The 72,089-nt window shown below is 35.0% G+C and overlaps 7 protein-coding genes and 2 pseudogenes across 7 annotated transcripts; 6 read left to right on the top strand and 3 right to left on the bottom strand.

Annotated features, from left to right (window-relative positions):
* The first annotated feature begins 1,749 nt into the window (after positions 1 to 1,749).
* On the top strand, positions 1,750 to 2,673 carry LOC113424064 (olfactory receptor 14C36-like). The gene has a single exon (XM_087945975.1). It carries the CDS (start codon positions 1,750 to 1,752, stop codon positions 2,671 to 2,673), a length of 924 nt encoding a protein of 307 aa, XP_087802101.1.
* Positions 2,674 to 11,577: 8,904 nt separating this feature from the next.
* On the top strand, positions 11,578 to 12,510 carry LOC113424063 (olfactory receptor 14A16-like). The gene has a single exon (XM_026685665.1). It carries the CDS (start codon positions 11,578 to 11,580, stop codon positions 12,508 to 12,510), a length of 933 nt encoding a protein of 310 aa, XP_026541450.1.
* Positions 12,511 to 16,797: 4,287 nt separating this feature from the next.
* LOC113424062 (olfactory receptor 14A16-like) lies at positions 16,798 to 17,451 on the top strand. Its single transcript, XM_026685664.1, has one exon. The coding sequence runs from the start codon at positions 16,798 to 16,800 to the stop codon at positions 17,449 to 17,451; it is 654 nt and encodes a 217-aa protein (XP_026541449.1).
* A 4,772-nt stretch (positions 17,452 to 22,223) lies between these two features.
* LOC113424073 (olfactory receptor 14C36-like) lies at positions 22,224 to 23,111 on the top strand (annotated as a pseudogene).
* Positions 23,112 to 29,152: 6,041 nt separating this feature from the next.
* Positions 29,153 to 30,097, top strand: LOC113424061 (olfactory receptor 14L1-like). Its single transcript, XM_026685663.2, has one exon. It carries the CDS (start codon positions 29,174 to 29,176, stop codon positions 30,095 to 30,097), a length of 924 nt encoding a protein of 307 aa, XP_026541448.1. The 5' UTR covers positions 29,153 to 29,173.
* A 5,246-nt stretch (positions 30,098 to 35,343) lies between these two features.
* Positions 35,344 to 36,288, top strand: LOC113424060 (olfactory receptor 14I1-like). Its single transcript, XM_026685662.2, has one exon. The coding sequence runs from the start codon at positions 35,344 to 35,346 to the stop codon at positions 36,286 to 36,288; it is 945 nt and encodes a 314-aa protein (XP_026541447.2).
* A 17,527-nt stretch (positions 36,289 to 53,815) lies between these two features.
* Positions 53,816 to 54,737, bottom strand: LOC113424059 (olfactory receptor 14A16-like; annotated as a pseudogene).
* Positions 54,738 to 62,366: 7,629 nt separating this feature from the next.
* Positions 62,367 to 63,311, bottom strand: LOC113424058 (olfactory receptor 14A16-like). The gene has a single exon (XM_026685661.2). The coding sequence runs from the start codon at positions 63,300 to 63,302 to the stop codon at positions 62,367 to 62,369; it is 936 nt and encodes a 311-aa protein (XP_026541446.1). The 5' UTR covers positions 63,303 to 63,311.
* Positions 63,312 to 68,554: 5,243 nt separating this feature from the next.
* Positions 68,555 to 69,481, bottom strand: LOC113424057 (olfactory receptor 14C36-like). The gene has a single exon (XM_026685659.1). It carries the CDS (start codon positions 69,479 to 69,481, stop codon positions 68,555 to 68,557), a length of 927 nt encoding a protein of 308 aa, XP_026541444.1.
* Between the last annotated feature and the right edge of the window lie 2,608 nt (positions 69,482 to 72,089).

Genomic DNA, 72,089 nt, shown 5'->3' with positions numbered 1-72,089 from the left:
ATCTAAGTGTTAGTGCTTTTGCTTAAAAAGTGATGAAATCAGATTTAGTGTTCCTGGCTTTTTCTTGACTGTGCCTGAAAATTAGCCCTTTTCACTCCCCACTCCCACTCTCCTCTATTATAATAATAAAGACACCTGGGTGTCTCTTACCTTTTAAAAAGTTTTGTTGCCTTTGTTTTGTTTTTTAAATCCACCCCAGGAGGTTGAGCAGGAGGTTGAGTATTATGAGTTGAGACTGTATTTTTTTTAAAATCCTTGGGGAAATGGCAAGAAAGAATAAATAAAATCTCATGGAAATATAGCACAACAAAATTTTTTACTGGTGGCTTTGGAAAGAGAACACGAAAAAGAATAAAGAAATATTCATGAACAAACATGGATAGAGATGGTGAGACATTAACTTCTATTTATTTTGAAGTATATGTTATTTCTCGCTTTTTTCCTTTACATATGCATGAGTTTTCCCTTTTCTTTGCAATTAAAATTCAAACAAAATACAGATTACCATTTAAGTTTTAGCTGTTTATGGAGAAACCAGGAACTTTTATTTAAGGGGAGAAATAGAAATAAACAGACTAGCACTTAAAACAACCTAAATTAATCAAATAGAACAAATAATAGTTTTTGACACTGTTTCCCCTTTACTTCCTGCTTTGGATATTGTACAGACATACTTCAATTTTTCAGGTTAGTGGTTGAGATTTAGCTGACTAAGAAGAATTACCATGATCTCATGTAATTTAATTTCAATTAATTTCATTTAATCTAATATGTTTTCTTTTTCACTTTGTGTCAATGTTTAAATATATTCTTTGAAAACATTTTCATTCACTTTATAAACAATTTTTAATTCAAATTATGTTGTCAAATAGAATTGGGGGTTCTCGTTAGAAGCTATTTTCACAATCATCATTTTGTATAGAACTAGGTAAAGATGAGAAGATCATTCAAAGGTTTAAAAAATATAACCATGCCATAATTTAAACCTTGCAGTTCATATAAGGTCATTTATACATGAAAAAGAAAATTTAAAATTTAAAATTATGCTTAAAAGGTAACAAAAACTTTCTTTTTGTTCACAGGTACCAAAATAAATAAATATGGCTAATCTCAACCTAACACAAATAAGATGTTTCTATAAGAATTAAAGAAAGGAGTTTACTCAAGATGGTAATTTTGAATAAGGATAAATTTACAACAATTCTAGAGCTACTCCTGTGAAATCTCAAAAACCTGTACTATCTAAAATTGTGTGTTATAGTACATTAAATTCAGTTCATCAAGTAATGGTAATGCATTGTGCCTGTCTTATCTCTGCCAGTTAAAGTTGAATAAACTTAGAAAAAGAGAAAGAGCAAACTCAGTTCTGTCACATTAACATGTTTGAATATATTCAGTTCCTGTTTCCAACAGTTTTTTATCTGACTTGATAAAAGTAACCTTCTTGCTTTTAGCTCCTATTTCTGATGAAGTTAGGCTAAACAACCTAATAAATTTAAATATTTCTAACCCAAGATTATAAAGCCATAAGATTTGACAGTAGTAAAATATCTTTAAAAGTAATCATCTTGAATTTTAAGAAAACACAATTTCATTATACCAAGGAATGTCCTAACAATTTTTAGAGCCAGTTTTTAATATGATTATCACTAAAAGCTGAACCATCCTTCTGTAACTCATTCAGAACTGTACTGAAAGGAAATATTTTAGCAATTCTTTTTCCTTTTTTTTAGGATATATTGTTTAAGAATGGATAATGATACTTCAGAGTTTCTTCTTTGGGAATTCTCAAAGATTTGGGAGCTACAGATTATGCATGTGGCTTTGCTACTGGTACTCTATTTAATGACAGTAACATGGAATCTTCTCATCATCTCAGCTGTTGTTTGTGATCACCATCTTCACATCCCCATGTACTTCTTTTTGACGAATTTAGCCATGCAAGACATTGGTTCAGTTTCAGCCATTATCCCCAAAACACTTTTTAATTTTCTTACAAATAGAAGAACTATTTCTTACTCAGGGTGTGTTGCCCAAGTCATGTTTTTATTGTTTTTCCTGAGCTGTGATATTTCTCTGCTTACTGTCATGGCCTATGATCGATATGTTGCCATTTGTAACCCTTTACATTATGAAATGATAATGAACAGGAAGGCTTGTACCAACATGATTGCTGGTGTATGGACTGCCAGCCTTCTCAATGCTTCATTACACACTACTGTCACTTTTATGATTCCCCTCTGCTCTAATAATGTAAACCAGTTCTTCTGTGAAATCCCATATTTACTTATGATTGCCTGTTCTAATTTATATGTATCTGAAATTGGATTTCAAATTTTCAGTGCTATATTAGCAACTGGTTGCTTTGCCTTTGTCATTATGACTTATGTATATGTCTTCTCTGCTGTTCTGAGAATTCCCTCTGTTCAAGGAAGGAAAAAGGCCTTCTCTACTTGCTTGCCACATATGTTTGTTTTCTTCATATTTTTGTTTACTTGTTGCCTTGCTTATTTGAAACCTATAGCTGATAGTGAATCACATCCAAACTTTATAATAACATTATTGTATTCCATTATTCCATCTATGTTGAATCCATTTATTTACAGCATGAGAAACGAAGACATCAAAGTTGCTATTTCAAGACTTTTTGGTCAGAAGTTAGTATTTTTTTAAGGTGAATGAGCTGTGTATCTTCTTATTTTCAAATAAGGGAAAGTACAAGAGCTATTTTCCCAACAATTTCCCACTTTCCAATACATTGAGTACACTGAGTTAGCTCTGACCTTTGATGGCTATAGGGGCATACTGTCTAATTTTCTTGGCAACATTTTATGAAATAGCTGAAAGAAATTTGCTGAAAGGATATCCAACTAGGTGAGGATGGACCCACACTCTTTTTATTCCTGCCTTTGATTTAACCATTAGACAATAATGGTTGTCTATGCCATAATACATAGATTAAGGCTTGTTTCTTTTGCCTGATGCCAAAGTTCAGAGATAAGTATCACAATAGAGGTTTAGTGAAAGACAGGTAACAGATATAAAATTAGAATTAACTAGTATCAAATATTGAATGAAATGGAACTTTGCATATTTCTGATATAGATACAGTACAGAAAATCTGTAAATAATGTATTTATTAGGAGAAAGCATTGAATAAATGTATTTGGAAGTAAATGATCTGTTTGTTTTAGGGAAAATTATTGTAAATTGTATTTAAAAGGTCCATATGCATAATATTTAAAATGTATATGAAGACACACGTGAGTTGCTTACCATCCTTCTTTACTGAGGTTTTCATTTTTTGTACTTAAAATGTTTATTCATTTATATGCTTCTTTAGTCATCAAAGTAATTTTATACAGCTTACGTAGTAAGAACTATCTATCTATAACATAAAGAAATATGAATCAAGATATGTTCCACTTTTTGAAGTTTCAAATAAACCTAAATAATCCACTCTATGCAAAAACTTCATCTTCTATTAAAAGTCTCTGATTTTAAAAAAGTGGAAAACAAAAATGAATTGAATGGGATCTAAGTAGTTTACTTTTCTACAGTATTTATTGGCACATTTCTTATTTCTTCAAGAAAATATGGTTAAGGTAAATATGGAGGTTTGAACCGGTTCCAATTTATTAAAAGGAATAACAAATTAAACCAATCCAACTGTTCATCATCAGATTTTTAAATCATATTTGATTACTGGGCATCAATTTAATATTCTGAGTAAATTTAGTATAGACTCTGTAATGAGAATTTGGAAACAGCTTACAATCAAAATTTCGAATATTAGTATTTGCAGTAATGGAAGAATGGCACTTTAATTTATAGAAACAACAACTACGATTAAGATGAAAATAAAGAGACTATGCAAATATTTGTATTAACTAACTGGAGAAGTTTAATATGTCATTTAACTGAAGTTGTGAGGTGTGCACTGATACGGCAATGGTTAAACTGCAGTATTGCAGGCAAACTCTGCCCACAGCTGGGAATTTGATCCTGATGGGCCTCCAGGTTGACTCAGCCTTTCATTATTCTAAATTAGGTAAAATAATCACCCAGATTGTTAGGGCAAAATGCAAATAATGTTCACATTATAAATCATCCAAAGAAGGCTGCAAAGCACTATGGGGTGACATATAAATCTAAATGATATTGCTTTGTGAATGTAGTGTCAGGCCATTTTTCCTTACAATTGTAATACATGCATATTACTTCATTTTCCCAAATAATATTAGCACTTTACATTTTCAAGTAAACATGATCTCAGGACTGATTCAAACATTGCAAACTTTCCCATTTTTTAAAAAAAATAAAGAAATAGTATCTAACAAGTTCATTATCCTTTTCTTCCAAACTTCATTGTGGCAATATTCACATGAGTAAACCCATGAACATAAATAATAAAGATGCAAAAAAATCCCTCCAGGAATCAATTTGTCAAACTGATGTAACTTACTTAAATGTATCACATACTCATTTAATGATATATCAAATAACACCAGAACAACTAGCCACAAGGACCGTTTTTTCCCCAAATGCCATCACTCTGCTAAACACTGTCCAACTATTTACAAAGTAGTTGGAATAAGATAAACTTGGTGGGATGAAACCCATGACTGGAACATACTGGTAGAAGGATATAAACTATTCATAAAAAACAGATCTCATAAAAGAGGAGGTGGAGTTGCACTGTATGTAAAGCACTGTATATGCACTATATTGCTACAAAAATGCATGAAACCAAAGATGAAAACCTCCTAGAATGCATATGGGTCAATATAAAAGAAAAAAAGAATAACATGGCCATAGGTGTATATTATAGGCCACCCAATCAAGCAGAAAAAATAGATGTCCTTTTGCCAGCCAACTAACAAACATATGCAGAAAACACACAACAATGGTAATGGGAGACTTCAATTATCCTGATATCAATTGGAATACTAATTCTGCACCAAGTGAGAAATCAAATAAGTTCCTAACCAACGTAGTTGACAACTTTGTTGTCCAAAAGGTAGAAGGTGAAACTAGAGGGACAGCCATACTGGATTTGATTCTTACAAACAGAGGGAGTTGAAACTGCAGGAACCTTGGGTGAGAGTGACCATGTCATACTAGAATTCAACATAACACAAACACAAGCAACAGAACATAATGACACCAGAGTCTTGGATTTTAAAAGAGCTGATTTCAATAAACTCAGATAGAACTTGAGAAAGATTCCATGGATGAAAATCCTAAAGGGGAAAACAACTCAAGAATCTTGGGAAACTCTAAAAAGTATGATCATAGAAGCCCAGACCAGCACAATACCACTGAGAAAGAAAAACAAGAAATCCAAGAAGAAACCAGCATGGCTGCACAAAGATCTCTCTGGCAAATTGAAAGAAAAAAAGGACAAGTACAAAAAATGGAAAGAAGGACATACAACTAAGGAAGAATATCAGCAGATAGCCAGAATCTACAAAGATGAAGTCAGGATAGCAAAGGCTCAGAACGAACAAAGACTTGCAACAAAAGTAAAAGATAATAAAAAAAAGTTTCTTCCAACATATAAATAACAAGAAAAAAAACAAGGAAACAATTGGTCCACTAAAGAGAGAAGATGGCAAGGAAGTAAAAAGCAACAGAGAGAAAGCAGAACTGCTTAACTCATTTTTTGCATCCGTCTTCACCGAAAAAGAAACTTTAGCTCAACCCACCAAAAACATAACTGTAAAACCAGTTATGTATAGACCAGAAATAAAAGATAAAATAAGCAAAAAATAGTAAGAGAACACCTGTCTGATCTTGATGAAAACAAATCACGAGGGCCTGATGGATTACATCCCAGAGTTTTAAAGGAGCTGGCAGAGGTCATCTCAGAACCACTGCACCATATCTTTCAAAAATCCTGGAGCACCGGACAACTACCAGAGGACTGGAAAAGAGCTGGTGTGGTTCCCGTCTTCAAAAAGGGGGGGGGAATAAACAGACCCAGGAAACTACAGACCAATCAGCCTAACATCAATACCCGGGAAGATACTGGAAAAGATAATTAAATACAGATCTGCCAACTTCTATAAACAAGTAAAGTAATAACTAGCAGTCAGCACGGGTTTGTTAAGAACAGATCATGCCAAACTAATCTTATTTCATTCTTCAACATAATGACTAAATTAGTAGACCAGCAAAATACCGTGGACATAATATATTTAGATTTCAGCAAGGTATTTGACAAAGTAGACCACAACCTACTTCTTAGTAAGCTAGAAAAAAGTGGAATAGATAGCATCACCACTAGATGGACTCGCAACTGGCTAGCAAACCGTACTCAGTGAGTAGTCCTTAATGGGTCTAAGTCTACATGGAGGGAAGCAAGCAGAGGGGTGCCACAAGGTTCCGTCTTAGGCCCAGTACTCTTCAATATCTTCATCAATGACTTAGATGAGGGAATAGAAGGGGAACTTACCAAATTTGCAGATGATACTAAGCTGGCAGGAATAGCTAACACCCAAGAAGATAGGCTCAAGATCCAGATGGATCTTGACAGACTAGAACACTGGGCCATATCTAACAAAATGAAATTCAATGTAGAGAAAAGTAAAGTCCTACACTTAGGCAAGAAAAACACATATAGACTGGGTGAAACCAGGCTCAATAGCAGTAACTGTGAGAGGGATCTTGGAGTCTTAGTGGACAATTAGCTAAATATGAGCCAGCAGTGTGCAGCAGCAGCCAAAAAAGCTAATGCAATCCTAAATTGTATTAACAGAGGGATACATCAAGATCAAGGGAAGTACTAACACCACTCTATAAAGGCTTAGTAAGACCACACCTAGTGTACTGCATCCAGTTTTGTTCACCACATTATAAAAAAGATGTTGAGACTCTAGAAAAAGTACAGAGAAGAGCAACCAGGATGATTAGGGGACTGGAGGCTAAAATATACAACAAATGGTTGCAGGAACTGAGCTTGGCGAGTCTAGTAAAAAGAAAGACCAGGGGAGAATAATGGATGGAAACTGAACAAGGAGAGATTTAATCTGGAAATAAGGAGAAACTTTCTGACAGTGAGAACTATCAACCAATGAAACAGCTTGCCCTCAGAAGTTGTAGAAGCGCCATCACTTGAGACTTTCAAGAAGAGATTGGACTGCCATTTGTCAGAAATGGTGTAGAGCAGTATATTTTATTTTATTACTCCTTATTTTCTTTCCTTCCTTACTTCCTCCCTCCCTCCTCTCCTTCCTTCCCTCCTCCTCTTCCTTCCTTCTTTCCTTCTTTCCTTCCTCCCTCTCTCCTTCCTTCCTTTCTTCCTCTCCTTCCTTCCTTCCGTCCTTTCCTTCCTTCCTTCCCTCCCTCCTCCTCCTCCTCTTCCTCCTCTTCCTTCCTTCCTTCCTTCCTTCCTTCCTTCCTTCCTTCCTTCCTTCCTTCCTTCCTTCCTTCCTTCCTTCCTTCCTTCCTTCCTCCCCTCCCTCCCTCCTGGTCAGCATAGACTTTTAAGCAAGAAGGAGATATCTTGAATGGTGCTTTTCCTGGCTTTTATCTGTGAAATAGATCTTGCACTTGTTTTTCTGTGAACACCAGAGGTTGTGAATCCAATGGGTTGGGGTCAGTTGTAGGAGGCTTGGCTGTTGTTGGTGTGTTTGAGATGTGGGTTGTGGAGATAGGTGGCCATAGTTTCCTTTCAAACCTGCAGTAAAACACATTCAGGTCATCTGCTAGTTGTTGATTTCTTTTTTATTTTATTTTTTTGTTCTTTAAAAAACAAAAAAATACAAAAATCTCATCTTCATTAACACTTATTGTGTCATTGTATATACATGTTTCCTGCTAGTTGTTGATTTCTTTCTGCCTGGGAAGGAGGTTTGCTATAGCCGGTGATGTTTTTAAGAGTTTTCCACATGTTTGCTGGTTCATTTGATTCCTTAACTTTTCTGCTCTGCTCTCTCTTAATTCATTTCTGGTCTGATTGTATTGCATTCTGTAACCTTCTCTGCAGGCTTCCTCTTTGGAATGACATAGATGCTTAAATTTAGCTGTGAATCAAGGTTTATTGTTACTATATATTCACAGGTTCCTTGTTGGTACACATAAGAAGAAGCTGACATATGATGTTACAGTGAGTTCATCTGGGTCTGCAGAGGTCTCTTCAAAAATATTCCAATCAATGCAATCAAGGCAAGCCTGAAGCTTCAGCTTTGCCTCATCAGACCAAGTCCTCCCTGATTTAATAGTTGGTTTCATGGTTTTAAGTCTTTGTCTGTAGGCAGGTACAAGGTGAATCATGCAGTGATCAGAGTGTCCCACAGCTGCTCGTGGTAAAGACCTATAAGCATCTTTTACTATTGTGTATCAGTGGTCTAAAGTATTTTTGCCTCTGGTGGGACAATTGACATGTTGGAAATATTTTAGGAGCTCTTTCCTTAAGTTTGCTTGATTGAAATCTCCTAAAATGATGGGAAGGGAATCTGGGTATTTGGCTTCAGCTTCCATAATCTGATCCACTAGAGTTCATAATGCCTTGTTTACACAAGCTTGTGGAGGAACATACACAGCTATTAGGAGAAATGAGGAGAACTCACATGGAGAATTAAATGGCTTGCAGTTAATATGTAAAGACTCTAAGTTTTCATCAAGTAATTTATATATTATAGTTATATCCTGAGACCAGCTTGATATATAAACATAATCCTCCACCCTTCATTTTACCTAATGTCTCTTCAATTCTGTATGATCTAAATATCTGAAAACTTGGGATGTATATGCTGTTGTCATGAATTTCTGCATTAAGCCAGGTTTCAGTAAAACGGAGAACTGTTCAGTTGTAGAAATCATAATAGCATCTATTTAAAAGGAGTATTTCATCCATCTTATTACCAAGTGAGCATAAATTAGTCAGAAAGATTGAAGGGAGAGGGTTAAAATTTAAAATTCCCGCTCTTTTACTTCAACTCCTTTTTCGGCACTGCCACTTTCCTTTGTTGTAATCCATAGCACCAGGGAATTAGTTAGAATCTCCTCTGCATTTGTAAAGACAGGGGGCATGAGCTGTTCCTTAAAGAAACATTGCCCAATTATTAGCAGATGGTCTTGTATCAAATCCGTAATGAATTGCAGAGAATAATAAAGAATAAAGAAACCATTAGAGAGAATTTAACTGAGGCAGCCTTCAGTGGTGCTATCTTGCAAGCTTGAATAGCTAAGTAAGCAAACAAATGGATAATTGAAAAAAATCAATCAAGAATTATTAGTTGAGTACACATGACCAGGTTTAAATTCTCATATTTTGAGCATCTTATGCAAAGTCACAGAGTGCTCAACTAGTATATAAGACTGAGAAAACTGAAAGATTAGGAAGAGATGGATAGACTCAGTTACAGCTGAGATCTGAAGGACCATGTTAAGAACTGACTGATCATCATAGAGAAAATCTACGTGTTTTCTAGAATGAATACAAACTTGGTAACACATAATCAATCAGACTCCAAACTTTATCAAAGTAGATAAAAGTTTATTCTTCTATTGAGTCTATAAGGTAAATTATAAAGCAATATTTTTACATAAGGATGATGAAATGGCAACACAATTTCCTGCCATTTTGCAGCAGGTAGCATAAACATTGCAAACTTTATCTTGTAGAATAAAGGGAAAAATCTGAATATTCACTTACAAACAAAGCATATTTCATTTGAATATGCATGACTCATTTTCTCATTTTCTCACTTCTCCAGAAGATAGCTAGGTACAACTTTTATATAGTAAACCCCTTATCTTCAGAATAATATAGGAAAATTGTTTCAAGAGGACTGAGAAATATTTTTAGAAATCACAGATGAAGCAGTGAATTTATCATCATTATTTCAGACATTATTTTAAAAAGATCCAATTGCACCTCAATTCTAAGGACACCTGTAAAAATATCCTGCACAAATAGCAGCAAAAATTCTCTGATTTGAAGCATTTTAGATTTTCATAACAGGAACATTTACAGTGTTAAATTTAGTGTTCATCTAGTTTGATATAACCTTTCCCAATATTGAGCCTGCAAGTTACCCCCACCCCCACCCCAGTTTAAAACAATGTCAATTGTAGGGAAATAATCTAAGGGGTAAACAAATTCTTTATTCTACAGTGCCTTCTCCCAACGGAGACAGTTTTGTAAAAAAAAAAAAAGTCTCTGGGGAAATGTGCTTGGATAAAATATCAGCAGTGGTTACACAATCTACAGTAAATCTCACTGATTTAAAAAATAGATCAAGATGGCTAAAGATGGTGAGTCATTCACTTATTTGATTTTGAACTTATTCAGCCAAAGCATCTCTTGTCTTTTATTTGTATATTTATTAAATTTATATAGTGCCCATCTTGCCGATAATTGACTTGGTGGCTTCCGATCAATAATACATCAACATGAAATTTTAAAATAATACATAGCAATACCTAAAATTGTTTTTAAATTGTTAAGGATAGGGAAAAAGGAAACTGCACATGGGGAGGAGGTGGGGTTTTATCTTATTCCATTGTCTTGACTGAATGTAATCCACTGAAGTCAATGTCTAAGTATCCATTGAGTTTGGAGTTTTATATTATCTTTGTGAAATCTATGTTCAGTTTACTTCTCTTTATGCCCTCATTTTAATTTTTGACATGTCCTTAGAATCTTTGTAAATGTTCAAGATGAACATTCTTTCAAAAGACATTTTCATTACCTTTCTAAACCAAAGTCACTAATTAGAATGAGTCATTGATTTCTTTAAATGATTAAAAAGCTTCAGCTTATGCAAAACTTACTCTCCCATGCATACTTAATAATTTCAAACTGAAGAAACTTGACTGAATTTGGATACTTCCAAATTTGCCCATCTCAACAAATAAACCAAAATTTTGAACCTTACCCATGAGTACTAAATAAATACCTTAAAATTTAAAATGCATTCTCAAATACCTCCAAGTTCAATAAATATAATAATGCTTAAGACTTTGCTATTGTCTTTAGTCACCATCTTTACATTCCCACATTCTTTTTCATAATGAATTTTGCCAGCTTTCTCAATGCCATGTCACACACTACTGCAACATTCACTCTTCCTTTCTGTTCTGCTTCTGTTTAATCAGTTCTTCAGTGAAATGCTATATTTATAATATGCAAGACTACCTGTTCTGCCTCTTCTAACAAAAAATCTGTAAGAATAAATGTGGATCAAGATAGTGAGCCATTCACTTGTTTATACTTTGAATTATACTTTAATCCTAACCCTTTCTTCTTTTAAATATTCGTAAAACTCATTTTTCCTTTGCAATTAAAATTCAAATGAAATTACAAGGGATTGCAGCCTACAGAGAAAAGATTTTTCAAGTATTTTTCTTTAAGCACAGAGATGAAAATAAACAGACTAGAATGTCATATATCCTAAATCCTCTCTTCTGTTGTATCGGTACTTCTACTGTTGTGCAGAATGTTTTAGTACATTTCGGGGCGGGGGGGGGGATAATGTCATCTTCACTAAATTTTCATTGAAAGTTTATCAAATAGGAAATATTTAAGAATTCCTTTCCTTTTTTTTCCTAGAGTACAACATTTTAACAATGGATAATGACACATCTGAGTTTCTTCTATGGGAATTCTCAAAAAATTGGGAGCTACAGGTTATGCATATATTTTTACTACTGATACTATATTCAGTGACGGTAACAGGGAACCTTTTTATCATCCCTGCTGTTGTTTTTGACAGACACCTTCACACTCCAATGTACTTCTTCCTGATGAATTTAGCCATGCAAGATATTGGTTCAGTTTCAGTCATTGTCCCCAAAGCTGTTTTTAATTTTCTTATGAACACAAGGACTATTTCTTATTTTGGATGTGTTGCTCAAGTCATGTTGCTCTTCTTTTTCCTGAGTTGTGATATTTCTCTCCTTACTGTTATGGCCTATGATCGATATGTTGCCATTTGTAACCCTTTACAATATGAAATGATAATGAACAGAAAGGCTTGCATCAAAATGATTGGCAGCATATGGACAGCCAGCTTTCTCAATGCTTCATTACACACTATTTTTACATTTATGACTCCTTTCTGCTCTAATAATGTAAACCAGTTCTTCTGTGAAGTCCCATATTTACTTAAGATTGCCTGTTCTGGTTTATATGTATCTGAAATTGTAGCTCTAATCTTCAGTGCTACATTAGTATTGTGTTGTCTTATTTTTGTTCTTGTGACATATGTGCATGTCTTCTATGCTGTTCTGAGAATTCCTTCAGTTCAAGGGAGGAAAAAAGCCTTCACTACTTGTGTGCCACACCTTATTGTCTTCTCCATATTTTTCTTTACTGGTTCCCTTGCTTATCTGAAGCCCATATCTGACAGTCCTTCCCACTTTGACTTCATAATTAGTATTATATATTCTATTTTTCCACCCATGATGAATCCATTTATTTACAGCTTGAGAAATAAGGACATCAAAGTTGCTCTTTCAAGACATTTTGGTCAGATATTATTTCATTTTAAAGAAGTGTGAGTTTTGTACTTTTCTATTTCCTGCATAGATGTTAACTTCCATCATTACCTATTTATTAACTCTTAACCTTTGGAAACCTATCCTTAGAAAATATATATTTCATATTAATTTTATTCAGGATATGTGAAATGCTACTCAAATGAAGTATAAAAGTTAGATAGGATCAGTTAGATTTTAAAACAAAAATGTTATCCATATATAAACATGCAATGGCTAGAATCTTAAGCACTTCTACGAGCAGAAATGTGTGGACAAAACTGATACTCTTCATTTTTGTATAATATGGGAATTGCATGCAAGAGCATCAAAAGATATTTTAAACTATTTCATCAATCATGTGCCCCATCAAATCCATGATGAAAAATAGATTTAATAAAAACTATATTACCCAGATAAAATATTATCAAACAAGGGAATAGGAGATAGTTTGATCCCATTAATCAATAGAAAATAAAGTATTTGATTCAATTCACTTTAGGCATGAATTATTATATCTAGCAAATATTGTTTTAATTAAACATCATTTTAAGATATTACCTAACTGGAGAAAAAAACAATTGCAAGAAAACAAACAGGCTCAGAGATCACCATAGTTCAACTCTGAGCTCCAGATAATCTCATCTATTGTATTAGTACCTAAATATGAAGGAAAATACATTTCAAACTAGTCCAGAAACTTTTATACGTTTTTTAAAGAAAGTCATTATTTAATTAATTAAATCATAGGATAATAATTAAAAAAGTAAACAATCATTCTTTTAACATATGAAAAGATTGAAACTTTTTAAAATATCCGTTAATTGTTCTAAAATAGATATAGATCAGGGGTGTCAAACTCAATTTCATTGAGGGCCACATCAGGGTTGTGGTTGACCTTGGGGGGAGGGTGTCAGGATGAGTGTGGCTGGTGTGGGTATGGACAGCTTTCATGTTCTCCTTAGCCAGGTTGCTAATGGTGTGTGCAGGAGGGCAATGTGTGTGGGTCAGAGGAGACCCACTGCCTCTCCTTGCAAGGAGACCCAGCTTTGTAACCAAAACATCCTCAGCAATAGGATGGCAAAAGGCAAGCAGGTCTGCTGGTGGCCAAATGCTAGACAGGATTTCCCTCAGACCCTTACTCTCTCTTACTCTTTTTTTTTAATCTGCAACAGTTTTAGCATTTAGGTGCAGAGGTAAGTTAGCTGCTTTCCTATTAATATATAATCCTTAAAAGGGTTGTCATGCCCCCATCAGAGTCTGAATCTGCAGGGAAAGATGAGCTGGAACAAGAGCCGACAGAGATTGAAAGGGTGGCTTTGTTGGCCTTGGAGGAAACTGGGGAAGGGCAGAGTCAGTCCAAGCAAGGCTTTTAAGGATTAGAAAGGTTTACAGAGAGGGAAGAGCAAGAGAGACACAGCTCAGATGAAGAGCAAGGACCACCTCCTCCTGATCCTAGAGCATGGAGAGAAGAGAGGAGGTGAGAACAATGCAGACTGAGCCACCTGGAGACTGAGATATAAGGAGGTGCCAGTGGGAGAGGCATTTGTCAGGAACAATACCCCTGGAGGGTGATGGAAAAGTGGGAACCACCAGTTGGGTTGAGGAAGCTGCATCTCCCCTCCCTGGGAGACATACTCCCCTCAAAGATGGGCTGTAGCAGTGGTCAAATATGGCTACCCTGAAGACGGAAGGCTAGCCGTGACATAAGATTGTGCAGGAGCAGTGAAGAAGCGGACAGTGTGAAGACCAGGCAAACCAGGTACATTATGGACATAAAGGTACCCCGGAATTAAAATATAAAGGAATTTTTAAGAAAGACTACAAAGCAGCAACCGGGGGGTTGGGGGGATGTGGAAATAAATAAAAGAAGCTTTGAACTTTGAGCGGAGCGAAATTGAAAGAGGAAGAAAATATTTGTTTAAATTGGATGTTCTGGCACTAAAACAGGCATAATTAAATACTGAATTTGAAAGTGTTAAAAAGAAATAATTGGATTCATTGAATTATTGAAACTTAAAAGCCTCAAATAGGGAAAAGAAAGTGGAAAGAAAGGGTGGAACTTGGACATAATCTAGAGTGCCACCTAATGGCAAAGGAAACATTTCAGTGACTCTTTAAAAAATGCTTGGTTCTTTCAAAATTGGAATTTGATACAAAATAAGAGGAACTTTGTTACAATAAAATAGAAACCCTGAAAAGTGAAACACAGAATATTAAGATAAAAGAAAGAAGCGTGTAGAAATTACCTTGGGATTGTTTGGTGATTTTGGCACAAATTCAAATTTATGGATATTGGATTATTTGATGACTTTGGAAAAAACTTGGTTTTGGACAATTGGTTTGGATTTAATTATTAAAGAAGGAATAAAGAAAATCTAAAAGAAGTGTACAAAAATGGCAGAACTTTTCTTGGAAATAAAAATGGAACTAAGAAACATAAAGGAAATGTTACATGAAAGAAATGAATTCTGCTGTATTGCTGTACAACTATAGAAATGGTGATTCTGGAGAACAAAGAACAAGGAGTGCCAGAAGGGGAGGATTAAAGAAGAAGCATTTTAAAGAAAGTATTTACAATAAATAATTTGTGGATCTCGCATTTTTTTTAAATAATTTGTGTTTCTCTATACAGCTGTAAATGTCAAGGTTATAATTACTTCCAGCAAGTAGAAACAAGCAAAATAATAATGACATTTAGCCTTTAGCATAGGAAAGACTGAAACTTTTTTGAAATATCAGTAATTGCTCTAAAATAAAAATCACAATATAAATATAATTTCAGATATAACAGGTTTTATTTATCAATACTAAGGTCTGCATGATGCCATGTTGTCATTTGGGCATGAGAAAAAGAATAAAAGGTTCATTTTCATAGTTTTCCAATAAATTTAATAGTTTCAGACGACTCATCCATTCTATTATATTTTTATCACTAGATGGTGCAATTAATTTCAAAATGTCCAGGAAGCAGGATTTTATTGAATTGTATATTGCTCAAAAGATATGTAACATGAAAAATGAAATATAGGGATACTATTTTTTGTCTTTCATTAACAACTACACCTTTTTCAATTTATAAGCTAAAAACCCATAGAATTGAGGGTATATTGTGTCTTTGGAAATCTTTTTCAAATGGAAAGTTTATGTGGCATCTTAATTTCATCCATTAAAAAATCTTTCACAACAATAACTACATCAGATGCTGTAAAATATCTGTTTCTATAAATTATAATCTGTTGAACCTGTAAACTAAAAGATATGCCTCAGTAACTTTTTCTCTTGGTAACTGAAATATATGTTGCTACTTTTAAAAACCACTCAGAGATTTGAGGTAGTCCAGAATGAAGTGGCAAAGATATTATGAATATTTTATGAGAATGCTCTGGTAGCAGCTTTGGTACATGAACTATAGATATAACAACTAGGATTTGGGTTTGTCCTCTCATTTCTAACAGTATAGTCATGTTTATGATCCCATTTATCAATCACTGTCATCTAAAGAGGCCCAGTAGTCTTCTCTGATCTTGCTATATTGATGAAAGGTGTGGTATATACTATCTATGAGTTACTTTCATTGTCATTCTGATTTTTTTTTTGTTTAGACATCTTTTCTTTTTAATGATTCTGTTATTTTGACTTATTATATTTTTAATCAATGTATAACCCTTTATTTAAACTGAGTGATGGGCTAGAAATCAGTCATTCAATCATTCATTCATTAAATCAATGGGTCCCTATTGGGCAAAATCGTAATATGTCTCAGTGATGAAAATTTAGAAGAGGAATAGCAGTGTTAGTCATTTTTTTAAAAAATGTCATCAGTAGAGAAGATATTTCTAACTGAGCACATAAACTAGTTGAAAAAATATTTTAAAATGTATATGGTTCCTTAAAACCATAGATAGACAGTTTGAAAAAGGCTGAAAAGTATTTTTGGTGATTCATTTTACCACATGGAATTCAGAATAGAAGTACACATTGTCATTAATTAAGGAAAAATCCAATTGGACAATTGCATGAATAGCAACAAAAGTCTTGTATGTGATAAATAAAGGTAATTAAGCTGAAGTGGAATTTCTCACCTCATATAACCAAAATTAATAAGAGTTGATAACATGCCATCCTTATTTTAGAAATAAAACATTTCATAATGAAAAAAGCTTAAATACTAACAAGGTCAAATTTACTGCTCATGTAGTTTTCATTATTGAACCTTCATATTAGAACTTCTCTCCATCTTCACCCCGCCCGACTTTGTTCATTATAGTAACGTCATGTTCATGTTCTTTTTGTTTTTCTTGACCTGTGATGGCATATGATTGGTATATTGCAATTTGTAACTCTTTACAATATGAAATGATAAGGAAAGCCTCCACCAAAATGATTGGTGGCATATGGATTGCCAGCTTTCTCAATGCTTCATTACATACTATTTTTACTTTTATTACCTCTCTTTGTTCTAATATTATTCATCAGTTCTACTGTGAATTCCCTTATTTACTTAAGATTGCCTGTCCAGGTATATATGCATCAGAAATTGGAGCTATAATCTTCAGTACTATGTTAACACTCAGTTGTTTTATTTTTGTCCTTGTAATTTATGTGCATGTCTGCTCAGCTGTTCTGAGAATTCCTTTGGTTCAAGGAAGGAAAAAGGCCTTCTCCATTTGTCTGCCACATCTTATTGTCTTCTCCCTATTTGTGTTTACAGTTTTCTTTGCTTACCTAAGAGACATATCTGACAATTCATCCTACCTTGGCTACATAATTACAATGCTATATTCCATTATTCCACCCATGACTAATCTATTGATTTACAGCATGAGAAACAAGGACATCAAACTTGCTATTTCAAGACTTCTTAGTCAGAGATTATTTTATTTTACAGAAGTAGGAACTGTGTACTTATCTATGTTTGCATTTGATCAGGAAGAGAAAAATATACATGCAATATACAGTTGATAAAACCATCACTCCTATTGCAGGCAAATTACTCTAGCACTCTAGTATTTTTAAAACCAGTCTGCTAACATTTTCTTTGATGTGTCCAACTCATATTGGCAGTCTCCTTCAAGTCAAGTTCAATTCTAAGCAAGTTCATGGAGGCTACTTTAATAATTTTTATTCTCTGAGCACATTTACTTTTATTGGCTCATTATATTGAATTCCAGCATGATATGGTCACTCTCATCCAAAATTCTGGAAACTTCAATTCCCCCTATCACTTCTTCTTTATTTGTAAAAATTAAGTCCAGTATAGCTTTTTCCCTCCTCTATCTTCTGGATCAGGGGTCACCAACCTTTTGGACCTCAGGGACCACCAAACTCATAATTTTAAATCCCGTAGACCAGAGACCTTGGGAAAATCCCCCAAAAAGTTTGCAGGAAAATTCCCCACCCTGTTTTCTTACCAATGAATCATTCTTTATTTGGGATCACAGGATACCATCTCCAGATCCGTTCTCAGAGGGAGAGAGAGAGACTTTTGGCTTCATGCAAGGAAAGCAGCAGAAGCAGCAGAAGTATTTCTCTCTCTCCCCTAAATTCCACCAGAATGGCTCAACCTCTTGGATTAGGATGCCTTGCAGGGTCCCAAAGACTCATTTATGGTGGAGTTTGTGGAAGAGAAAGAAAAACTTTTGGTGCTTTCCTTGCATGCAGCCAAAAGCAGAAGAAGAAAGAAGCAGAAAAAAGCAGCCCGGTGAGGCACACAGGGCAAGTTCCTCCCCTCTGCCCTTTCCCCCCCTCCCCTCACTACCTCGTGTTGTTCACAATGCAAGCGATGCAAGCCTTGTGTTCCCACAGGCTATGTGGGTGGTGCAGCCTTGTGTTCCCACACAGCCTGGATTAATTGCTTTGGGGGGTGCTTTGGGGGTGACATTTCTCTGTGGACCACCAAAATTTTCTCACGGACCCCAGTGGTCCCCGGCCAACTGGTTGGTGACCACTGTTCTGGATGACAAAATTATCAGCTAGGTTTGTTTAATCTCCCTTTTTGCAGTTTGTCTCCCATCAGGATATCAGGATAGTTAGCCCCCCATTACTACTGTGGTATGTTTCTTACATACATCTGTTATTTTTTATAACAAAAAGTTCTGATTCATTGGGTGGCCTGTAGTAAATGTCTATAAATATGTAATTTTTTTTCTTTTATATTGACCCATATGGAGTTTAGGAGGTTTTCATCCTTGGTTTTGTGCATTTCGGTAGAGATGTAGTGATCTTTTATATATGATGCAACTCTACCTTTTCTTTTGTTAAGTCTGTTTCCTTTGAAGTTTCTATCCTTTTATCAGTATATTCCAGACTAGTTTCTATCCTTTTATCAGTATATTCCAGACTAGTTTCATCCCACCAAGTTTCACTAATGGTAACTATATCATATCTGCCTTTATGTACTAGTACTTCAAGTTCACCCATTTTGTTCCCTAGACTTGAGCATTAGTATATAGACATTTGACTCCTTTATGGCTCCTGGGTAAGTTTTTTTTTATCTTCTACTTTGCAACTGGATTTTCCACTCTTCCTATCATTATGTGATTGGTTATGTTGGGGTTTATGTTTGGGATTAAGTCCTAAAAATCCTACAGATTGTCCTAGAGATCTTAAATATTGATCACCTTACCCACTCATTTTTAGTTTAAATCCCTCAGGATAAGTTGAGCCAGTTATATTCAAAAAACATTCTTCCTGTTTTTGTAAAGGGCAGCTAAAAATCCTCATGGAAGTAATGCAGGCCATAGTCTAGGAATCCAAAGTTTTCTTTCTGACATTAACCCTTGAGCCATCTGTTCATTTCTAAAGACCTTTGTTCTCTTATTGGAAGTTGACCTATCATTGGAAGTACAGATGAAAACACCACTTGTACTCCTAACTCTTTAACTTTCTTGCCTAACTCTTTGTATTGTTTTTAGGTTCATTCTTGTGCTGTTCATCCTTATGTGAAGAATGAGAAAGGGGAATAATCCGTAGGCTTGATTATTTTCAGCTACATCTTTGATTTTTGCTCCAGGAAGGCAACATACTTCATTAGATTGAATATCTAATCTGCAGAGTGCTGGTTCTAATACTCTATAATTGAATCTCTTCTCACCAACGCTTTCCCTTTTTCCCCCCTAGGGATGTTTGGGCTACTTTTCTTCCATCACAGGAGCACTTTGTGATGCCTCTTTTATATATAGACTTTGGCGTGATGGGTTAATAGTCATATAATGAAATGTTTGTTAATAAAACTTTATTAAATATGAAGGTTATGAGGAACATTATCATTTTTTCACTCATTTCTAAAATAAACTGGGAGTAAAATATGTGTTTATTTGTATATGTGATTCCCAATATTTTCCATATTCCAAAAGAAGAAATTCAGCCTGCAAAATGATTCATATTTAAGGTTACCTCACAGAGAAAGGAATTCACAACATATATATTTAATATAATGGGCTCATTTATAGAATGTATTCAAAATCCAGGAGCCATCATTCCCGAGGAAATGAAATTTTGGAAAGTTGTGGTGGCTTCTGTGAGTTTGCTGCACAACTTTCTTATATTTTGACATATGAAGGACAAACTGTGCAATATATTTCTTGAAATGTATGTGTGTGTAAGAGAAAGATAGATGTTACATTACCTAAAAGTGTAATCTCTTTTTATTTCTTTTTCACCATCAGTATTCCCATTATGATTGCAATCTCTCCAAAATATGGCTGAGAACAACTGTCACTAGCAAAATGTTGTATATTCAAGATAATACACAGAAAACAGGCTGACAAGCTTTTTTAGGGATCACTTACAATATGTCACAAAAAATCAGAATAATGCTGCATGTCACTATCCTTTCATTATTTAAAGAATTCAAAACATCTAATTTTCTAATCACAATTGTACAATTTGCTGCATGAATTTTTTGAGTATTAAGTGACAGTAATTACTCCAGAAAACCAAAATAAATGATAGAAGGAATTAACAATATATCATCCTTAACTTAAAACTAAAATATTATAAAATTGAGACATAGATTTTTATAAATCTGATAAAATCAGATTAACTGCTCATAACTTTTTAATTATTCAGCCTACACATTAAGCCTTCTCCCTCCCATTATAATAATAAAGACACTTGGGCTATCTCTTTTATTTTATTTTTAAATCCATCCTGCTCCCCATAGGTTATTTATACTATGAACTGAGATTGTCCTTTTTTAAAAAAAAATCCTTGGGGAAATGGCAAGAAAAAAAATTGATAAAATCTCATGAAACTACAGTATAATATAAAATTTTATTAGCTTTAGAAGGAGAACAAGAAAAAAGGAAAGAAATCTGCATGAATAAAAATGAATGAAGTTGGTGAGTCATTTATCTATATTTATTTTGAACTATGCATTATTTGTTCCTTTCTTCATTTAAATATTCATATGTCTTCCCTTTTCTTTGCAATTAAAATTCCAGCAAAATGCAGATTATAGTTGGCTGCCTAAATAATTCTTCAGTAACTTTTATTTAAGGGGTGAAAATAAGCACCAGAACTTAAAACATTCTAAATTAATCAAGCAGAGAAAACAATATTTTTTCCCAGTTCTCCCTTTCATTTCCACCTTCAGTTATTGCACAGACATTCTTCAATTATTCAGATTAATGAGATTTGGCTAACTAAGAAGGATTACCATGGTTTCATGTAATTTAATTTCAATTATTTTCCTGTAATCTATTGAAGTATGGCCTCAGTTTCATTTTATATATAACATTAAAAACTAGCGCTCTGTCAGTTTTTAAAATTGACTCTTTCAAAACATTTTCTTTTACTTGATAAACAAGTGACTATATGGTATTCTTAATTCAAATTATGTTGTCAAATAGAATGAAAATTTTGATTTTAAATCATTTGTTCAATCAGCATATTGTGTAGATCAAGGTGTAAATGAGAAGGTCATTGAAAGAATTAACAAGTGTAATGAATACCATAATTCAAATCCCACCGTTCATTTAGGGCCATTTATGTATATTTAAAAAATAAGTAAATGATGGCTTAAAAATAATGCAACAAAAAAATTCTCTCCATACAGGCTCCAAAATAATAAATATGGTTAATTGCAACCCAAGACAAGTAAGTTATTTCTATTACAATTAAAAGAAGAATTTAGTAGATATTGTAATTTTGTATTTACAAATCTTGAACACAGAATCCCAGAGCTATTCATGTAAAATCTCAAGTCCTTTTCTATCTAATATATATATTATGACAGGTAAAATTTATTTCAACAGATAGTTATAGTGTATAGTACTGCCTGAACTATGCCTGTTCAAGAGGAAGAAACTATTAAAAAAAGAGGGTTAACCTCAATTATTTTCACATTGACATATTTGAATATACTTGCCTTCAATTCTAACTTCCCAGCAGCTTTGATTTGATTTGATTTTTTTGCTTTAGGCTCTCACTTCCAATGAAGTTAGTGTAAGAAAATGGTTTTAATTAAATAAATAATTTCAAATATCTTTAAACCCCACATTATAAAGAAAATCCATAAGAATTGACAGGGGTTAAAAACTTTTAAGAGTAATCCCGAATTTTAAGAAAATACATTTTCATTATACCCAGAATATTTCAATAATTTTTAGAACAAAGTTTTAATATGATCTTCACTAAAATCTGAACCATCCTTCTGCAACTCACTCTGAGCTATACTGAATAGGAAATATTTTAACAATTATTTTTCTTTTCCTGTGGTGTACTGTTTAAGAATGGATAATGATACTTCAGAGTTTCTTCTCTGGGAATTCTCAAAGATTTGGGAGCTACAGATTATGCATGTGGTTTTACTACTGATACTCTATTTAATGGCAGTAACATGGAATCTTCTCATCATCTCAGCTGTTGTTTGTGATCACCATCTTCACATCTCCATGTACTTCTTTTTGACGAATTTAGCCATGCAAGACATTGGTTCAGTTTCAGCCATTATCCCAAAAACTCTTTTTAATTTTCTTACAAGTATAAGAACTATTTCTCACTCTGGGTGTGTTGCCCAAGTCATGTTTTTATGTTTTTCCTGAGCTGTGATATTTTTCTGCTTACTGTCATGGCCTATGATCGATATATTGCCATTTGTGACCCTTTACATTATGAAATGATGATGAACAGGAAGGCTTGTATGAATATGATTGCTGGTGTATGGACTGCCAGCCTTCTGAATGCTTCATTGCAAACTCTTCACTTCTATGACTCCTTTCTGCCCTAATAGTATAAACCAGTTCTTCTGTGAAATCCCATATTTACTTAAGATTGCCTGTTCTGATTTATATGTATTTGAAATAGGAATTCAAATATTTACTGCTATGTTAGCAACTGGTTGTTTTGCCTTTGTCATTGTTACTTATATGCATATCTTCTCAGCTGTTCTGAGAATTCCTTCTGTTCAAGGAAGGAAAAAGGCCTTTTCTACTTGCTTACCACATCTGGTTGTTTTCTTCATATTTTGGTTTACTTCTTGTCTTGCTTACTTCAAACCTACAGCTGACAGTGAATCGCATCCAAACTTCATAATAACAATAATGTATTCCATTATTCCAGCTATGTTGAATCCATTAATCTACAGCATGAGAAACAAAGACATCAAAGTTGCTCTTTAGAGACTTTTTGGTCAGAAATTATTGCTTTTTTAAGGAGAATGAGCTGTGCATCATCTTATTTTCAAATAATGGAAGATTGAAATATAAGTATTTTCCCAACAATTTTCCAGTTTCTAATATATTATATAAAGTTCAAAGTTTTTTTTTTTAATCCAGTTTAATCCAGTTATGAAATTTGATTTATCTCTGTTAAGATTGAGATTGTTATGTTCACTGAGTCACTTCTGACTCTTGGACGATAGATGTTTCTTGCCAACATTTTAAGATGTAACTGAGAAAAAAGTTTGATGCAAGGACACCCAACTGGTGTCACCCAACTGAAGATTGAAATATAAGTATTTTCCCAACAATTTTCCAGTTTCTAATATATTATATAAAGTTCAAATGTTTTTTTTAAATCCAGTTTAATCCAGTTATGAAATTTGATTTATCTCTGTTAAGATTGAGATTGTTATGTTCACTGAGTCACTTCTGACTCTTGGACGATAGATGTTTCTTGCCAACATTTTAAGATGTAACTGAGAAAAAAGTTTGATGCAAGGACACCCAACTGGGTTGGGCTGGACTACTACTCATTTTTTCCGGTCTTTTGACTTAATCACAAGATTAAGTTGTCTTTGTCATAATAGTTAGTTAGACAAAAGTTTGTATCCTTTGCTTGATGCCGAAGTGTCAGAGATAATGATCACAACAGTAATTCTGTGAAAGACAGCTAACATATAAAAAATTAGAATTAAATTGTATGAATATTCAATTGAATGGAATATTACATATTTCTAATAGGAATACAGTACAGAAAATCTATAAACAATGTATTTATTTGAAGAAAGCATTGATTAAATGAAAATAAAAAATTGTAAATTGTGTTCAATAATTTATATGAAAAATGTTTTAAAATTCCTATGAATATTGGTGTGGAATTTCTAATAAATCTTAAATGAAAAACATAATACACATGAGCTGTTCACCATTCCTCTTTATTGAGATTTTCATTTTGTATATTTTAAAATACTTATTCATTTCTTAGCTTCCTCAGTTTCCACAGTAATTCTAGACAGCATACATAGTTGCGTCAAAGCAATCCTTAAAACAAGGTTTGTATAGTATGTCTGTCTATAACAGTTACAAAGAAATATGCTTATGAATAAAGCCTACTTTTTGAAGCATCAAATAAATATGGATAATCCAATCTTTATGCAAAAAAATCATCTATTAAAGTCACTGTTTAAAAAAATGGGGGAGGGAGAAAAATTGGCTTGAACAGGATCTAAGTAGTTTACTTTTCTATAGTATTTATTGACAGATTTCTTACTTCTTCAAGAAAACATGGTTAAAATATTTGTTTACTTTTTGCTTTGCATATCTAAAACCTACAGCTGACAGTGCATCACATCTGGATTTCATAACGTCAATAACATATTCCATTATTCCATCTATGTTATATCCATTAACTTTCAGCATGAGAAATAAAGACATCAAAGTTGCTTTTTCAATATTTTTTTGACAGAAGTTATTTTTTTAAAGAAAATTATTTTCAACTATCAACAAGAAAGTAAGAAAGCTGACATACACAAGTTTGACCCTGTTCCAAGTTTTCAATAGGAATTAAACCAATCCAGAAGCTGATCTTCTGTAATCTTCACAAGTAATGAGAATCTGGAAACAACTTACAACCAAAATTTCAAATATTAATTAGTATTAGCAGTAATGGAATAATGGCGTTTTAATTTATAGAAACAACCAAGTATGATTAAGATAAAGGTAAAGACCCTTATGCAGACCCTTCTATTAACTAACATTCAATTAATATTCAATTAATGTGGTGATATGTGTCCTGGTGGCACAGTAGTTAAACTGCAGTATTGCAGGCAAACTCTGTCCATAGTCTAGAGTTCATTCTTAATGGTACTCCAAGTTGACTCAACCTTCCATCCTTCAAATGTAGGTAAAATGAGGACCCATATTATTGAGGACAATATGCAAATAATATTTACATTGTAAACTACCCAGAGAGTGCTGTAAAGCACTATGGGGTGATATATAAGCCAAAAGCTATTTGTATTACTATGTGAATGTAGTGTCAAGACACCTTTCCCTACAATTGTAATGCATGTATGCTAGTACATCTTCCCAAGTAATATCAGTACTTCACATTTATAAGTAAATATGATCTCAAGATTGATTCAAATATTACAAACTTACAAAATAATCATAAAGAAAAACATAAAATTTGGAGAAATAGTATCTAACAAGTTCATTATCCTTTTTTTCTAAATCTCATTATAGTAATATTCATATGAGATAATACCAAGGATTTGTTTAACATGCTTTTAGTAAAAACATAACAAAAAGATCAGGTTGGTAGATTTCTGGTTGTCATTGCTGCAGTATGGATGTGGGTTAGCGAAGCTCTGTGAATCTACTCACCAGGAGGTCCAACAGGGCCAAAGTCACCTGGATGGTGATCCAAAGGAACCCTTCTGACAGGCAGGAGAGAGGTTGGTCATTACAGCCAAACTGAGGCTGTGACAACCAGTTTGAAAGAAGCAAGAAGAGAATGATTTTACAGCAGTGTGTTTGATCTGGGTGAGAGATTTCTAATTTCTACCTTGGAACTAACTTCTCCAAAAAAACGGATGGAAAGGAGGGACTCTATAGAGTCGGAGGAAGGGAACTTTTTTTCCTGCCTCCAAAAGAATAGTGGTGGGTGAGATTGTGAGCCAATGACAGATCCAAAGCAGTAGAAGAAAAAACATTAATGGGAAGCTAAAATTTAAAGTAAAAGGAAAGACTGGACTGGTTATTCTAGGAATTTAAAACATTTCTTAAGACATTGAGTTATTTTTCCTCTTCTGTTAATTTGAATGAATGAACTTTTGTGGAATAAACTTGGATTTATAAAGTTTGTGGTGAAAGTGGAAGGAAACTGTGAGGGTGATACCTACTGGCTGGAGAAGACATTACACAAGTGAAGAAAAGTTGATAAAAAGATAAGGTTGGTTAAAGAAACTTACTGCATTCTGAATTCCTTCCTTCCTTCTTTTTTTCTATTCACTCTATCATCTTGTTTCTCTTTATTTAAATTTTTTGAAAAAAGAAACAGAGAAACCCCTCCAAGAATTAAATTACCAAGCTGATCACCTAAATATACCACATATTCATTTAAAGGTATAACAAATTACACTTTTCCCATTTTAAAAACTATTATGAAATCTATGTAAAAGTGAAATATATTCTGACAATATTATTAATTAATAAAGTCTTCTTTGGAGTTAATATTTTACACATTTTTGTGGAATATATATTGAAGGAAACTGTATTGGAAGCAAAGGAGTGTGGCTCTAAAATTATGGGAATTCAATCACCTGCACTATGCTGATGGTGCGAGCCTGAAAGTTTAACCTGATCTACAACTTCTTATAATGAAAGTACAAATAAAATTATAATTAAATATAAAGAATAACAAACCAATGGCAACATGAACAACAATCAATTTTCAATTTAAGAGTGAAAATACTCAAGAGTAAATAGTTGATTCAAAAAGGCAGACATATAGTTCTCGACTTGTGATTATAATTGAGTCCAAAATTTCAATTACTAAGCAAGGCAGTTATTGAGTGAGTTTTGCCTCATTTTACAACATTTTTGCTACAGTTGTTTAGTCAATCACTGCAGTTGATATGTGCATATGTGGCTTCCCTCATTTACTTTGTCAAAAGCCACAAAGATTACAAATGGTGATCACATGACTCTAGGACAGTGCAACTGTGATAAATATATGCCAGTTGCCAAGTTTTGATCACATGACCATGGGATGCTACAATGGTCATCAGTATGAAAAACAAGTCACTTTTCAGTGCTATTGTAATTTTGAAAGATCAATAAATAAATGGTTGCAAGGACTACCTCTACAGGAACTAGGAATCAAGAAATATACTGTGACCTAGGGCTTGAAAGTTTTGAAAAAAATTAGAAATGTGCAGTGTCTTTCCTTAGTGATATTCATGTAACAAACTTGGATTTGAGAGAAGCAAGGTAGGTATATTGACTTTTTTTTCCACTTTAGTGTTGGAAAAGAATTTTGAAAACACCATGGATAGCTAAGAAAGCAAACAAATGAATCATAAAAAGAAATAAATTAAGAATTCTCAGATGATGTACAATTGGCCAGGTTAAATTCTAATATTTTGGGTACATTATGCAAACTCATAGTGTTTTAAAGAAGTATATAAAGCTGAGAAAAGTAGAAGGAAAAAGAAGAGGATGACTACCAAGAGATGGATGGACTAATTTGCAGCTGAGATATGAATAACCATGTTAGGAACTGATTGATCATTCTACAGAAAATATATGTGTTTGCTAAGAGTAAATATAACTTGATAACATATAATCAATTAAACCATCTCCAAACTTTATTGAAGAACCAAATGTCTGCTGCAGCAGGTAGCACAAACATGGCAAACTTTATCTGGTTAAACAAGGGGAAAATATGAATAGATCAGTTCACTTACAGACATAGCATATTTCAGTTGAATTCACATGACCAATTTTCCCATTGGGATTCTCACTTCTCCAGAAAAAAATAGCTAGGTACAGCTTTTATATAGTAAAAAGTTTGCCAACCTCCTCACCTTTAGGATAATAGAGGAAATTTGTTCAAAGAGGACAGAGAAATATTTTTAGTGATCACATACATAGCAGTGAACTCATAAAAATCCTTACATCATTATTCTCTGATATTATTTAAAGAAGAACCAATCGCACCTCAATTCTAAGGACACCTGTAAAATATCCTGCACAAATAGCAATAAAATTCTTTTGAGCATTTTAGATTTCCATAACACGAAAATCAATAGTGTTATATTTAGTGTTCTATTTAGTGTTCATCTAATTTAATATAACCTTTCCCATTATTGAGTCTGCAAATTACTTCTCTCTCATCCCTATTAAAACAATACAAATTTTATGGAAATAATCCAAGGAGTGAAAAAACAACAACATTCTACTGTGCCTGTTTTATCCTCCCAATAGAGACTGTTTTGTAAAACACTCTGGGGAAATATACTTGGATGAAATATCAGCACTGGCTGCACGTCGTACAGATAGACCAAGATGGCTAAAGATGGTGAGATATCGCTTATTTGATTTTGAACTTATTCAGCCAAAGCTGTCCTTATCTTTTATTTGTATTTATTTATTAAACTTATATGCTGCCCATCTGGTCTAGAGATGACTTTAGGTGGCTTACAATTAATAAAACACCAATATGAAGCTTTAAAGTAATAAATAGTAACACCTAAAATTGTTTTAAGATTCACAAGGATGAGGAGGAAGGAAGCAAAATGCACATGGGGAAGAGGTGGGATCTTATCTTACTGGCATTGTCTTGATTGAATGTAATCCACTAAAGTCAATTCTTAAGTATCAGCTGAGTTTGAAATTTCATCTTAACTCTTTGTAATCTATGTTCAGTTTATTCCCTCATTTTATGCCCTCATTTTAGTTTATAATATGTCCTTAGAACTTTTGTATTGAACATTCTCTCAAAAGGCATTTTCATGTTCTTTCTAAACCAAAGTCGGTAACTAGAATGAATCATTGATTTTTTTAAATGATTAAAGAGCTTCAACTTACACGAAGCCTTTTTCTCCACGCATATTTTGTATCTAGCATCCAAATCATTCCAAATTGAAGGAACTTGACAGAATTGGATACTTCTATCTGAATCATTGGACTCTAACCATCTCAATTTAAAAACAACAACATTTTGAATCTGATTAGACCTTACACATGAGTACTGAAGAAATACCTTAAACTTTAAAATGAATTCTCAAATATCTCCAAGTCCAAGACATATAATAATGCCTTAAGGCCTAAGGCTTACCACTCTGAAATTAAAAATAAGTAAGATAATTGACAAATCACAATGTAATTGTGTTATTCTAAATGTTGTATGATCAAGATTTATTGTAATGTTTAGGGAAAGTTGATCAGTTATTTTTCAAACTAAGTAGGATTTGAATTAACTTTTCCTTATTTCTTTAAGGTTGTGATACTTAAGAATGGATAATAACACTTCTGTATTTCTTCTTTTGGATTTTTCAAAACTTTGGGAGGTACAGATTATTTATTTATCTTTATTCCTGATACTTTATTTAATGACAGTAACTGGGAATCTTCTCATTATTATTGCTTTTGTCTTTGACCACCATCTTCATACTCCCATGTATTTCTTCATGATGAATTTAGCCATGCAAGACATTGGTTCAGTTTCAGTCATTATCCCTAAAACTGTTCTAAATTTTCTTACAAAGATAAGATACATTTCTTATTCTGGATGTGTTTGTCAGGTTCTCTTGTTTTTCTTTTTCTTAGCCTGTGATGTTTCCCTCCTTACCATTATGGCATATGATCGTTATATTGCCATTTGTAATCCTTTACAATATGAAATTATAATGAACAAGAAAGCCTGCACCAAAATGGTTGCCAGTGCATGGATTGCCAGTTTTCTCAATGCCATATTGCACACTACTGCAACGTTCACTATTCCTTTCTGCTCTAACATCATCAATCAGTTCTATTGTGAAATCCCATATTTACTTAAAATTGCATGCCCTGGTTTATATTTAACTGAAGTCGGAATTATAATGTTCAGTTCTACATTAGGATTTGGTTGTTTTGTCTTTGTCATTTTTACTTATGTGCACATCTTCTCTGCTGTGCTGAAAATTCCTTCTACACAAGGAAGGAAAAAGTCCTTTTCTACCTGTTTGCCACATCTTATAATCTTCTCCCTATTTTTATTTACTGCTTGCTTTGCTTATCTAAGAAATATATCTGACAGTCCATCTCACCTTGACTTCATAATTACAATTATGTATTCCATTATTCCATCCATGTTGAATCCAATAATTTACAGCATGAGAAACAAGAAGATCAAAGCTGCTCTTTCAAGGCTTTTTGATCTGAGGTTTGTTTCTTTTTAAAGAGGCATAAAGTGCTCATTTGTTCATTTTAAAAAAATCTGTGAAAAAGAGAAAAAAACAGACATAGCATATATAAAACTAAGTGACCACACCCCATTTTCACAAATGTTATATCAGAAAAGAATTTTTTGTTTCTGTAATTGAACATATCTCTGTTTAACATATCAAGACATCTCTTATTGCTGTCACCCTGATTTCTGATGACTACATGAACAGATATGCACAATTTTCTGGGCAATCATTTCTTGGCTGACTTAGACCATCCTACAATCAACATATATATGAATTGCATTTCAAGTTTAGTGTCATATTTTTATTTTGCCCTCAAATTAAGAAAACTACAGATGTTTAAAGTTCTTTCTAAGCTAACCTTCTTGCTTTCCACTCTTGTTTGCTGAATAAATGATGAATGGGGGAGATCTTCCTATAGCTGCAAATCTATGAATCTGTCAGAATTTTGGTTCAGGTCAGGCCCTGCAATCTCATAACCAGGACTGAAGTTTATTGTTTATTGTTTATTGAGAGCTTCTCCACAGAACCTGGCATTGAGTACTGTGGAAATTGGCCACCCTTTGGTTACTAAGGAGCTCTTGAGAACTTTTAAATGATTTGAATATTATTTTGCCTGTTATGTAATGCTTTATACATTATGCTTTTACATCTGTTTGCTTGAGCTAATAATAAAGCTTAACATCCCTTTACTCACTGATTTGTTATTGTTTCTTTTATTAAAAAAAGAACAATTTCCCATGTACTTGATTGCTGCCCTGACATTTAGAAAAAAAAAGCATTGATGAAATGAATTTGACAGTAATTTAATATATTTTTGTATTGTTTTTTTTAGAATGTTGTAATGTTGTAATATGTAATGTAGAATGTTGTAATATGGGTCACCATAAGGGAAATATTTACAAAACCATGATTAATTTTACTGACTTCCTGATACACAACAACTGACCCAAACTGTCTTTCATACTTAAACTCACATGCTCCTGGTTTATGGGCCAGCACCTTAACTTACACCAAACTAATTTTCTGACATTCCATTGATTTCATAATTACAATTTTGTATTCCATTATTGCATTCATTTAAAATCCATTAATCTTTACCATGAGAAACAAGGATATGAATAACAACACTACCTGAAAATACCAGTCTGGCTTTCCACAATGGAAGCATTGATACATCCTAATGTTATTAATATAGATAAATTGTAAGATATAAAGATATTTTGAATAAAAAGGGGAATTAAAAACCAAACAGGAACTTAGTAGTCAAGGGATGGACATTGCACGGTGGCTACAAAGATACAATCTTGATACAAGAAAGATGCTAAAATATAAGGTTTTAATAAAGTACGAACACAATTGGACCAGATATTAACTGGAACAAATGAAAAATTGATAACAAAAATATATTGTTATTTATTGGGTATTAAATTTGAAAGTGAGCTGGTAAAGGAGGCAATGATTGTTTGAGCTAAAAAATTTGGATATGCAACACAATTAGTTAAATGGCAGAAACTGTGGGATAGAAATGTTAAACTGACTATGTCAACTGCATATAAAGAAAATTTGTATGAAATCCTTTATAGGTGGCATTTTGCACCAATAAGATTAGCAAAGATATATAAGGATAGATCTATTAAATGTTGGAAATGTAATCAAACATTTGGTTCATATGTGGTGGACATGTCCACAAGTTAAAAAATATTGGACAAAAATACATACCTGATTGGAAAAATGATTAAAAAAATATTTAGATATGAAACCAGAGATTTTTGGGGGGCATTTTACCAGAAAAATATGATAAAGAGACTATATATTTGATTTTACATGTACTAACTGCAGCTAGAATTGTATATGCTCAACAATGGAAGTGTGATGCGATTCTGACAGATGAGAAGGTAATTAAGAAAATATTAGAATGTGCAGAAATGGATAGGCTAATGCTTTGTCCTATTAAGGACAAAGAAGAAATGAAATACTTTTTGACATGGGACTTATTTTATCAATGGCTAGACACAAAATGCAGAAGTTAGAAAAAAGGGACATAAAAAGGATGTAAGCTCTAGAAGCCATATTAGAACAGGAAGCTTCCATAGTGCCACATTCCTGTGCCTGGGAAAGTGGAAGGGGGGAATTTTAGAGTGTTGGCTGTTAGACATAATAGCATTCTTCTCTTCGGTCAAGGCCATATTATTCCTGCACCCGGAGGAGGAGTGATTGAAGGGATGTCTCAAGTTGGGATGGTTGGTGATTGACTCCATATGATGGACTGATGGATGCAGGGTTGGGTTTTGACTTTTGGATTACTAAGGAAAAACCCAGAACTCTCAGATTCAGGTTTTCCCAGATGTCCCAGTATAACTTCTCTAATAAAAGGAAACTTTGAGAAAATGCCTGTCTTGGAGTTTTTCATTGGAGTTGGGTTTTTCTGGAACCCTGACAAAGGAAAGATGTTAAAATGGAAATTTGTTAAAATGGATAAACCAAATATTATTGTTACTACAATATTAATGTTATTGTGATACACGTTATTGCAAACACTTTGATTATGATTGCCTAAAAATAATGGTACCCAGACAACACTGTTCAATTGAAATGGAATTGTTATACATTATACTAATAAAACAAGTAAAACTTTTTTAAAAAAAGAGAGAATCCAATGAAAATGTATTAAAGTATATTTGTATATGTATATGTATTTTGTAGTATCTTAACCTTATGACTGGATAAGTGAGAAATTCATTAAAAATTAAATGTTCAACAATTATTTTACATGTTTGGTTATTTGCTTCTTTATATTTAGCTGTATACTAGACAACCTATTCCCACTGGTCATTATTTTAGACATATTTCTTTACCTAAACAGAATGAACACAGTGGGCACAGAGTTAAGAATGGCACATTGAGCTGCACAGATCAGGAAGATCCTACGGGTGCAAAATAGAAGAATTATATGGAGGAATTAAGCAATCACTGAGAGATAATGATCCATCATTTTTTAAAAAAATATTTAAAAAGACAACACAATTGGTAGACTCCTACCCTCTTATCATCCGAAAATAATAGGCCAAGTGTGAATGAATGGATTCTTATTCAAAGTTAGTCAATGAGACTTCCAAGAAGCAAAGAAACATGCCCTTAAGTAAGATTACACATTGTTTTGAAAACTCATGTAAACTGCAGGTCATTAAAAAGCTAACTTTGTATTTAGACACCTTGGTTACTGAGTGTTTTCAAGAATGCTTATCCTAGCTTGTTGATTTTTATACTTTGCCTGTTTGGAGGAAGATCAGACATCTTTCAATAATACATGCCTTGGTTAAGAAATGGGCAAATTTTCAACTTGAAACCACGATTCCTATTTCTTTCTTGTCATTTTCAAGAACTGTAGAAATCACACCGATCAATTTTAATGGCAAAATAGGAGGGAATAGAGGGAAGAATTACCACCATTTTCTTTGCAGGTAAAATGTTTTATCTCTGTGCCTATTGCAAGTCTTACTCCAGTATAAAGTGGTGGAACTTAACCGAAGAAAGTTTACACAATTCTGCCCTAGTTTCTTCCAGTCTGGATTATTGCAACATCTTCATCCTTCTTCATTTTAAGAATATCTAGAATCTTCAGTTGATCTTCAAATTCAATAGCCACTGAGAGAATGTTTGCAGTGACATAACAAGTGATTAGAATCTTATGTTACAACACACCACTTATAATTTATTTCCTAGAATAAGACTAGCAATGAAGTTTAACTCTTTAAAAAGGTTTGGCTGATTTTCATTACCACATGTTTCCTTAAACATACTTTTCAAAATTTTATAAAGCCAGTTCTTACTGGTCTAATCTCTGCACCCCAAAGGATCCATTCAATTTCACAGTAGAATATGTCTCTCTTTGTGTGAATATTTGTCTGTCACAATTGTTAATGGGATGCATGTATGGCATATTGCTATACACATAGTACACATATTAAACATACTGTATTTATCTAATACATGCTGCATTTTCAGATAATTATATATTTAGATCATTTATTGACTACTAAATTAGTATTGTGAATATATTAATTGGCTTGCCAAATTAATTCAATGAACTTTAGGCAACATGAGTGTAGGACTAAATACTTTGTTTATATTATCAGTAGGGAGTAATGTGCATACAAAAAAAAAAAAAAAAACCACCAATCAATTATTAAATGAGTAAGATAGATTGCCAGTCAGATTCAATATATATTTGTATTCTATGTAAATACAGGTCATTTACCATCAATTAAAAATGTTCTTCTGATCAACTCCATGTGACTCTTGAGACCATTAAATTCTAAAGAGACATTAATATCCCTTTTATTTCCAGTGTATTTTGTGCCTGGCTCAGAAGGAAGCAAAATTTCAGTTATACTATATTTCTGCACATTATTTGGCAGTAGAAGTTTTTAATCAGAAATGACAAAATAACAAAGTAAGTATTTTTTCACTTGGCTTTTTTTTTTTTTCTAATATGTTCTTTCATTCATAATTTTTTTTCTTCACTTCCTTGCCCTGTCAATTGTTAGAAAGTTATTATGCTATATCATAGTGGTTAAAAACTGACAGTAAGTCCTGAACTCATCAGAAATATTTCCCTCGGTCTTCCTTTCATTGATTATACAGCTTTATCAAGTGTGACTTTTTGCAGAGTTGTAAGTACTCTAATACAGTCTCCACTTTTGGAAGATGCATTGAAGTTTTATATTGATGAACGTAATTTTAAAGATTTAGAATAAGTTATCATTATCTTAACCACCATGATCATTGATTGTCATTATCATCATCATCATCATTTTTTACAAATTTGATTTGTAGAAATTATCAATGGTAAAATAAATTTAAATAAAAAAATCAGAAATGATGGTTTGAAAATAATATTCCATGAAAATATTATTATGACTGTAATTCTTTGGTTTCTGTAGTATATAAATCAGATGCAGAACTAAACTAGAAAGATACTATAGTCTTGTTTGTGCTCTAAGCTTTACAAATGTTTCAAAGATCAGTTGTGCCAATATAAATAAACTCTAATAGATGGTACTAATCAGGATGACAAGCATTTATTTTTCAATGTAACTGTTTAAATAACAGATTTTTAGCAAATGTTAAAAAGTTCAAATATATGACATAGTTATGATGAAAAAATACTTTTATTTTTTTCCCCGTTTCTTCTTTTTATGCTCCAGAAACTATACTTAATTTAACTTTGAAAAATGAAAGGTATGTCCAACCAAACTTCCATGACAGAATTTCTGCTGTTGGAGTTCTCGGATATCCGTGGATTACAGATTATGCAATTTGTTGTGTTTCTGATTTTTTATTTGGCTGCCATTTCAGGAAATCTCATCATTATTTTTGCAGTCATTTTTGATCGCCAACTGCATACTCCCATGTACTTCTTCCTGATGAATTTAGCTATAACTGATCTTGGAACTGTTTCTGTCACCATACCCAAATCTATGTCAAATTCTCTCATGAACACCAGGTTGATTTCATATGTTGGTTGCATCTTTCAAGTTTCTCTCTTCCTCCTCTTTGCAGCTTCTGATTATACTCTCCTCACAATCATGGCTCATGACCGATACATTGCTATCTGTAACCCACTTAGATATGAGGTAATTATGAACAAAGGAGCCTGCATCCAGATGGCAGGCAGTGCGTGGCTCAGTGGATTTCTTTATGCCATCTTGCACACTGGCACCACTTTTGCCATGACTTTCTGTTCCAATGTAGTTGACCAGTTTTTCTGTGAGCTTCCACAGCTGCTAAAAATCTCATGCTCTAGTTTATACCAAGTTGAACATGTACTTCTTATTCTAAGTGTTACCATAGCATTTGGCTGCTTTCTCTTTATAGTTGTGACTTACATACAGATCTTCATAACAGTGCTTCGAATGCCCTCATCAAAAGGAAGACAAAAGGCTTTTTCTACATGCATTCCTCATCTCATTGTTTTCTCAATGTTCCTGTTCATTGGAATGCTTGTGTACTTGAGACCAATACCTAATGTCTCTTCAGAAACCAATATGGTATTTGCTGTCATATATTCAGTGGTTCCACCCATGATGAACCCAGTGATCTACAGCATGAGGAATAAGGAAATAAAGTTTGCTGTATTCAAGCTTTTAAATTTAAATAACTTTCTAAAATTGATTTAGAAATAACTTTCTAAAATTGATTTGTTATTCTATAAATATATCTTTGTATGTAGAGTGAAGATTATTTATCTATTTAAATACTGTTCTGCATTATATCAGTAAACACATTGCATGTCAAATTCCCTTTTATTTTTCCAAGGATTTAGTAGGGCAGCCGTTGAAATAAATAAGACAGTCTGAATTTATTTCCTTATTTTACAATTTTGCATACCACCCCTTAACATTGAACTGTCCCGGACTATTGGCAGCACACTAATGTTACAATATAAATGTTGAAAATAAAACAATCATAGTAACATTGGTAAAAGCATGACAGCAGACAAATAAGCTAAAAAGTCTTCTCCATGTGTGGTGACAAAGATTATTTTATTATTTACATTGGTTCATCACACAATCAGCCCAATGATTAGACTGCATTTGGCATCTTTATCCATCTATTGAATTCTTCTCTAGGGCGTGGGCTAGGTATTACTATTATAATGATTTATCATGTTCACACATACAAAACACATCTCAAAATGGTAAACATGCTTAATATGTCTGCTTCCTATTTTCCATCATAAAAACAATTCTGTTGAGTGATTTTCTGCTCCAAGTGAAGTTCTTCCATTCATTTTCTAACCAGCTTCAGTTGTTTGGGTTTTAAAAATGTGTATTTATATTAACCCAGTTGTGACTGCAGTATCCCTTGAATTGTTATTTTGAGTTCTACTGATAGTACACATGATGATGATGATGATGATGATGAATATTGTTGATGATGATGGTGATGATAATGATGATTGTCTTGTTGTTTTGTATCTACACTCAGTGCTTCTGTACCAGAGACAAATTCTTTGTGTGTCTAATCAAACTTGACTAAGTAAAATAAAAAGACCAACTACTCATATGCTAAAGATATGTATAATTTCCTGTATAGTTTGTATATCTTCCAGTCAAACCTCCTAATTAATTAAAGAAGTAGAAATTAATTCAAATAAAGAGAGTGAGGAAATTTTTATATATCAACATTGATAAAATGATATTCTGCTATAAATTGCATATTAAGTAAAATATACTGAATTTGATCCAAATTATACCAGTATGGGATGATGATTTGGGATTGGGAGGTGACAAAATTATTTATTAATTATAAATGCCTCTATTACTCTTCAAATATTTGAAATCTATGTTTAAGATAATAGGGATAAAATTTTCTGAGTTTTTTTTCAAAATCACCATGAATCATCATCATTATTCATCAACTATTCCTTTTATTATTTAAATATTGATAATTTTAAGTCTATCAACTTCACTATCAATATGTAAACATAGATACATAAGTTGAATTTATTTATATAATAAATTAACTAATCTATTTATTGCTTTTTATCTTTCATTTTTTATGAATCACACCTATATTTATTGGTTTCCTTAATATATAAATATTTTCCATAATGTCTCTTCAATCAACAGAATCTGAAGAGATTATGGGGAATTAAGTAGGCTCTCCATTATTAATGCATTTCAAGTAATTTTTTTTAAAGTATTGGAAGTATTATTTTACCAGTCCCAAATGCAAGTGCAAGTAGCTTAATAGGTACCACTTTGAGGGGAAGGTAACAGTGTTCCATGTGCCTTTTGCATATGGTCATGATGGCCACATGACCACAGAAATTGTCTTTAAACAATCCTGCCTCTCTTGGCCAAGAAATGGAGATGAGCATCATGTTCTAGAGTCAGACATGACTGACAAGAAAACCTTTACATTTACTTTTACATTGTATTTGTTTGATTAATTTAATAGTTTGAGATTGGGAGACAAAGAGGTAAAATCAAATAATTTGAGGAAAAAAATATTTAAAATTTCCCTGTGTGTGTGTGTGTGGGGGGGAGCAGAGACAGAGACAGAGAGAGACAGTCAGAGAAAGACAGAGACAGATAGACAGAAAGAGATAGAGAGAGACAGGATAGGATGACATTTCTCTGGAATTTGCTGTTGTTTGTCCAATCTAAACAGTGGTCAGAGGCCAAACTTGTCAAGATGTTAGGGTTGAAGCATTCATTTAAATGCATTATTTCAGCCCCGTAAATGTGCATCCTACATTTCAATTTCTCCCATAAAAATAAAAGGAGAAATAGGATTATTAAATAGCAAGGTTATTTGTTAATTCATGGAAAAGAAGAATTGACAAAAACTAATGATAGGCAGAGAGTATGCTCAACATTTAAAAAACTGAAACATAGAGTAAGTGATTTGGTTACTTTAGCCTGAGCAGAGATTGGGTGAAGTTTTCTTCCAGCTGCCAGCCTTGGAAGCCCTATTTTATTTAGAAGCTTCAAGGCTGCCACATTTAGTGCCTGGGAATTTGGGAGGGGGGATTTCATAGAGAGGTGGAAGATGAGACTCAACAACATTCTTCCCATAGAGTCAAGGACAAATTACCCTGCACCTGAAGAGGAGTTGGGAAGATGGTTGATTGGACCATGTGATGGACTGGTGGATGCAGGGGATAAGCTTTTGATTTTTCAATTAGGAAGGGAAAACTCGGAACTCTCAGATTTGGTTTTCCCAGATGTAGAGTTGTAATTGCAGGAATATCATTATCTTGATGGCAAACCTCAGGTAATGAAGGTTCCAAAGCAAATACAACTCAGGCAAACAAAATCACTAATGTAAAGAAGGATTAGAAAGAGGAAGTAAACATATGTTAGACTTTAACTAGAGATAATTAATTGTGTTAATTACTATGCTAAACAGTAACGAAAGCTGAGCAGAAACTAAAGTTAACCAATGTTAGAGGATTACTAAAAATGTGTATAAATGTAAGACTAGACTCCAATAAAGTTCATCATGATTCAGTTGATCATGATCAAACACCTCGACTGCCTCGTCATTATAACAAGTGGCGCATGAACAGGGACCCTCTTACTTCGTCCGGCAAGGATTTGGTGCACCTTCAACCCTTTGTGGTTTCTTCAACCATTTTTGGTTTCTGTAAGTATGGGGTCTTCGCTTTCTGAGGAACAAAGGAAGCATGTAGATGAATTAGGATATTTGTTGAAAAAAAATAATACTGAGGTACCAGACAAAAATCTCTTAAGGCTGGTCCAGGAGATTGCAGCTCAGTGCTTAAGGTAGAGGGGTCTTTAAAATTAACTGATTGGGAACGTATAGGGAAAACATTGCATACTGAACCTAGAGCAAAAATAGAAGTTTTGCATGTGTGGCATTTATGTAGGCATGCAATTGAAAAATTTGGTCACAATGAACTTTCTCTTTTAACACCTCCACCTTCACGTTATACTAATGTTGTCATTTATCCTCCTTCTTCACCTGAATATATGTCTTCAATTCTCTCAGCTTCTGCAGATACAGGGCAAAAGCCTCCTGACTCTATTGTTCAGTCTTCTTTTCAGAAAATGGTTGAGAATTGTGAAAATGATGCCTCTGTCTTAGGAACAGAACTTGCAGAATTAGTGTCTGTTTGTCCAGTACAATATCATCCTGGTCAGGAGCCACAGCCTGGACTGCAAGTAGCAGAATGGGAGGGTCTGCCTTATCAGATCTTAGGAGAGTTAAAAAATGAAGTTACAGACTATGGGATTAGTGGTAATTTTACAAGAGGACTTGTAGAAGGAATAAAAAATGGTTATACAATGATCCCTGAAGATTGGAAGCAAGTATTACTTGACTCCTCCAGCAGTCTCTCTCACTCCTCCCCAGCCACAGCTGGTAGTGCTGGGATTGATCTAATCACTCAAGAGGAAATTGAGTTAAAATTTCCCTTGGAAGTTAAAATAGTTCCATCTCAATTTAAAGGTTTTCTTCCTTCAGGATTAGTTGGCTTAATTTTGCCTCGTTCTTCTGCACACAAAAAGGGCTGTTTTGTTGTGCCTGGTGTAATAGATTCAGATTACACTGGTATCTTCATGATTCAGATTTGGGTGAATCTTCCTCAAGTTCTTCCTTGTAATTCTTCTGTTGTTCAATTGTTTCTTCTGCTATATGAAAATCCATCTCCTAGTATAGGTAATCATGGAGATGCAGGATTTGGATCAACTTCTTTATCTGTAGGCTTACTTCATCAGCTGAACTCCTCTCTCTCCCTTAATAAACAACCATTTCAAGGGTTATTGGATACTGGAGCCCATGTTACTGTCATCTCCTCTTTACAGTGGCCAGTACAGTGGCCAAAAACAACAGTTTCTTCATTGTGGGGAATAGGAGGTTCTACAGCTGCTTGGCAGAGTGTTCAAGAAAATAATGTTACAAAATCTGCTGGTAAGTCTTTTTTCCTACAACCATACATTCTAGATATTCATACTAATATTTGGAGCCATGATATCCTTTCTCTTCTTAATGCTCATTTGATTCTTGATGATGGCTCTTCCTCTTAAATGGCTCTGTTCTATGCTGGTTTGGGTGGCACAATGGCCATTATCAAAGGAAAAACTTGCTGCTTTACAACAATTGGTTCAAGAACCATTGGCTGATGGTCATATAGAACTTTCTACTACTCTTGGAATACTCCTGTTTTTGTTATAAAAAAGAAAAATGGGAAATCCTAACTTAATTCCTAATTTTTATAAATTATTGGTAGTTGATCTTAAAGACTGCTTTTTTACTATACCTTTGCAGCCTCAAGACAAAGAAAAATTTGCATTTACTGTTCAAGTTTTTAATAATAGCATGCCCACAAAACGATATCATTGGTGCGTGTTGCCTCAGGGAATGCTTAATTCCCCTACACTTTGTCAATATTTCGTGGATAATGCTCTTCAACCCTTTAGGAATAAATTTCCTTCCTATTTAGTCTATCATTATATGGATGATATATTGATAGCAGCCCCAGATTTTGATGAATCTAAATTGTTAAAAGAGTTAATGGATATTGTGGCACAACAAGGATTGTATATAGCCTCAGACAAAATTCAAAAGGTAGAACCTTATACCTACTTAGGACATAGAATGTTGCACAATTTCTCCATTCCAATTCTTCCTGAATTACAAGTACAGAAATCATATACCTTAGTACAATGGCAAAAATTACTTGGCATTATTAATTGGGCACGCTCATTCTTATACATTACTACAACTGGTGATATGTTGCCCTTATTTCAGTCTTTGAAGGGAGCACAAGCACCAGGAGATCTAGTTGTATTAACTGATCTTCAAAGAACATGCCTTCAAGAAATATTGAATAAGTTTAAGCATCAATATGTGGACAGGATAACGTCCTTAACAATAGGACTTTGTTTAGCTATTCTTCCTACTGCACCCTTACCCACAGGATGTCTTTATTCTAATGCCTCTCCACAAGCAGTCAACATTCATGAATGGATTAATTTGTCTGCTACTCCGCCTAGAAACATTTATCCTTATCAAGTCAGCATTAGAGGATTTGATTATTAAAGGTTGTAAACGAGCCTTACATCTTACAGGACAGGATCTCATTAGTATAGCTTTCACTCGTACAAAAGTTGAACATGAGCATTTGATGATGATTTCAGAATCGTATCAGATAGCCTTTTCTCAATATGCGGGAAACTTATTGTATTCTTTACCCAAGGATCCTAGAATAGTGGTTACTACTACTTTAAATCTGGCTTTTTCTTTCATTTTTGTGTGAAATCCTATTTCTAAAGCTCTTAGTTTTTTACTGATGGCTCACCTACAAGAGGTGTGGTTGTCTGGCAGATTCAACAACAATGGTATTCTAAATTTACTGCCACGCAGACTTCAGCTCAACGTGCTGAGCTGGCTGCTGTGATTTTAGCTTTACAATTGTTCAATGACCAACCTATTAACTTGATTGTTGATATTCAATATGTGTATTTAGCTATGCAATCTCTTTCCTTTTTCTTATTGTGCTCTCTCTTTGGATAAGAATTTGTTATCCTTGTTTTTTTCTTTAAAGAATAGTTTGGAAACTCGTTTGTATTCCTTGTATGTAGAACACATTCGGAGTCATACTCCCTTTACTAATGCCTTGACTGAAGGAAATCAGAAGGCAGATGTATCCTTAAAGGATGTTGTGTCTTTGTTTGTTGATCCTGTTGATAGCCATTCTTATTTTCATCAAAATGCCAAATCGCTTGTAAAGCAATTTAAAATTTCATTATCTCAAGCCCGGGATATTGTTCGTGCTTGTCCAGCTTGTCAGCAACTGGCAGTTCCCTTTCCAGTGGGTGTCAACCCATGAGGAACCCAAGCTAATCAAATTTGGCAAATGGATGTAACTCAATTTTCAACCTTTAAGCCATACTGTTATCTTCATACGTCTATTGACACTCATTCACATTTCCTTTGGGTTACTGTTTTAAAACACGAACGTACTTCAGATGTTATTTCTCATTGCCTATCCTTTTTTGCTGTAATGGGTCGGCCTTCTCAGTTGAAAACTGACAATGGCCCAGCTTATATTAGTAAGGAATTTCAAACCTTTTGTCAGAAATGGAATATTACTTTAGTGCACGGAATTCTTTACAACTCTCAGGGTCAAGGTATAGTTGAGCGACCTCATCGTACTTTTAAGGCATTGCTTCAAAAACAATTACAAACTGAGTCTGGCCCTTACCATCTGAGAAAGATTCAAAATCTCATTGCTGTAGCATTATATACTTGGAGTTATTTAACCTTTTTAGATTCTCTTGCAGACTCACCTGTTAATTTGCATTTTCGAACTACTGAATCTTTAGCAAGGCCTTTGGTAAAGTATCGTCAAGCTCCAGATCCAACCTGGAAAGGCCCTACACTGCTGATCACCTGGGGTTGTGGTTATGCTGCCATGGAAGATCCTTCTACTGGACAAGCAGTGTGGGTTCCAGTGCACTGTGTTCGTCCGTATCATGGCATGGCATCAGGGCCTTCACAACCTGATTCTGGATTTCAATCTTCATCTGAACATGGAAGTCCGGCTTCCAAGGTCAAAACGCCCGCAACCCATCACTTGGGGCCAGGTTAAATCTACTACATATCAAGCTCAACAACAACTGTAACAGGCTTCATTACCTCAGACTCCTGAAAATCTTGTTGCTGCTGTTTTTGCTATTATTACTGCTAATTCTGTTACCATTTTACTTTGTATTTTCTTGTTTATGGTTAATGGTGTTTCTGCTCAAAATGACACTTCCGTGGTTCGTCTTAACCCTAATTTGTGGGTTCATCATGTCCAATACATGTTTATGACCCATGGCACAAATATTACTTTATACTATGAGCTCCCAATGGCATTTGGTCAAATTTCTTTTACCCCTAACTTGATCATGTCTTCTACATTTATTGTCTCACAACTACAATCTATTTCACACTCCTGGCTATTTTCTAACCCCCCTATGCAATTGAATTCTGTCCGTTGGCGTTACTTGAAAGTTAGTCAATTTACAAGGGGTCTGTGTTTCTGTTGTCACGCTAAACACACTTGGCTTCATAATTGGTCTGATTATGATGCTGCTCAGCACATATTTAAAAAGCGAGTGAATTATAGTTATTGTTCTGACTACTATTGGTTGTCAGGTACCTTTAATTCTTCTTTGTATGGACTTAATATAGCTCCTGATATGTATCCTGACAATTTTCCTATTTTTAATGTCTCTGATCAATCTAATACAGGATTGATATGCGCTGGTTGGCAGCTTAAGAATCCTGATATGTGATTCTTTTTTGATAAATATGCTACTAATGTTCATCCTCAGAATTTTTCATTCTTTGAATAAAACTATTGAGGATGAGCTTGCCAATTTACAATCATACATTCAAAATAATATCCATGCTCAGTACTCACCTTTTGAGTGGCTAACCAATTGGCTCCCTGATTGGTCTTGGCTCAGAGTTTTTCTTTTATGCTATAATTATTATTATTGTACTAATTGTAAAGTGTTGTTTTATTCAATGTATTCCAAATTTGTTTGCATTGTTTCGTTCTACTTCCCCTTCTCTAACTCCTCTACAATTGAGATACATTCATAAATCTTTGAATCCTCCATTTAAAATAAAAAACGAGGATATGTAGAGTTGTAATTGCAGGAATGTCATTATCTTGATGGCAAACCTCAGGTAATGAAGGTTCCAAAGCAAATACAACCCAGGCAAACTAAATCACTAATGTAAAGAAGGATTAGAGAGAGGAAGTAAACATATGTTAGACTTTAACTAGAGATAATTAATTGTGTTAATTACTATGCTAAACAGTAACGAAAGCTGAGCAGAAACTAAAGTTAACCAATGTTAGAGGATTACTAAAAATGTGTATAAATGTAAGACTAGACTCCAATAAAGTTCATCATGATTCAGTTGATCATGATCAAACACCTCGACTGCCTCATCATTACAACATCCAGATGTACCAATATGACTTCTTCAATAAACTTTTTATTTGGATAAACTTTGGTTCTGAGTGCTGAATGACATGTGGAATTTCATTGGAATGCTGACACCAGGAGTTGCAGACTCATATGAATAATATCACTCCATTGATGATATGATTTGATTTTAGTGTTTTTAAACATGCAGATAGTGAAGATATTAGATGGAAATAGAAAGCTATTACAGTGTGCTTAGATGATTTGTAAATGGTGTGATATGGCTATACTATTGGAGATTATAACATGGTTATTAATTATCAAATAATTAACCTGATGGAAATGTGGGATGAAAATGTAGCAGACATCCCCAAAGAATAGTTTGGAAATAGATAAATGCAACAAATTAGGGAAGATTGGTCCTGGATAATAATGGTTATGTCCAGAAAAACAAATAAGATGTATAGTGGTACCTCAGTATTCAACTGCATTGAAAATCATTGAATTTGGTACTCAACACATTTTGATGAGCAATTTTGTCCCAGTATTTGAGTATTTGGTGCTCAACATACAAATTAGAACTTATTTATTTTATTTATTTTATTTCTCAATCACTTACAAAATAATAGGTATAAGTATAAACATGAGTAAGAATACAAAAAATAGGTACAATTAAATGGGGACAATAGGACAGGGACAGGAGGCACAATGGTGCACTTATGCACGCCCCTTACAGACCTCCAAGGAATGGGGTGAGGTCAATAGTGGATAGTTTCAGGTTAAAGGAGTGGAGTTTTGAGGATGTAACTACAGAATCAGGTAGTGCATTCCAGACATTGACCACTCTGTTGCTGAAGTTGTCGTACTTTCTGAAATCAAGTTTGGAGCGGTTAACATTGAGTTTGTATCTATTGTGTGCTCTTGTATTGTTGTGGTTGAAGCTGAAGTAGTCATTGACTGGTAGAACATTGTAACAGATAATTTTGTGTATTTTGTGTGGTGGCAGTGGGTGGCGGGTGGCGGAGCTACAGGAAGCAGCCCCGAGAATTCCCTCCCTCCCTTTTGAGGTGCCACTGCCACTTGCTTTGCTGCCCACACTCACACCCAAAACACTCTGCCCTTAGCAACAAACACCACACCTCCCATGCACCCCTTGCAGCTCTCCAGGCCCCCAACGCTCATCCTGCAGCTATGCCTCCCTGCTCGCCCCTCACCTTGCCCCAACGAGGCAGCTGCACCAGCAACAACCAGCAACAAATGACCGCCTCCTCCGCCTCCCTTGAAGTCCTTGCCCCAAGCTGCCCCACACCTTCGCCACTCACTGGAGAGGAACTGGAGCGCAAACTGTTTGAACAACAAAATAATCTGCATTTTGTCCAGAGCCGGGCAGCCCGCTGGCTGGCTGGATGGCTGCTGAGAATATATGAGTTTTTAAAAAGTACACATGAAAAAATGCACGGGCAAAGCCTTTGCCCACATCACTCTTTGACCTTGTGCTCTGCTGCCAATCAACTGCCCCCTGCCCTGGAATTTCTTAATTCCCCACAATTAACATACAGAAAAATCCACATTCTTTTCATAATGCCATCCAGCTGCAAAGGCCCCCACTGGAGCCCAGTGTCCAAATCCTGGGGGGAGGTCGGGGGGCTGCTGAATCCCTTGGAGGAGCCTCTTTCAGGGATGGGGCTGCTTTGGAAAGGGGGTGACAGCCTCATCTCCCCTGATGATGGTATTTTAAGGAAAGGACCAGGAGGCACCCACCCCCTCTGACTTGGGGAGATGGAAAGGGATCCTTAGAGGGGGTGGGGTTCCACAAGTCTCCTAGCCCTGTCCTGTTCCTGGCATTCCAAGTGATGGGGAGTGCTTCCTCTCCATCTGGACCCCCATAGCCTCCAGGTACTGGGGGATCATCCAGATGGCCTCACCTGACTGACTGGTTCTGCCAGCTCTCCCAGGTCTTCCTACCACATGGCGGCCATGGCACACAACGAGTGGTGGCAGAGGTGCAAGAAGCCAGCTCATGCAGGCAGGGAGGAGGGAAAACCCTGCCCTGCCCGGGTGAGCAGGTTTCTTGCACCTCTGTTGCCACTCATTGCACCGTGGCTGCCACATGGTCAGGGAGACCTGGGAGAGTGCCACGTGGCTACTTAGTCAGCCAACCGAGTGTGAGAATGGCGGGGCAGGTCTGGCAAAGTCCCGGCAATGGTGAGGAAGGCTAGGCAAGGCCCTGGGAATGGTGAGAGAGGTGAGGCAAGGTCCTGGGAATGGCGAGGGAGAATAGGCAAGGTCCTGGCAATGGGGGGAGGTGAGGCAAAGTCCCAGAATGGTGTGGGGCCCTGGCAAGGGCAAGTGAGGCAAGGCAAGGTCCCGGGAATGGCGAGGGAGGTGAGACAAGGTCCCAAGAATGGTAAGAAAGATGCGGCAAGGTTCCAGGAATGGGGAGGGGGGCAAGGGCAAGGGAGGCAAGGCAATGTCCCAGGAATGGCAAGGGAGGCCAGGCAAGGTCCTGGGAATGGAGAGGGAGGTGAGGCAAGGTCCTGGGAATATCAAGGAAGGTGGTGCAAGAGTGAGGGAGGCCAGGTAAGGTTCAGGAATGGTGAGGGGAGGCGAGGCAAGGGCGAGGAAGGCCAGGTAAGGTCCCGAGAATGGCAAGGGAGGTGAAGCAATGGTAGGCAGGCCAGGAAGGGTCCCAGGAATGGCAAGGGAGGACCAGCAAGGTTATGGAGGTGAGGCAAGGTCCTGGGAATGGCAAGGAAGGCAGGACAACATCCGGGAATGGCAGGGGGCCTGGCAAGGGTGAGGAGGCAAGGCAAGGTCCTGGGAATGGCAAGGGATGCAAGGCAAGGTCCCAAGAATGGTGAGGGAGGCCAGGCAATGTCCCAGAAATGGCAGGGGGCCCAGCGAGGAGTGAGGGAGGTGAGGCAATGTCCTGGGTATGGCAAGGGAGGTGAGGCAAGGGTGAGGGAGGCCAGATAAGGTCCCAAGAAAAGTGAGGAGGCCCAGGAAGGTGCGTGAGGCCAGGAAAGATCCCAGGAATGCTGAGGGAGGTGAGGCAAGGTCCGAGAATGGTGAGGAGGCAAGAAAGGTTCTGGGAACAGTGAGGGAGGTGAGGCAATGTCCCAGGAATGGCAGGGGGCTGGCAAGGGGTGAGGAAGTGAGGCAAAGTCAGGAATGGTGAGAGAGGCAAGGCAAGGTCCCAGGAATGGCAAGGGAGGTGAAGCAACATTCCAGGAATGGTGGGGGCCCAGCAAGGGTGAGGGAGGTGAGGCAAGGTCCAGGAATGGTGAGGAGGTGAGGCAAAGTCCGGGAATGGCAGAGGGGTCGACAAGGGTGAGGAGGCAAAGGCAAGATCCTGGGAAAGGTGAAGGAGGTGAGGAAAGGTCCTGGGAATGGCAGGGGGTCCAGCAAGGGTGAGGAGATGAGGCAATGTCCCAGGAAAGGTGAGGAAGGTGAGGCAAGGCCGAGTGAAGCCAGGTAAGGTCCCGGGAATGACGAGGGAGGTGAGGCAAGGGTGTGGGAGGCCAGGTAAGATCCCAGGAATGGTGAGGGGAATGTGGCAAGATCCTAAGAATGGTGGGGGCCCCTGGCAAGGGTGAGGGAGGCAAGGCAAGGTCCCAGGAACAGTGAGGAGGTCAGGCAAGTTCCCAGGAATGGCGGGGGGCGGCATGAGTGAGCAAGGTGAGGCAAGGTCCCAGGAATGGTGGAGGGGGCCCTAGCACAACTCGTAGACTTACCTGTGAGCAGTCAGATCAGGGCTGCTCAGTTGGGGCACAGGCACCACATGGGAAGATAGGTTAAAGGCAAGCCACGAGGACCTAGTGTGCTGCATAGGGGAGGAATGACTAGGCGGGGCGAGTGTCAGGCAGGCAGTCGAGCTTCAGGTGGGTGGGGGTGAGTGAGCATCAGGCAGGCAGGTCAAGGGAGCAATGGCGACCAAGCAACCAGGTCAGGGGCATGGCCAGCCAGAAGTTACTACTGGTTTGTCAACCCATGCCAAATTCTTGCTATCAGTTTGCCTAAACCAGTGTGAACCAGCTTAATATCACCACTAGGTCCATCTACTCTTTGTTTCAGCACTACATAGACAGAGAGTTAAATATTTAGGTACTAGTCTTAGTGGTCTTCCATCCATTAGCATTAAAATGCTGTTCTCCACTATGGAAGGTGGCATATAACCAGCAGTCCTAAAATGATGCTGTTTGCTTTTTAAATCACCATTCAACAGTATAATTCCAGTTTGCTGTAAAAGCCCAAACCAGGAATCATGAACTCCCAATTCTTTTAAGTTAGGTAACTTTATAAATTTGATAAACAAAAAAGAAACCTCTTCTGAAAATGTAACCAATCTATGTTTGCCAGTGAGTTTTATATCCATAATGCTTCAGTGCATACAACATAGTGCATTTTTAATTATTCCATGAATCTATTTTATCATGTCATCCAAAAGTATTTAGTAACATATACTAAATGTACATTGATCCAAACAGACTTATCAACCAAATTTTAACTTCTCTCTCATTTCATTGTCTTTACATTGTTGTACATACCTGTCAACATATCAGTATCAGTATAGATACAAGAGTCATAGGCTATATCACAGTTTTTTAAATAATTTATTTTATTCTATTTATCTTTGTTCATACACCAATACATAGAATCTCCTAAAGAAATAGATTGAACAGAACAAAATTTTAACACTTTAGAAAAAATATGTTTAGCATGTGGAAGCATCCTCTACTAAACCAGCCCCCACCCCAAATAAACACTTATAAAAATAAGTTAGAACTAAGTGGGACAGGAAGTAATACTTTTGTTTATCATTCCAAAGAATTTTGTTCTATGGATTATCTCATAGATTGCAGCTCATTGTAGTGGTATATGGAGGAGATGACAAAGGATTAAGTGCTTCATCAATTTGGAATCATGCCCAGGAGAGATCTAATGCAACCCTCCTTGAATTCCATTGACTCTTATCTACCACCAATTTGCCTTGACTGTTAGTAGTTCAGATTCTTGTTTAGAAGCAGCATGAAATAAACTTGCATTCATTTTGAATCTAGCCCTTGCTCCCAATTTCTTGCACCTGACATTGTAAATATGCAGCATTGTGAATATGCTGATTTCAAGTGCATTCTCTTACAAAGACATCTATTCTGTGAAATCTAAATATGCTCAAAACTTACCATTTCATGCATAACCTAAAATATTCAATTTTTCCTTCCAGACCATGGTGATCCAGAAAGATCTATTTTCTGTATTAGTTAAAAGGCAGCAAAAGTTATATGCAAAAAAAAAAAAAAAAAAAGGTTTAAGAAAACTTAAAAGGGGTACTTTGTGAAGCAAAGCAGCTTCCACTCAGATTTAATGGCTTCTATGTAAACAAATGCATTTTCAATATTTCTTTATCAGAATATTATCTGTCATGATTATTAACTAATGTGTGTTTATATGTTTTCCTTATTAAATATTTGTTCATGTTTTTTACTTGTAACTCCCAGAGACAATTGATGAGGGACAACCAACCAACCAACCAACCAACCAACCAAATGAATAAATGAATAAATGAATAAATGAATAAATTTTAATTTCTAAATATTGTAAATTATATTAGAATATTATTTCAATATTTATTTATTATTAGCCTATGCCTTTCATACTTTCAGTATCTGGCTGGTTAATTGCAAGTTTATTTAGAACACGAGTCCTAGTGAAACCTTGAGAATCTTCAAAAGTCAAAATATTAGGAAGCATTGTGACAAATAGGGAGCTCAACAGGTACAAAACCTCATAGTAATGAGAAATTGTAAAGTAGTGCAATAATATCACAGACCACTTTGCAGAGCAGACAGGTAATAGAACTGTGAATTGGTAGAACTTACTGATTTGTATTTGTAAGTTGACAAGTTTGGAGTGTAAAGAACTATTCTCTAGAGTTCTATATGTGTTTCAACAAAATCCCAGAGCAAGGTATTAAATACATGTTAAAAAATAGAAACTGAAAGAACAACTAAATTATTTGCTTTATTCCTCTTGAGATATGTATGCTATTTCTACTTTCCATTAGGAAAATTGAAACTGTTTCCATTTTGGGCTGAAAATGTGCTTCTTACTTGCATAATATTAGTATACTTCTTTTGCTGATCATTGAACTTCTAACTTCATAACTTCTGCCTCAAATGACTATCAAATCAGGGATACACATTTAGTGGATCAAAAAAAATAAATGGAAAAATTGTGCACCTGAATATAGATGTGCACTGAAACTAAAATATTTCAGCCAAATAAAATACAATTTATCAGGGTTAATTTTTCTAGCTGAATCAGTTAATGAGATTAACAGACTAAATCAAATTGTAAATATTGTGTTTCCCCAAAAATACAAACTACCCCAAAAACAACTCTTAGCCCGATTTTCACAACTGCACCTAAAATAAGTCATAACCCCAAAATAAGCTCTAGTTCAGCTCCATCCACCATCTGCTTGTATAAGATGGGGCAAGGGCAGGCATAAAAATCAAACTAGGGTGACAGTGGGTGTGGAGCTGCCCCTTATGCCCTGCACCCACTTACCTTAAGACTGCTACAGCCATGCCTCCCATGTCCCAACACCTGCCAGGCCACTGCCCAACTTCTACTGCAGCCATTTGCAGTTGGATGCCATGTGGCACATTACATCAGTGCTACTGATCATGGCAGAATGCTAATTGTTCTGCTGCCACTGCTTGTTCATGCAATGGCACAACACACCATGCAGCCTCTTGTAAGGAGCAGTGGCACTGGTGCGATGAGCCTCATGGCATCTGAATGCAAAAAGCTGCAAGACCATAGAAGTTAGACAGCAACACAACAGATGTTAGAGCATGGGATACATCTGCAGTGGTCATGTGGTGGTGGGAGGGTGGAGGATAAAAAAAGGTGGTGGGACTGGAGGACAAAACAAGGCAATGGGAGGGTAGAGGGATGAAATGAGGTGATGGTGGGTAGATGATGAAATGAGATGGAGGGCATGGAGGTGCCCCATGCACCCTGAACCAGCTTACCTGAGAGCCTTGAAGCCAGTCCATCAATATACTGACAATATACTCTAGAAGCCCCATCCAAGACCCTGCATGGATGCCAGCCCACATCTTCTCCTTGCTCACTCCCTGCAATAAAGCAGAGGGCTGAGCAATGCACTGGCCCTATGGGGTGCTAGATGGGGCTGCTGGAGCTGGTGCAAGATGAGGCAGTTGTCATGATGTTGATGGCTTGACTGTGAGGCTCTCAGGTAAGCTGGTGCGGGACATAGGAGGCCTCCACCCCCCCACCTCACTTAGTGGCCATTGCACCAATGCGTTGCTCAGCCTCCTGCTTCATTACAACAGTTAGCAAGGACAAGAAGTGAGCTGGTAGCCAAAGAGGACTGGCAGCCACAAAGGAAGGCAGTGGATTAGCGGTACAGATGAAATGAAGTGGGGTGAAGAGCTGTCCCCAAAACCCACACTGGCTTACCTGAGGGCCACCATGCCAAACCCTAACCCATACCCCAGGGCAACCACATCCCTTCACTAACCTGCTTCCCAGCTCCATTTCCATCGCTGCATGCAAAGCAATGAAATAAGGTTGCAGGACTCTCTCTCTCTCTCTCTCTCTCTCTCTCTCTCTCTCTCTCTCTCTCTCTCTCTCTCTCTCTCTCTCTCTCCCTCTCCCTCTCCCTCTCTCTCTCTCTCTCTCTCTCTCTCACACACACACATTTGATCAGATTGTTCTCTTTCTCTCTCACCTCACCTCATGGTGGTGGCTCCAGAATGCTCTCCATGGCAGCCTGCAGCTGATCTGAGGTGCTCAGGCTGATGCCATTTGGGTGCCTTCCTTCCTCTACCTCCTGCTGCAGTCAGCCTCTATGTGGTCACCACCTCCTGTGTGCATGGGGGAGGGCTTGTGATGAAAACAAATAAGACATTCCCCAAAAATAAGCCCAAGTGCTTATTTTGGGCCCCAAAAGAAAATAAAACTGGGTCTTATTTTGGGGGAAACACAGGTAGTAAAAATTAAAGTTATAAACCTAATAAAAAGTTTTATAGATGTGGAGACAAGGTGTCAAATAGTTTGTATTAAACTTTAATATTTTGACCTTTGGGGACAGGAGAGAAAAACCTTGCCACTTAAATCAGTAGTACTAAGGGAAACTTTCTTAGTGAATTTTGTGTGGTGTCAATCAAACAATGTCTTGATAAAAATCTATGTAGCATATGGAATTCCCAGAATTTTGCTATAGGAACCTTTAGAATGAGTGAGATTCTGATTCTCTGAAGCAATTTGCTGTCCAGAAAATTCTTCCCACACCTTGACAACCCCTTAGAATGAACTATGACAGACTATAATAGCTAAGAAAGAAGGACTATTAGGAAGACCCTGAATTTTGGGCAATACACATACATAGTATATTATTTATTACAGGGATGAAGCATAAAGTTATCTTCCAGGAAAAAAAAAACCAGTTGTTGTCTTCCAGAATGACAGTATGGTCATTTGAGAAACACTATTAAAATGTTCTGAGATTAATAAACAATTTTGTTTTTGATCATCAACTCCTTTGTTGAAATGTTGTTACTACTGGTTCTGTGGGCGTGACTTGGTGGGCGTGGCAGGGGAAGGATACGGTAAAATCTCCAGTCAGAGGGGGTATTTGCCGGTTCTCCAAACTACTCATAATTTCTGCTACCGGTTCTCCAGAACTGGTCAGAATCTGGTGAATACCACCTTTGTTTTGGACCTCTTATGTATGAATTTATCTGTAATTTGGCGAGAATGGGATTTAAGCCTAATAGTTTCTCATCACATACGTATCAGATTTTTAGTTTTAAAGAACTAGTTTTTTGTATCTTTCCCTTCACTCAGCTTCAAAACAAGATAATTTGGTGAACTTTAGAATTACACCAAAGCTGTCTTTTGCAAGCAAAGAATATCAGACAAAAATTGTTTAAAATTAATGGACCAGCCAAGCTGAATTTGAAATTCAAATTGCTTTAATTTTTAATTTCCAATTCTAAAAAGGTAAAGAGAGAAAGTAGGGTGTGAATGTGGGGAGTAAGAAGGTAGAAAGAGGAACTGGCCATTATTCTACACAATGACTCTTGAAAAACAGTCTATCAACAAATACAACCATTTCAAATCTCTAGTCTCCATACAGTATCAAATTGGCCTCTATTTTCTTATACAATTATAAGTTCCTTGCACAACTCTTGTTAGATGTTCGCAATCATCATAGGAGATGTTTTAATCTGGTGAATATTTTCCACACAGATTTTTGTATATCCTTATTCCTTAAACTGTAAATGATGGGATTTAGAACTGATGGCAAAACTGTGTACAGGCATGCAGCAATTACATCCACAATTGGAGTAGAAAGGTTTTTTGGAATCATATATGAAAATACAGCAGTGATAACAAATAAGGAAAACACAGTCAGATGAGGACTGCAGGTTGAGAAAGTTTTGATTCTTGCATGAACTGATGTTAACTTCAGCACTGTTGAAAATATATATCCATAAGAAGCAAACAGGACTCCACTGCAAAATGTGACTATAATGAACCCAAGAATGAGAATGAGAAATGTGTGAATATTTGAATCAGTGCAAGATATTTTTTGCAACAGAGGCATGTCACAGAATTTTATTGGATCCACAAAAGTCCACTCTGAAAGTTAGACTGGTTTCTAATACTGTGTGAATCAGGCAGCTTATCCAGGCAGCAGATGCCATTTGAATGCAGGCATTCCAGTTCATGATCATACTGTATTGCAGAGGGTGGCAGATAGCTACAAAACGGTCATAGGCCATGGCAATGAGCAAAAAAAGTTCACCACTAGTATAAGTAACCATTAAAATTAGCTGTGCAGCACATCCAGCAAATGTTACTACTCTGTTTTTTGTAATTGAAATGGCTATGGATTTAGGAACTGTAGTAGAAATAAAGCAGAGATCTAAAAATGACAGGTGAACCAAAAAGAAATACATGGGATTGTGAAGATAATGGTCTAGGGTGACAGCCATGATAATCAGAAGATTTCCCAATACAGCTGTTAAATAAACATAACTAAACATAACTAAATGCAAAATCTGTGTTTCATGGTCATCTGTGAATCCCATTAAAAGAAATTCTGTCACAATGGATTGGTTGCCCATTTCACTCAATGTTCTGCAAAGAATAGATTACAGAATGGTCAACTATTTCTTACAGGAAAGGATATACATTTAGAGAAAAATATCTTTTTCTAGAATTAACAATATCATCATCTGAGAACCCTGTTGAATTATTCTCTGAGATTAATAAATGATACATTATTTTACAATCAACTCTCTTGAATTAAATTGTAATCTCATCATATTTGCTTCAACTCTTTTGGAAACAGTTGGTGAAAAATAGTCACTTAATACAAGATACACATCTGGGGCCAATACTATTATTATACAGATTTATTTATACATTTTTTGACATTTGGGAATCTTTGAACATCAATACATATTGGTCTATTTTAATTTTTAGTTCTCTTGCCCATTCCAGATGTTGTTCCACTATTAAATGGTGAATTTACTTTCAGCATCAATATTCTGTTGAGGATGATATTTATCTGCATTCTTCAAACTGGCATACATGCAGATACTCCTAAGTTTACAGTGATATAAGCATAAGTGTCGTGACATCACCATGTGGAATTGTTGCATTCAATATTTAGATACATGGGTAAATAGGTATAATTTCAATTGCAATATATAACCACATGTAACTCCAATTTCCTATATGAGACTAATAATAGATTAAAAGACCATTCTCTCTCTCTCTCTCTCTCTCTCTCTCTCTCTCTCTCTCTCTCACTGTCTCTGTCTCTGTCTCTGTCTCTCTCTGTCTCTCTCTCTCTGTCTCTCTCTCTCTCTCTCTCCCATCAATTTATCAAGCATGAATCTCATCATCTCATGCCTCCATTCTTCAAGAAATAAATTACTAGAAATATCCCAAACTGTTTAAACAGTTTTTTCCTGCTGAAAAGAATTATAAAATTAAATATTGGCAAAGTGTACTGAAAATTTAAAAATGAAAAATATCAAAGTCCCATGCCTATGGTGGAAAAAAAATCCTAGCTAAAATGGGAAAAAAGTAATGATAGCAAATTTTCTGCTGATCTTTTCCGTACATACTTCCTTTTGTAAACTATATCCTAAGTTATTTGTCAACAAAATTATCAGATGTAAAAGGATAGTAAGTTTTTCCACACTACATGAGAATACATCCCATTGAACATAGTGCAAATTAACTATGAATAAAATGGTTTTGTAAATTAAAAGCACCATTCTTTTCAGAATCTCATTAAAGCCTTGCATGAATCTCTTGCTTTATTTATAATATCAGACATAAATTTTAAAAGATGCAGCCATATACTTAACAACCTATACAAAACAAAATAGTCATGATAAAGTATTTTTGTTTTCCAAAACACATTGATATAAATATCTGGCAAAATTTCAGTCATCTACTATTCACTTAATTAAAAGTTTCTGTGCAAATCTTTTTTATGAGAAGACATTATTAGAATTTTAAGCATACACATTACAATTTTAAAATGTCTAGTTCAATATCATTACTTCCTTACATAGTTACCATATTAACTTTAGAAATGAAACCTAGAACTTTAATTTTGTACTGAATGTGATTTAGAAAATTACTTACCTGTAGTTGAAATCAGGACTATTAGGAAATGAGGATGTTGGAGTATGGATACTGGAGTCTTTTTTTATGTGTCCAAACACACTTAGGAAAGAGTAGAATAAACCACCTCTATTCCCACGAGTATTTCATGGAGTTTCATGAAGTTAAATTATATTTAACTTTTATTTATTTTAAGCAACAAGCAACTTGTTGGTGAGGTGTGTATATGACAAAATGTGCTAAATCTTAGGAGATTTCCAAATACAGTTTGAATCCATTCCTTAAAGCCATGTCTCCAAACATTTATTTAATTAAACTGTGTTTTGGAGAAGAGACAGTGGCAAAGAAAGAATGATCCATTCAGAGATACAAGCTCCATCCAATTTTGTCCCAGATCCTGCTCATCATTGTCTATGGCTCTTTCTAATTGCCAGGATTAGTTAATCTTTTGGTTATTGATATTCATCTTTCCTAAAATGTTTTTTTAACGCAAAGTTTTGGCCTAGCAGATCTGTACCTCATTTGCTTAAAAATAAATCAATCTAAAATTTTCATTTTCTTTTTTTATTCACCTATGGAACTAATACATATATTTATCTTTTCAATAAAACTGGGCGATCTACTATGGTCCTCTCACACACCCACACTGTCCACTTACTGTTACAGCTAGGGATATTTATTCTTCAGTTCTTTTGTTGTTTGTTTCTTACTGACCTTTCTCTTGCTCTGGATGTAAGGCAGAAGAGGGGGGGATGTTTATGTGTGCAATTATCACAACTTTTGAGGGTATTTTTTGATATTTTGAGGGTATTTCTAGCAAGATTTTTCCTAAGAAACTAGAGTCAGAATTAGAGTGGTTTTTGTTCTTATTTATTATGATTTTGTCTCTTTGTTTATTAAAACTTTAAATGAGCTTGCAAAAGAGTGGAATATATAAGTATCTCAAGATAGTAAAATAACAATACAGGCATGCACATTACATAGAAATTGGTGTCAATAAACATATTTATTATGCACTACAGACTTTCTTTGTTGTATGTATTGTTATATGTACATATTGGTTTTATTTCCATTAGTTGTATGAATAAAAAAAATGAATGGTCATAAAGGATACATATCAAGCATTGTTAGTTTTTTCCATTTGTTCTCTTTTTTTTTTTCTATTTATCTTTTTTTATTTATTATTTTTTTTATAATTTTCTTTTTTTATATATTTTTTTTCTTTTATTTTTTTTTTTTTTTTTCTTCTTTTATTCATTTTTTTTAGCTTTTAATTTATATATATATATATATATATATATATATATATATATATATATATATATATATATATATATATATATATTATATTTTTCTTTTTTTTAAAACAAGTTTTATTAATTTTAAAAACAAACACGAATACATATAACATAAGACATAACATAAAGAAAATAAAAAATCATCTTTCTGAAGGTTGCTCAATCCGGGTCAAAACTCTTTATACAGACACAACTTCAAATTCATATTCATTTTATATATCATTCATATCTTATTACCATCTTCACTTTTATATATAGTTTCTTTTCTCTCTTAAATTCTCTTAATTTTATTTTATTCATCTCATCTCAGTTCAAATCATAATATTTATTATTCTTTGTCTGTTTATTTCCAGCTATCCATTTGCTTTCTTCCTTAAAATAAAATAAAAAAAACTTCTCCTGTCCACTAATTGGAGTATAACGCCTTTACCTCTTTCCTCTACATTTATAATATTTAATATAAAATACCTAACTTACATTGGGATCCTGCTTGGTACATTCAAAAATTATACAATATTATCACTACCAGAACTAATCTATTCATTAATATTCATATTCTTTTATAACATAAAAAACTTAGCACATTGCTTTTCAATTAATTAACATACTTTTGTGGGAGGACCTACTTTCCAATTATTCTCCCCCCCATCACATATTTTAAATCATTATTTCATTAAGGTAATCCTCCTTCTCCTCCTCTCCCCAACATTCTTTTATACCTTAACCATTTTATCCATTCAATTTAATATCATATCTTTTTAATAATAGTCATATTTTCCACAGTTATTCCCCCACCACATCATATCTCCAATCTTTATTTCGTAAAATGTTCCCCTTTCCTTAACACCAATTTCACTAAGTTATATTAAATATTTTACCACATTTTAAATTACACTTTATTTCCAACCTTCTAAAAGTTATTTCTAAGTACAAATATAAAAAACAATCTTGTGTACCTTTAGAATCCCTTCATCAATAAGATTACCCATTGTCTCTAAAAAAGATTTGTTTCTTTACATCTTGCTCTCTACTACTGAGGCCTCTCATCCCTTTTCTCCCTTGCTTGTTCTTCTCTCTGTCCTCATTACCCCTTCGTCTCTCGACCTCTCTTCCTCTCCAGCTTCCTCCCTCTGCAGTTTTCTAACATAATACCTCCTTTTCATCTTATTTTTCTTTTTTTTGGATTGCTTTTACAGATCTTAAAGTCTCTTTTTCTTTTTCTCCTTCTCCTTTCTTTGCCCAGCCAAAGTGACATGTTCCTCCAAGATGGCTTCTTCTTCCTCCAAATCTTCTGGGTATTCAATCCCTTCCACGTAAGCATAAACCGCCATTTCTAAATACTGACACAGAGTATCAAAAACATCCTTCCCTTCTCGCTTTTCCTCTTGAATTTTTTGACATAAAAGTTCCAAATCATCCACAAATGATGTCATTGTGAAGAGAAAAGTTTTCCCAAACAACCACCCAGATGTTTTTAATCAAAGATAATTTTCAAAAGTAATAAAATCACCAAGCAGTCCAAGTAGATCATTTCTTTAGGCACCTTCTCCTTCCTCAATTTCTCTTTCTGGATTTTCAGATTTCTCTTACTGTTCCACAGCTGTCACGTTAGGAAGGAGAGTGAAAAGAAAAAAAAAAAACTTTCCCTTTAAGAGTTCTATCCGCGGCTTGTAACTCTCTCTGGAAACAATGTAGCAACTTCTCCAACAGTTCTCCGATCCCCGGAGGTTCCTTGCTTAGCAACTTTATCCCGGACCATAGGCAACTCTCACGATTCTCCGATTCTCTTCCTCCTGCACATTCTTATCCGTCTGCAGGTTTCTTTGAGGCGGCCATTGCTGACCGCCGCTCCTCCGCCTAGGGAAAAGGGGGTTTAGCTGGCTGGGGAGGGGGTCTGCGACACCCCCACCCCTTTCCAGATCCCCCTGTCTTCAGCAGCCCCTACAGGGCAGCTATATCCCCCAAATCCAAGTGGATTGGGGGAACCTAGTCGATGAGCCCGGCAGGGATCGCGCTGGATCGCGGAACCCTGCCGCCGCCGAAGCCTCGCAAACAGGAAGTTTTTTCCATTTGTTCTCTTTACTAGTTGTTCATTTGATCTTCTGTATGCCAAGAGGCTTGTTTGGTATTCTCTTTGTAAAGGCTGAGCATATACTGTTCTGGTAAAATAATTGTTCTATCATCTCTAAGAAATATTCTCCACTATCATCATCCACAGCAAAAAGGCCAACCCAGGTCCATCCAAAATATTGTAATAATTGAATAATCCCAAGATATTGGTGAACATCATTAGGTACCATACAATAAAATGAAGGTGGCATTATATCACTGTTCCTTGTGGCAAGAAACTAATCAAATATAGACTGAACAGACAAAGTCCAGAAGATTTGAACTTGCAATAAACTGGAAAGAGTAATTTAAGAATTGTGCATCTATGGAAAATTCTGCCCTATATAGTCTAAATATTAGTCTGACTAACCCCTTACAGTTATACTGTATCATTTTGCAATTCTGGATAGAGAAGTTAATGTTCATTATTTTAATTATTTTGTTTTCTCCTAAGATATAGCAAAACACGCACACACGCACACACACACACACACACACACACACACACACACACACACACACAAAGAGAGGAATAATATTTTGATAATTGATCCCAAAATATTCATAAATATCCAACTATTCATCCCCCCAAAAAATTGTGAATTTGAACAAAGTTTCTCATTCAAGCCAAAACTTGCCTCTAAGATATAAAATATAAACTTACTTACTTCTTCCTTCCTATCTACCCTCCACCCAACATCATAATAATATTATTGTAAGAAATGAAGGAATATTAAAGATATTCAAGAACAGGGGTTGAGCTGCAGGGAAACTCATTGGAGACAGCTGGAATATGTGTCTCATAAATAATGAGTTTCTACAAAGATCATTGTTATCTTCTTACTGTTTAAATTGGAAGCATGATACTTGCAGGTTCATTTTTTAAAGTCAGTCTTTATTTGATTAATCGGATGCCATATTCTTACACAAATCTATTTGCACCTTATTTGTACACACACACATTTCACAAAGAAACAGAATCATGTATGAATGTGAATATATGGGTGGGGAGAGAGAGAGAGAGAGAGATGGAGATAGACATTCTATGTCATAATTTACTTACACCTGAATGGCAATCTCATCAAGAGAAGGATGTTCCTAATAGGAAATCTCGGAGGCGAAATATAAATTATTTGAGAACCAGTTCCACCAATGAGAATATTACCTGGCTGATACCACTCATGTGGGATGTGGATAGGTTTATTTATTAGACATATTCTGGTGTCTAATTTGCATGCCAATGGAGGCAATTTGAACAGAAATAGCAATGGTCTAGACATCTGCATAGCAAAATGTCTGTGTTGATATAGTCTGTCTTATGCTCCTCTACCAAATGTAGCTGATAATGCCAACAGACTTTGAAAGGAACATTGTCTCCTTCATCTTTATTTCTTTAGCTTTGCTATATAGAAACATGATGCCTACAAAATGATCTTTCTGTCTATCACTTCCATGATAATGTATTGTGGGTTTGTGTATACATACTCAGAGTTGCTTGCTTATTTATTTAACTTCTAAATCAGGGGTGTCCAACCTTTCACCTTCCCTGGGCCACATTAGAAGATGAAAATTTGGTTTGGGCCGCACATTTAAATTAAATTAAATTAAATTAAATTAAATTAAATTAAATTAAATTAAATTAAATTAAATTAAATTAAATTAAATTAAATTAAATTAAATTAAATTAAATTAAATTAAATTAAATTAAATTAAATTAAATTAAATTAAATTAAATTAAATTAAATTAAATTAAATTAAATTAAATTAAATTAAATTAAATTAAATTAAATTAAATTAAATTAAATTAAATTAAAGCAGGAGGTGGCGGGGCGGGACTTTTGGGCTGCGGCTGCCTGCCTTTTCTGTTGCTCGCCTCGCCCGCCTCGCGCCTGCCTCTCCTCCTCCTCCTCGCTGGATCTTTCATGAAGGTTGGGGTGGGCGTTGGGCCGCATTACGAGGTGACCTGGGCCGCATGTGGCCCGCGGGCCGTGGGTTGGACAAGCCTGTTCTAAATACTGATTATCTTTATTAAGATAATTGATTCTGCCTCATTGGGATTTGTCTAGTATTATTTCTAGCAAATATTAGTAAGGTATTTTTTTTTAAATTTCTATTCATCAGCTTTATACTATGGAGGCTTCTCCATCCCAGCTTTCCCAATAAAGTACTCTCCAATCCAACTCAAATAAACCTCAATATGTCTATTGCAAATCAAGATAAGAAGGAGATGGTGGTAGCAATAATAATGATTACAATAATACTTGTTGATAAGAAAGGCAAAATGTCTGGATAGTGGATGTGGCAGTACCTGGAGGCTGCCGAACAGAAGAGACAGAATTGGAGAAGATAACAAAATACAAAGACTTGCAAATAGAAATAGAATGACTGTGCTGTCCACCCATTGCAAAATCTTTATTATTTTAGCCATGTATATTTCAATATTTCAAATAGAAAGAAAGCAGAGCTTTATTTATTTATTTATTTATTTATTTATTCATTTATCTATCTATCTATCTATCTATCTATCTATCTATCTATCTATCTATCTATCTATCTATCTATCTATTGTCAAATATTGATAACACCATCATTGAATTTGCCATGGGCCATCTTCTGGACCAATCTCTCCTACAAATCTTATACTGTCCCCACTCAGCTACCTAATTAGGGGTTATTTTCATGTCATTATAAGAATGTTCACATTCAACCCATAAATTCTTTTAATTTCTGTGATATTTTCAACACAGTTCTTTGAATATCCTTATTCCTCAAACTATAAATTATGGGATTAAGTACAGGTGGCAAAATTGTATATAAAACTCCAGAAATTAAGTCCACCTTGGGGGAGGAAAGTGACTTTGGTCTCAAGAATGAGAAAACAGCTGTGATAATAAACAAGGCAAAAACAGTGAGATGGGGAATGCAAGTTGAAAAAGCTTTGTGTCTTCCTTGAATTGATGGAATTTTCAACACAGAAGAGAAAATATAACAATAAGATGTCAAGATGAATGCAAAGCAAAATGAATTCACACTGAGCCCAATCAGGAAAATTAGAATTTGGTGACCTTTTGAATCAGTACAAGCTATCTTTTGTAACTGAGGCATGTTACAGAAAAACTGCCCAATCTTTTTGAATCCACAAAAGTTCCACCTGAAAGTCAAACTGGTTTCTAACACTGCATGAATCAGAGTGGATATCCATGCACTAGCTGCCATTTGGATGCAGGCATTACAGTTCATAATCAATCTGTACTCCAAAGGATGGCAGATGGCAACATATCGGTCATAAGCCATGATAGTAAGTAAGAAAATCTCTGCCCCAACAAATGTAATAACTAAAAAGACCTGTGCAACACATCCCGCATAAGGAATCATTCTGTTGTTTGTAACTGAAACAGCTATTGCTTTGGGAAGTGTAGTAGATATGTAGCAGATATCTACAAATGATAGATTGACCAAAAAGAAGTACATGGGTGTATGAAGATGTTGATTGAGGACCACAGCTGAGATGATGAGAAAATTCCCCACTATTGCTGTTAAATATACAAAGAGAAACATCAAAAAATAGAAAAGTTGCATATCATGGTCATCTGAAAACCCCATTAGGAGGAAATCTGTCATTATGGATTTGTTGTCCATTATACTTATTTCAGTATATCTGTAAAGAATGGGTTAAAATAGTTATTGCAGCATAACATTTAAGAACAATGTTACTAATAAATTAATAGTTTGCAGTAATATCTTCATGGAAATATTAATCATACATATTATTTTGTAACAATTTGTTACTCAATCTACACAAGTAAAGTTTGTAATATGTTTACATTTAATTATTTCCCTTTTTTAGGTGTTCTTCCACAGGTACATCAAATCCAAACATCATCTTTAGCATCCTACACCACTGGGTTATCTCTCTCCCTTTTTGAAAAAAACCCTTTTCTTATGAAATGATTTTCAAATAATCAGTTCATATGATGAACTAAAAAGCTTTGACTGTTTTTTTTTAAATTTGAGTGGTTTATGGGTCCCTTTGTTCATCTGTACTGCATCCATCTTCTCATTTCTCCATTCAACAATGCAAGAAAACCTTACTAGAAATACATGTTCTGTGTTCTTACGTGTATGTTTAGGTGTGTGTATGTGTGTAAAATTTAACAAGTTCTAAGTTGTGCATTCTTTCACACGTGCATTTTCTATACTTCTGAGTTTTTCCACATATCTAAATTTCTTTCTTTTTCTACCTAAATCCTTTCATTAAATGAAAAAGTAACTTACCAACAATCATTTTCAGACTTGTAAAAGGATTTGACATATATTCTCTGTTTTCAAATCGCTACATTAGATATTACTACTCTTCAGTCATACGATTTCCTCCATTCTTGTTAGAAAAATTTAAAACTTTAAATCTGTCCCAGTTAACATGTATAAAATTGCTCACCTCTGCTTGCAGTCAACACTTCTAGAAGATGAGATGTTTATGTGCCTGGGTTTGTTTGTATATATTTTATATTTCAAAAACCAGCAGGAATCAGGTCTATTCCCTAAAGTGTTTGAGTTGCATCATAAAATTGCACTTTGAAGATGGCTTTGAAGTTTGAAGTTTTCTAAATTAAACACTAAGCAGTTCTTAATCTGAGAATCCTTCAGTGAACCCTCTCTCTCTCTTTTTCTTTCTCTCTCTTTTTTGTATTTCTAAGAAAAAGGAATCTGATGTCCATCTTTTGAAAAGCATTCTTTAGTGGATTAGAAAAATGTAATAAATTAATAATACATTTTGGGTGGATCAATTTTAATTTCAGATCCATTGAAACCAGCTCAACATTCTTTAGGACTTGTTTCATATTTCTTAACTGCCCATCTACCACAGGTGAACAGAGGTTTTATTTTATATTATTTTAAATTGTTTGGTTTTTATGAATAAGTCTGAATCCAGAGGAGGAAAAAGTTGAGGATTAGGATAGAGATGAATCGTGTTTTTCAGCTAAGAAGTGCTATTAGCAGGCTTGGATTTACTAGAAATAGAAGTGAGAAGAAATAAATTCAAGCAGAGGAAATAGCGCAAGTTGTGTAATAGTAGCAATTGGTTTCTTTAAAGCTTCTGGATAGAAGTACACTGATGTCAGTTTTGATTAACCCCAAAGGTGTAAATGTAGGATGATTAATAAAAATATATGTTATAGTTGTTCCAATGGAAGAAGATTCCCAAATTATTATCTAGGGTTTTTTTTCTTCTAATTCGTGTTGCTATTGTTATTAATGGAATTGTCTCTATTTCTGAATATTATAATTTTTGAATTATTGAACATGGAGGAAAGAAAAATTTCTTCACAAACAACCATAGTGTAGACATTTACAATAGCGTGAGATACATTTATTTATTTATTTATTTATTTATTCAAGCAATTATAAGATTACAGGTATAAGTATAGACATAGTTATGAGTACATGAAATGGACAAATATAAGAAAAATAAAAAGAAACAATAGGACAGGGACAGTAGGCATGTTGGTGCACTTATGCACACCCCCTACAGACCTCTTAGGAAAGGGGTGAGGTCAATAGTAGACGGTCTAAGATTAAAGTTTTTGGGGTTTGGTGAAGAAACCACAGAATCAGGTAGAGTATTCCAGACATTGACCATTCTGTTGCTGGAGTCGTATTTCCTGCAATCAAGTTTGGTGCGGTTAACCTTGAGTTTGTATCTATTGTGTGCTCTTGTGTTGTTATGGTTGAAGCTGAAGTATTCATTGACAGGTAGGACATTACAATGTATGATTTTATATACTATACTTAGATCGGAGGCATAGTAATGGAGTCAGGGAGAGATGCGTTGAGTCATGTTTCACAGACAAATATAATGTCGAATTTAGCCGTATTTAGTAAGAGGAGAAATTCAGGTATTTTATTTACAAGGTTTCTTGCATTGAGTAGCTTTCATTTAAGGCCAGTTGTGGTTGGAATAGAGGTAGTTTGGGGCATGCATGCTTAGTTTTGAGTGATGTTGGATTGGATGGGGTGGGGTTGGATGCAGAGTTGTGGGTTGTGTGACTTTCGTTTGATGCCATCAGCACGGTAGTCAATGTACAGGTCCTTTTCTCCATTGTCTCGTCGGTTTTTGAGTTCTGCGCGGAATTCACGGGAGTGGATTCTTTGCAGTATGGATAAGTCTGGTCTTGAGCAAAGTTTTTTATAGGTGGGATTGGATTTTGCAATGGCTTTTATTGTAGGAATGAATATATGTTTAATGGACTCATTTTTGCAAACAGCTCTACAAAATCTTGGGGCCACAGAGCCATCATTGTATTTGTACCCAAGGCCATCTCTGGTTATTTTAATGATATCTTCAGGAGAGATGTTTGTTGTATTTGAGTTGCTTATGATATCATGAACTTTGGTGATGTCATCTGAGTTGTGGGTTGTGTGACTTACATAAATTTACTTATATAAATTAAGGCTTTTTAATTGGGTAATTTTCAACATTTGGAAGCTAAACATCAATATCATGGGACCGGTGTGATGTAATGCTCAGTAACTGCATAAAGGAAAAACCTTGGGAGACTGGACAAAGAGACACAGCCAACGGAATGGTTAAATAAGAGATATCAGGGTCTACTATCTGCAGTTTGGAGAGTGGGTGGGGCAAGATGCTCAGAAGGGCCCCTCCCTAGTTTCTTGGGCTATGAAGGAGAAGCAGGGGGATTGTACTTTTATAGTGAGATAGGTGGCAGATTTAATGAATAAATAGATAAAATAAAGTAGAAGTAGCACATCTAGTTTTGTTTCTTCTCTGGTTTACCCCACAAAACTTTATTAAGGGGCTTATGTTTTCCTGAACTAAAATAAATGGCTTTGCAAAATATGTTACCTTTCCTAAACTGATTGGATTTCTAGAAAATAGAAAATTATCATGATGAGCAGATTTTATGTCTTCCAATATTTGCTTCCTCCACCAGAGATTTCCTGAAGTCTGTATTAGAACCAACCAACATGGACAAATTCTCAACAGCTGCTTGGCTGGCCCACAGCATGCAGTGCAACATTTTCTACAGTCTGCTCAGAACCATTTATTCTGGAAGTTGCCTTTCAGCAAAAGAATGTTCATCTCAGCCTTTTTCTCTATTGTTCTCCATTAAGAACCTACTCTTAAGCTTTTACCAAGTTGTACAATCTGAGAAGGGCTCTAAAATAGACCAAAGCAGGATAATGTGTTTATTTAACTTTAGTTTTAGAACGGAGGGAATTAGTTTGAGATATTTGTTTCTGACACTTTTGTAAAGTGAATATATCCTTCAAAGCTGAAGCATGGTATTTACCAAGTGACAGATATGTGTACCCTCCAGAAATTTCTAAACCACAGACTCTTATCATTGACCATTATATGGCTGGTGAGAGCTGCTTAATGAAGGTTTGTGGTATAAGCTAGAGTAAAAACAAAACCAGACTTTGATTGAAAATGATTATTTGCACAAACATGTTATGTATGTGAAACCTGTTAAGGGCAGCTAAGCATCAATATGGTAATATTTAAAATGGTCTGCTCACTAGGTAAAAAGGTACAGGAAGATCTGCCAGAAGGCTGATTAACATACTGGTATGAATCAAGACATGAGTAAATTGGAATGCTAATAAAAACACTCTAATGTACTCATATCTTGATTTTTTCTTCATACTATTTCAGGGGTGTCAAACTCGAGGGCTGCATCAGGGTTGTGTTTGATCTTGGAGGGCTAAGGTGGGCGTGGCCAAGGTGGGTGTTGTCAGCATGACATGACTTGTGTTGGGGGCGCACCTGTGGCAGCCTGAGCGCTCTGCCAATGAAAACAGAGCTCAGGAGGGCTGTACGTGGCCCTTGCAAGCTCTGTTTTCACTGGCTGAGGCATAGCAAGCCAGTCCTTTGCTGTTTCCAGGGCATCCCCGGGGGCCAGATCTAAGCACCCTGCAGGCCAGATCTGACCCCTGGACCTTGAGTTTGATACCCCTTTTATCCTCCACTTCAAACATCGGGATATTTTTCACAATAGCTCAAATGGCTGTTTGCTAGGGTCCCAGTGATTATGTTGACCACTGATAACATGGTCCCATGTCTATGATCATTGGACACCATTCCTTCCTTTATGAATCCATCATGATAGTGTTTTATAGGTGACCCTATATACATTAATTTTATTTTATTTATTATTGTTTTTCTTTTAATCTGACAGACTATTAGTGAAATTCCATTTTTACAGGATTGGCAAATCAGAATAAGAAATGAGAAATTGGATCTAGGATTTTAAAAATATTATTAATTGATGACATGAAGAAACAGTCATTCTCTCTGAATTGCACAGATAAACATCTGATCAAAATTATCTCAATACATACTTGAATTCAAACTTTATCAAAAGAAGATACATTGACAGAGAGAGGCAGAGACAGAAACATAGAGAGAAAGCAAAAGATTTAAATAAAAACATATTAATTAGATTACTATTTTTGGATTTCTAAATTTAACATGAAGCTTTAATTATTTATTATGAATCACAGATATTGTTCTGTTTCACAGAAAAGGAATATGTAGTGGATAGTTGTTAGACCAGAACTGGGGAGTTCCAACTGTAGTGCCTTCCATTTGGAAAGTTCATCCAATCAACCATTCTCTCTTAGCCAAACATACCTGAGAGCATTGTTGTGGGGAAGAACAGGAAGCATGAACAGATGGGGTTTACATTTAGTAACTAAATAATTGAGACATTAAAAAAGCTATTAACTCTCTGAATACAAAAAAATCACCCTCAAATTAAAATCAAGTTATTTCAATCAAACACATTAAATATAAAGAAATTATAACTGCAAATGCTAAATCACAATTAATTAGTTAATTTTTAATAAGATCAGTGACTGCAAAAATTTCATGTAATTCTTATTTTTTTCAGTATTTCCATAAGAGCCTTTTGTAGGTCCTTGTTCCTAAAGCTATAAATAATAGGATTCAAAACTGGTGGCAAAGCTGTGTATAGAACAGCAGAAAGCAAGTCCACAGAAGGAGTAGAAAGTGATTTGGGTCTCATATAGGAAAATACAGCTGTGATGATAAATAAAGAAAAAACAGTTAGGTGGGGAGTGCAGGTAGAAAAAACTTTATACCTGCTTTGAGTTGTTGGTATTTTCATCACTGCAGAGAAAATATGAGTATAGGAAGCAACGATGAATGCAAAAATAAAAGAATCCAAAAAGAATGCAACAAGTATCACCATTTTACTGACTTTTGTATCTGTGCAAGAAATCTTTTGTAATTGAGGAATATCACAGAAATATTGGCCAATTGCATTGGACCTACAGAAGTTTAATTTAAAAGTCACACTAGTTTCTAATGCTGCATGGATCAGATTACATATGAAGGAGATTGCTACCATTTGAATGCAGGCATTCCAATTCATGATCAGCATATAATGCAGAGGACGACAGATGGCTACATAACGGTCATAAGCCATGAGAGTTAACAGAGCAAGCTCCCCACCAACAAACATGACCATTAAAAAGATCTGTGTGACACATCCAGCAAAGGAAATCCCTTTATTGTTTGTCAATGAAATAACTATGGATTTTGGAACTGTTGTGGAGATGGAACAAATATCTAAAAGGGAGAGGTTGACTAAAAAGAAGTACATTGGACTATGAAGATTGTGCTCAACAGCCACTGCTATTATAATGAGAGAATTCCCCATTAAGGCTGTTATGTAAACAATAAGGAACATCACAGAATGCAACATTTGCAAATCTGGATCATCAGAAAATCCCATCAGAACAAATTCTCCCCCTGTAGATTGGTTGGACATTTCATATATTTGATTCCTGCAGAAAGTAGTTAAATTAGTTAGTGAAGAATATAATTTTCATAACATTTCCCCCTCCATTTTATAAAATTTTCATCTAACAATATTGGAATATCAATAGTGTGTCCCATAGACAAGAAATTCTAATGAACTTTCATAAAAATCACTTATCTGTTCACTTATAATTCTCACTATCAGTACTACTGCTTGTAATTAGAAAATAAAATTATTTTCTGAAATGTTTAATATTAATCAACTTGGCCCCAGGCTGGGACAATTTTACAGTTTATTCATGTAAACAATATAATTTATTTGTACAATGCTTGTACTATTCAGAATTCAATCTGTTTGAAAGATTAGAACTTATTTTAAATAAATTTTCTATAGTTATGTGTAAGTGAGTCCAAAAGGAAAGTTTTAACTCATCACTTCCATATTATTATACTTTAAATTCTAATTATCTCCTTTATATTTTAAATACCACAATTGATTGTTTGCATTGTTACATTATTTAAGGCAAAGGTTCTCAAAGTCTTCAATTTCTATCCCTGTTTCATTATTACTGTTAATTAAATAGTATTTATTCAATCATTTTCATATAATAAAGAATTGGGAGTGATGAACAATCTGAAATATCAAGGGCTCAATGAGCTGAAGAGATTTGTGAACCTCCTTTTCAGGAAATATGAACGACACTTATAGAATTCTTATTGCATTATGATTCTAGCACTGGGAGGCATAACATTTCTAATGCTAATAATATTTTATAGAAAGAAGTATGAAATGTATTAAATATTATTGCAAACTCTAAATATAATAATCTAAACTTTTACACCACTATTAGGATAGTTCTGTACATTAGACAACAGAGATAGCATACCAATATCATAACAATGTTAAAATATATTATAATATTATAAACAATATTACAATGTTTATTTATTTAATCATTATTAAGTATTATTATTGTTGTTATTGTTATTATGAATTGGTACAAAATATTAGTAAATTACTATTCCAGTAAATGGCTCATATTCTACTCATATCTAAAATACAGCATTATTTAAATTTAAATATTACAAGTTTACTGTTAATAACTGTTAATAATTACATTAAACCCAATGTTACTTTAAAATATGTTGAATATCCTTAAACATTGGTCAATCTTGGTTATAAATCAAAAGGATTGTACTTACCTGTGTTGTTCTGGAAGATCAATGAACCATTATTTTTTTGTTATAATCTTGTGCATTTATGTGTAGCAGAGAACAAGAAATATTTTGTTACTTTTTGTTGTTTTTCTACCATACACCAGAGAGTCATTCATTGGGGATCACCACAATTCCACGAAGAAGCATTGTTTTTCCCACTGATCTTGGGAGCTACATTATGGAGTCACACAGTTTCTTAATGGCACAGCATTTATTAAACCATGAAATAATATCATGGACTCTATAGACACCAACTTGTGGTTCATTGTGTCACATTTAGGTAGATTTTCACTCCTTCTATTCTCTAGCCTAAAAAATGTGGAACTTTTAATGAGGAAAATAGTAGAACTCTGTGCTCAGTGCAGAATTTACTGCAGCATCAAAAGAATCTCCCCACTACCACTGATGTTGATAAAATAAATTGTAGGGGAGGAAATTAATAGAAATAGCATTTAGTATTATATATTGCCTCATAGTGCTTTATGGCACTCTCTGAGAGCCCCAACAATCTGGGTCCTCATTCTACTGATCTCGGAAGATGGGAAGGCTGAGTCAACCTTGAGCTAGTCAGGATTGAACGGCTGGATGTGGGCAATTAACATGCAATACTACATTCTAACCACTGCACCACCATGGCTCCTGGGTGGATTAAAGCAATCAGACCTCAGGAAGGAGGTAGATATTGACAAACTGAAAACTATGATGAGGGCAGGAATTCCTGCCAATAGGAAATTAGCCATGCCCAAGCTACAAACTTCCAGAGGAATCTCTATAACACAGCTGAGAAGATTTGACATCTTTTGTTCTTTTGTTAAATATCAATAGATCACCCATTGCACAAAAGTAGAGCTGAGCCAGGAAGAGAAGAAATTATTCCTATGGAATAGTCTTGAATATTGATAAGTGCATAACAATCTTCTAATAGATGCTGTAGTAACATAATAGAATCAATAATTATTATTAATCTATGTTTCTTATTTTTTAATCAATTATTACTGTTTAACTTTTCAGTTAAGTTTAAGTTTAAAGTTTTAACTTATTCTTCTGAATAACTGTCATTGTCTTCACTCCCAATAAATCTTCTTTCTGGAATATTGCTAAATATCTAAAATAGTTTCATCTCTTTGTATGATAAAATTCAAATCATATTCACATGACATTGATTACAATTCCATCTCTTCTTTTATTTATTTATTTATTATTTATTTATTTATTTATTTATTTATTAACATCCTAGTAGTCATGATCTTTCCTGGGATCAGATTAATTTTCAGATTAGCAACTTGAATATGGCTCTTAATAAAATACGTATATTCTACAAAGGATAGGAAGATATTGAGACATTCTCAATTTTGTGTTATGTTTTTCAGAAGTCATTGTCATTTTATAACATAGATCTT

The sequence above is a fragment of the Notechis scutatus genome, chromosome Z, assembly GCF_049901735.1.
Source record: "Notechis scutatus isolate UNSWTSFEM ecotype Mainland chromosome Z, rNotScu1.2, whole genome shotgun sequence".
Lineage (NCBI taxonomy): Eukaryota > Metazoa > Chordata > Lepidosauria > Squamata > Elapidae > Notechis > Notechis scutatus.
The sequence above is the reverse complement of the archived record's forward strand: the minus strand, read 5'-3'. Positions and strand labels throughout refer to the sequence as shown.

Excerpts from the sequence above, each read along its gene's own strand:
- LOC113424064 (XM_087945975.1), top strand. The coding sequence starts at position 1,750 with ATGGATAATGATACTTCAGAGTTTCTTCTTTGGGAATTCTCAAAGATT.
- LOC113424063 (XM_026685665.1), top strand. The coding sequence starts at position 11,578 with ATGGATAATGACACATCTGAGTTTCTTCTATGGGAATTCTCAAAAAAT.
- LOC113424062 (XM_026685664.1), top strand. The coding sequence starts at position 16,798 with ATGGCATATGATTGGTATATTGCAATTTGTAACTCTTTACAATATGAA.
- LOC113424061 (XM_026685663.2), top strand. The coding sequence starts at position 29,174 with ATGGATAATAACACTTCTGTATTTCTTCTTTTGGATTTTTCAAAACTT.
- LOC113424060 (XM_026685662.2), top strand. The coding sequence starts at position 35,344 with ATGAAAGGTATGTCCAACCAAACTTCCATGACAGAATTTCTGCTGTTG.
- LOC113424058 (XM_026685661.2), bottom strand. The coding sequence starts at position 63,302 with ATGGACAACAAATCCATAATGACAGATTTCCTCCTAATGGGGTTTTCA.
- LOC113424057 (XM_026685659.1), bottom strand. The coding sequence starts at position 69,481 with ATGTCCAACCAATCTACAGGGGGAGAATTTGTTCTGATGGGATTTTCT.